Raw genomic sequence first — 72,089 nt, 5'->3', positions numbered from 1 at the left:
TCATTCAAAATAAAAAAGCAATTATGAACAACCAACGAGATAAACTTGTTCTATCATCAATTATTAAAATTTTAAAATGGTTTAATCACGACCAATCATCTATTTAGCCAAAATATATATATATAAATGACTTCATCAATTTCCATAGTTTTCTCAATACAATATAAAAAGAGCTTTAAGCATTTAATATGGCCGCTAAACATCAATCGGACAAAGGGCTAATTAATTTATTTTCTCTCACAAGAGACAAATAAAAATTGATTTTTTACAACTTATTTTAATAATAATATAGGCTCCACCAAATCGTAGGAATTTGATTTCATATCGGATTTGGAGTTATCAAAAAATAATATATTCTAAAACCACGTGATTAAGGACAAACTTTGTGTGGCTAATTCTGTACTTCATTCTGAATCATTATTTGCATTATATTTGTCCTGCACATGTATTTTTTACTCAATCAATGAATCCCTAAATACAACATTATCAATCTCCATAATTTTATGAATTCAAATATTGGATTGTTTTAATGAGAATGAAATTGCAACGCAACTCTTTTGAGTCATACGCTAAATTTGAGAGGATGGATTTTTTAAAAGTTATAATTACAAGTATCAATTAAAATATTATATTATATACTCGATTCGTTCAAAAATTATAAATGTATTCGAATTAAAGTTTAATTGAATTGGAAAATATTCTCATGGTATTATTTTTTTTAAAAGAATTTGAGTTTAGACAATATTAATCACAAAAATATATATAATAGATTTTGATAATAAACATTAAATATTATAAAATAAACATTAAATTATATATATATATATATATTGAAATGAGTGTCTTGAATACAAGGAGAAATTTGTGATAATTCAAGAACGCGATGAGACCATAGCCTTATTAAGAAACCTCCCTGGTTCCAATATGAGGAAAAATAGTGCACTATGACCTAGTCTATACATCACGATTAATATTGTAAGTGGAACAACGAAGCTTACACAATACTACTCTCAGGAGCTTCTGTATCCTTTTATTTGCTTCTTATCTGCAGAACTAGGACTTGTAAACAAAAGAAGGTGGCTAACCGGATCACTCTATTCCCCTGGCCACACCTTAATCCTTGATAGTTCGATAATTCCACTCGATAATTCACACATTACAAACACCACGAAAGTTCTTTGGTTCAATATGCGCAGACTACTAATGGAACTAACAACGACCAGGAGGACATTCCAAATCAAAAAAGCCACTACAATGCTAGACTTCACCAATTCCTCACTCTCAACATCTTCTAAATGTGGATAAACTGAGGATTGCAGCAATCAAATACACCCATTTCTCACAAAACACCAGAACCAAGCCCATAAACTAATCTGGATATACCCTAACAATGATAAATTCGGAGACAACAAGACTAACTACGCAACACAAGCAGACAGTAACAAAGACCCCATAATAACACAAGACCCCACGAACAACTATTCACAACAAGGTTAAACCTGCAGACCTTACACACTCAATCCGTTCGACATCCCGATCAAATCGGACTGAACTTGGCAATAGACAGATCAACAAAGTATCATTCATGAGGCACACGACCCAGAATGTAACAAATCAGAACCAAATGAACCATCACTCTCAGAAAAGAAACTTATTCCTCAGAAACGCTAGCAGACCTGCTCAATAACACATCCACAGACCACCACAGTTATACATTCAACTTAATCCATAGAAATGGCTGGTCTCGCCTCACCTCCTCACTTGCAAGGACATGGGCATCGAGGTTCTCTTCCTTATACACAAATTTCACAGACCAAGCAAAACCAAAACGAGCACTACACTCAAAACATCTATTTACCAAATCAGCATAGAGAGAATGGGATATACTTGGGTTATTAATCCAATTAACTACCAGTTGGCAATCAGATTCAATACATAGATTCGTAATATCGTTCTATCTGGAGGAGGAGAAGAGCTGGCAAGCCTCATGAATTGCAACAAGTTCAACGCTAGTTGGATCTGACATTCCAATTGATCGAGAGAAGCGAATGAGGGCTTCCCCAGAGTGATCTCGTAGAATGCCCCCAATAATAGCTTGCCCAAAACTTCCAGGTACTGCAGTGTCGACTTTGAATTTCATATTATTGATATTAGGAGCAGTCCACACTCCACACACCATTAGTATATCTACGGGAGACACCAACTTGAAAGAAGTTGCTGACGGGCATCTGATGAACTCATTTATAGAGACCACCGAGCTCGGCCAGATGCTTCTTGCCCAGTTACGAATCCCCAAAAGTGATAAGTCGAATATGTTCTGTTCGTTGCACTGCTTATTGTTGAATAAAATTTCATTTCGTACTAGTCATATGGTCCACACAATACCAAGGAAAGCTAAATGCCATAACGGTCTAATGGACGATTTAACAGGCTGTTGCACCCATAGGGTGAGAAGAGATATTAATGAACCGGGACACACGAATTGAAAGTTCCAGCAACAGCACCATGCCTGCCAAATCCTCCACGTTACTTCGCACTGACAGAACAAGTAGTTTACGGTGTCTACGCTTTTGTTGCAAAGGACACAATTTCCAGCATCTTGCACACTAATTCCACGCTTAATAAGTTTAGATTGGACCAGGATACGATCTTGAACAACTCTCCATAAGAAAAACTCCACCTTTGGAGGCGCCAAACCTGCCCAAACAAACTCCAAAAAATTATCAGCATTAACACCCCTACTTGAAACTTGTTCACATAAAACTCTGGGCATAGGAGCTGCTAACCCACCACAACTCATCATGGCTTACCACGTTATTGACAGCATTTGATAAACAGTTTAAGAAGTTTTGCCACATATCACATTCCCAATGGAACAACCGTCGACATAAATGAACTATCCATTCCCAAACACCATTAACCCTGAACCCTAATTCCTTTACCTTACCCTCCATTTTCAAAGCGAGAGCATAAATACGTGGAAACAAAATCTTAAGAGTGGATCCCCCAACCCATATATCCGACCAGAAGTCAATTAAGCTACCATCCCCTACAATAAACCGAAGATTACTAATAAAATCATCATCTTGATTCTGCATAGTTCGTGATATGTCTCTCTAAATCCATGATAAGTGATTCTTAGATACAACATCTGGAAGTAACCTTCTCGAATCAGAACCTAAACTAGCATCAAATATTCACCTCCACAAGCTTTCAGTTTCAGTACTGTAACGCCAAAACCAATTATTAAGGATCTATTGTGAAGTTTAACGTCAAACACACCGAGGCCACCATAAGCTTTTGGCCTAGAAATATTTTATCATCTGACCTAATGGATAGGACGATTGGAAGAAAGACCCCAAATAAAATTTGCTATCAACTTGTTTATTGAAGGCGTTATACCCACCGGGACTTGGAATATGGACATAAAATATATGAGAAGATTTACCATAATCGATTTTACTAAAGTCAAACGTCCGCCAAAAGACAGTAACTTACCTTTCTAGCCACTTAAACTTGTTTTGAATTTATCAATGATCGGCTGCCATAGAGATTTTGAATTGCACCGATGACCCAACGAAAGTCCGAGGTATTGAGTCGGTAGCAATCCCACACCACACTTTATAGACTCCTCCAATTGATTAACGCTCTTTCATCCACTTTGACACCAAACAACTTTGTTTTCTTCATATTCAGTTTCAATCCTGATGCGACTTCAAAAATTCTTAGGACAGTCTTAATATTAGACACATGGGGTCCTGACACGGTTGAGAATAAAATAAGATCATCCACAAATTGCAAATGAGTTATCAACGGACCGTTTGAATCCATCTTTACACCCGTAACCATACCGATGTCCGAAGCCTTACAGATGAGAGAACTGAGAGTTTCTCCTAGAAGATTAAAAACCAGGGTTGAGAGAGGGCACCCTTGACGTAAACCCCTCTTGATAACAAAACTAGAGAGGGAATGCCATTAATCAACACAGATTTAGGAGCAATTGATACACACCACTTGACCCATCACACCATTTTTGTCCGAAACCCATTTTTTGCATAATAAGGTTTAAAACGTCCAATCTACAGTTTCGTAGGACTTTTTGAAGTCTTCCTTCAATATAATTGCTTCATTCTTATTACGTCTAAGAAAGTCGATTACATCGTTAGCAATTAATGCACAGTCTAGAATCTGCTTTCGAGAGTGAACGCAAATCGGACCTCACTAACAACCTCATTCATACAACTTGCAAGTCTTCTGGAGAGAACCCGAGTTAAAATTTGATACAAGTTGCTCACCAGGCTTATCGATCTGAAATCATCCATTAGCTCTGGACGTGCGACCTTAGAAATTAGTTTAATGAACGAACTGTTGAGGCAAGAATCCACCCCGTATCCTTGGTGAAACTGCTCAAAAAGCTCATCACTTCGCTTTTAACTTTCTTCCAAAACCTTTTAAAGAAGTCGAGGTTGAATCCATCAGGACCAGGCGCCTGTGATATTTCTGACGAGCTAATTGCTGACCATACTTCATCCGCCGAGAACATGGCTTCTAACACAATAGACGATTGGAAACTCAACTTTTTTAGATCAACATCAAATATCTTGACTGGCAGCGTATGGACCAGATTGTATATATCTCGAAAATGCTTCACAAAACATGTTCATATCTGCTTATGATCGCTTATAATTCGATCCCCCACTCAAATGCTCGTGATGTGGTTTATTTTTCTTCTTATAGACGCAAAGGCATGGAAAAAATTAGTGTTCTTGTCGCCATCTTTGAACCACTTGAGGCGCGATTTTTGAAGCCATTCCTTTTCATCCCTTCTTAATTTGGTCATGTCACAGTATAAGAAGGGAGACGAGGAAACAAGAAAGAATTGGGAATTGAAAAATGAGGGTTAGGGATTGAAGGAAATGAATTGGGAAATTTACAGAACACATGAATAGCAGGTGAGTATTAACTTACCCAGCTGAATTGGAGCAGCCCAAATCTGGATGCCAGTACTTGCAGAAAAGAAGAAAAGATAGAGTTAGTTAGTAAATGACAGCCACCTGGTATCCTTAGATTCTCAGTATAATTTGTAACTAAATAAGACCGGTATGTTGAGGCAATTTCCTCATGACTTGAATGAGTAAACTTCTTATTTTCTCTATATTCATTTCTTCTTTGTATGTTATCTTTCTTTCGTTAATTCTCTCTTTTCTTGAGCTATAACAATTGGTATCCAAAGCCTCCATTCCTGACAAATTTTTGAGTGGGTATGCCAAAGAAAGTCACAATATGACTGACACTGACCTCTCTATGCTGCAAAAATAAATTGAAGATCTAGCTACATTGGTGAAAGAAACCCAAGAAGAAACTAATCCTCTAATTTATATAAATAAACTTTTGAAGATTTTGACGGGCAAAAATGGTGATCAGGATATCTCTGTTGGTGACCAGGTACAAACTCCTAATACTTCACGAAATGAAGGAAATAAACATGTGATGGTCAAGTGATTAATGTTAATCAATATTCTTATAAACATGATGAAACTGAATTTTAAAGACTAAACTAGATGAATCTCCAGTCAACAAAAACAATTTTAAGCTTGATAACCAAGTGGGGGATAGTAGTACAATTAGACATAATATGATGGGGTCAGTGGATATAAACGAGGTACAGGAGGTTCCTTGGGGTTTATGTGGCACCGACCTAATATAGAATTACCCTTTATTGATGGGGTCAATCCAAGGGGGTGGATACAAAAATGCCTTAAGTATTTTTCCATATGCAGTATTCTTGACGATCAAAGGGTAACATTAGCTACTATGTATTTAACGGGTATGGCAAAAATTTGGTTTGATGGCTACATCATGCAGAAACACCATGTGACATGGCACGAGTTTGAGCCAGATATATGTCACAGGTTCATTGATCGATCCTTTTCTGATATAGTGGAAGAATTTACAAAATGGTTTAGAAAGGTTCAGTTGCAGATTTTAAAGATCGATTTGAAGAGCTACATCCTCATATGCTATTACAAAATCCTACCTAGGTGGGGACTTTTTTGTATCTCTTTTTATCAGTGGACTTAGAGAAGACATTAAACATAGGGTTAAGGCTATAGACCTTAGAACACTTTCTGAAGCATGCAGGCAAGCCAAGCTTTATGAATTATATGTCGAGTTTGAGAATAGAAGAATAAGGCAACCTTTTAAAAACCCACCCTACCAAAACCCAATACATTCTTCTAAACATACCTCATTGCCATCACCTCAAATAAACACATTGGTACCACCTCCAAAACAAAACCTTTTAGACTATAGACGACAGAACAATATTTTTTAAATGTGGTAAGAAATTTGTCTCGGGTCATCAGTGTAAACCAAGACATCTCAACATGGTTATTGAGGAAGAGAATACTACACCTTTGGAGGCTCTACATAATGATTCAGACTCACATACGCTACCAGAAGAAGAAACCCTTGAGATTTCTATGAATGTTATTGTAACACCCCCAACCCGTATTCGACCCGAATACGAGTCCGAGATGTCACATTAACTTTTCGAATCATTTTCCTATATAAAATAGATATAAATTTAAGAAATTGCAAACATACTAAATAATTTACATATAGCAATTTAAATCGTTTACAAAACTATTCAAAGTTTATACAAATTCAATCCCTGAAATACATGCCAACACTATATAATACAAAAGGGAAACCTAGTGTACATTTTTTGATTTGATCTTCGTTGAAGTTATGATGTCTCCATTGCCTATCTTCTCTTAGCAGTTCTTGGATCTTACGTGTGAAACACTCACACGCTAAGTCATAGACTTAGTGAGACATCTAAATAAATAATAAAACTATAACTACTTAACAAATGCATGAACATATCATGAAACACAATGTTCATATACACATATAGATCATAATTTGCATGTTAAACATTAATTATATTATTATTAATTCATTCTTAGCATGTAAACATGTACTTATCATTTCTATACATATCATAAAACAAATATATCAGTTCACAATAAAGAACACAAAGTATCAAGCCAAGTTTATTTATTTATTCACTTTAAAGTTGATGTATACTTCTGAGAACATAAGGTATGTGAGTACATAGAGCTTGTGCACATATACTGTCACCACAACTCATATAATTCCCACTAGGGGCACTTAGAATTTGTCTCGAAGGACCACTATATCCCGAAGGACTACTCCTTAAGAACCATATACATAATACAATGGACCAAATAAGTGTACCGAAGTACCACATATATATTCCACATAATTACATATATGTCCCGAAGGACCACGTAGAACCCTCGACTCTTGGCATGCCAACTATACCCCTAGCTCTCATAACACATAACATGGGCATTATTATTATATTATCATACATTCACATGTTACATATCTCATGGCTTGTATCTCTTAATCACTTAATCACATATCATCATATCATATAGTTGAAAGTCACTTGGCTTATCTTATAAACATGCATTCATATACTTTATAATTACATAGCTTATATCATTTCACACAGTCACATAAATCCATATTATTTAGCTCATTTCATTTTTCATATGCTCACATAATTTCTTGTCACATGATTAACACACATAAAGATGTACTTATATCTAAACATATGCATGTACTCATATATCTCTATACATCCTATCACTATATGCTTACATTTAGGTACTCATATAATCTAGTATCAGAATTAGACTCCTCGCAAGTCTTAATTCTATAATCTAACTACACTTATTATCATGTACTTAACTTGGTTACTTGTTAATACCAAACTCTTGGTCTCTCTATCGAATCCTACTGACAGCCTATCTGAACTTTACTTCCGATCGATATCTACACGAATACGAAATTTAATGAATGTCGAGATTCGAATTACTTGATACAATTCTTATTAGTGAAAACCAAATAAAACTTGAATTCCAACTTTTCAAACTTAAGTAGTATCAGTACTACCCTTAGGGTACTGATACCTCTAAGCTAGGGTACCGATACCCTATCTAGGTATCGATACCAAAATTAGCTTTGAAGTTCCCCGGGTATCGATACCTTCCATATAGGTATCTATACCTCTACCATATAGGTATTGATACCTCTACCATATGGTATCGATACTGTTCATACAGGTATCGATACCCCTTGCAACAAATCCTTTTAAATGGCCTTGTAGTATCGGTTACCACTCAACAAGTACCGATACCCTTACCCAAATTTCCATTTTTAAACCAAAAAATTTAACCCTTTTCCCCTAAATTCTACTTATTAACTTTTCATCATGCCTTAAAACTTATCTATACATATATAAACCCTCTTACAACATGATAACACTTCATCATCTTTTATAACTAACCATAATTCTTGAATAAAAGAATTTCATCAAATTTTCTATGTGTTCTAAATTCATTTCCAATTCATAACTAACCATAATCCTTAAGCTTATATAACACTCAAATAATCAAAACCAACTTATAAATCCAATAATTAAACAGCTGAAATTAAACTCACCTTTAATTGAGGCTTACAAGAAGAAGAAAAGGAGAAGAAGACAAGGAAATAAGCTTCCAGATACTCCCTCACCCACAAGCTTATCTCTTTAAATAAGAGATAAATATCTTTTACATAAAAAGACCACATTACCCTTCATACTTTCATTCCTCATAATTTAATCCAATACTAGAATATTTCACTTTCAATCCCTGAATTTTTCAATTTTCCTAAATTAATCACCAAATTTCAAAAACTTTTATTTTAGTCACTAACCCTATATTTGGAATATTACAAATCTCCCCCTTTAAGAAAATTCATCATCGAATTTTCACTTTACAGTGAAATGAAGCAATCCTTTATAATCCTCAACAAATCTTGATTTACTCTTACTATTAACCTTATACCCATACTATATACAAGCTCAACACAATTTATTCACTTGAAAACCATACCCTACTAATCAATCTCTACCAGTTCATTACTTATCACTTCCAAATTATTTAGATCTCCTTCTAATTATCACTAGCAGATACTATGTTGATTCCAAATTTATTAAAATCAAACTACTTTACCACATTATTGAAATTTACCTTCCATAATCTCTGGATCCTCAAAATTTTCATTTGCATCCAAATTATAAACGCTTGCAGTTTGATGCATATCTTGTTGAGTGGATGACTCATACTAATTCCTTCCACGACCTCTACCTCTATTTCTCTGAGATACCGTAACAGATTTCTCTCTCTGTACAGTCTCATCAGTCAGAAAAGGACAGTCTCGGATAAAATGTCCAACATCACCACATTAAAAACAGGCTCCTAAAATCACTCTACAGACTCTTGTATGATTCATTCCATAATATGAACATTATATGAATTGACTTATATTTGACCTTTTAGCTGTAGAAGTCGTTGATTCAAACATATCATGAGTTGGAGAATCCAAATCTCTACTTTTCTTTGATGGTGATGAACTCGATGAAGTACCAATTCTCTTAGTCTTCTGAACTTTCCGCTCTTTGAATCTCTTATTCTGAGCTCTTTCTAGAGCTTTAGCTCGATTGAATACTTCTTGAAATGATGAAAAATTCAGAGCTAGCAATAACTCTTTTAACATAGGGTGCAAGCCTTCTACGAACCAATCACATGCATCCTTTTTAGTCGGAATAAGCTCAACAACAAAACGACTTAACTTATTAAATTCACATTCATATTCATACACTATATAATCCCCTTGTCTCAAATTTAGATATTCTTGCTTCATTTGTCTAATAAATGATCACCAATGTACTTACGCTTGAATTTTTCCAAGAAAAATAGCCAGGTCACTTGATCACTTCTTAATCTCATGGTGACATTTGTCCACCATATTCTAGCTTAACCCCATAACAATGAAACTATTCCATCTAATTTTTCCACTTCAGAGTAGTGAAGTCCCTCTAACATTATCTTAACATCATTCAACCAAAGATCTGCGGCAACAGGATCTTCCTTAGCTTTACCCTTAAACTCGAGCGCTCCTAAACCTTTCAATTCCTTAGCTATATTCATTCGAGGAGCTGAGGGAGCAGAAGGTTGAAAACATGACAAAATAGTGTTTAACGTTCCGAAGAACGACCCTTGATCTTGTACTGGTACTTCTGGAGGTGTTTGCTCTTTACCCTGCCTGACCAGGGCAGGTGAATTACTACTACCTCCAGGTCTATCACTTCTCCTTTCATTTCGAAAACTCTCATGATAAGACATCCAAGACATAACCATATAACTCTTATTAGAATACAACATACTCTTAACTCTATAAGATCAGAAATTTTCACTTTTTGTTGGCATGTATACATTTTTAAAACACTTTTGACATTGATTTAAGCCTATAATCGGCTAAACCTTAGCTCTGATACCATTAAATATAACAGCACAACCCGTATTCGACCCGAATACGAGTCCGAGATGTCACATTAACTTTTCGAATCATTTTCTTATATAAAATAGATATAAATTTAAGAAATTGCAAACATACTAAATAATTTACATATAGCAATTTAAATCGTTTACAAAACTATTCAAAGTTTATACAAATTCAATCCCTGAAATACATGCCAACACTATATAATACAAAAGGGAAACCTACTGTAAATTTTTGATTTGATCTTCGTTGAAGTTATGATGTCTCCACTGCCTATCTTCTCTTAGTAATTCTTGGATCTTACGTGTGAAACACTCACACGCTAAGTCATAGACTTAGTGAGACATCTAAATAATTAATAAAACTATAACTACTTAACAAATGCATGAACATATCATGAAACACAATGTTCATATACACACATAGATCATCATTTTCATGTTAAACATTAATTATATTTTTATCATTAATTCCTTCTTAGCATGTAAACCTGTACTTATCATTTCTATACATATTATAAAACAAATATATCAGTTCACAATAAAGCACACAAAGTATCAAGCCAAGTTTATTTATTTATTCACTTTAAAGCTGATGTATACTTCTGAGAACATCAGGTATGTGAGTACATAGAGGTTGTGCACATATACTATCACCACAGCTCGTATAATTCCCACTAGGGGCACTTAGAATTTGTCTCGAAGGACCACTATGTCCCGAAGGACCACTCCTTAAGAACCATATACATAATACAATGGATCAAATAAGTGTACTGAAGTACCACATATATGTTCCACAGAATTACATATATGTCCCGAATGACCACGTAAAACCCTCGACTCTTGGCATGCCAATTATACCCCTAGCTCTCATAACACATAACATGGGCATTATTATTATATTATCATACATTTACATGTTACATATCTCATGGCTTGTATCTCTTAATCACTTAATCACATATCATCATATCATATAGTTGAAAGTCACTTGGCTTATCTTATAGGCATGAATTCATATACTTTATAATCACATAGATTATATCATTTCACACAGTCACATAAATCCATATTATTTAGCTCATTTCATTTTTTTCATATGCTCACATAATTTCTTACATGATTAACACACATAGAGATGTACTTATATCTAAACATATGCATGTACTCGTATATCTCTATACATCCTATCACTATATGCTTACATTTAGGTACTCATATAATCTAGTATCAGAATTAGACTCCTCACAAATCTTAATTCCATAATCTAACTGCACTTATTATCATGTACTCACCTTGGTTACTTTCCAATACCAAACTCTTGATCTCTCTCTCAAATCCTACTATGACTTCCTATCCAAACTTTGCTTCCGATCGATATATACATGAATACGAAATTTAATAAATGTAAAAATTTGAAATACTTGATATGATTCCTATTAGTGCAAACCAAATAAAACTCTAATTCCAACTTTTCAAACTTAAGTAGTATCGGTACTACCCTTAGGGTACCGATACCTCTAAGTTAGGGTACTGAGTACTACCTTTAGGGTATCGATACCTCTAAGTTAGGGTACTGATACCCTATCTAGGTATCGATACCAAAATTAGCTTCGAAGTTCCCTGGGTATCGATACCCTCCACATAGGTATCGACACCTCTACTATATGGTATCGATATTGTTCATACATGTATCGATAACCCTTGTAACAAATCCTTTTAAATTGCCTTGTAGTATTTGTACCCACTCAACAGGTATTGATACCCCTTGCCCAGATTTCCATTTTTAAACCCGAAAATTTAACCCTTTGCCCTTAAATTCTACTTATTAACTTTTCCTTATGCCTTAAAACTTATCTATATATATGTAAATCCTCTTAGAATATTATAACACTTCATCATCTTTCATAACTAACCATAATTCTTGAATCAAAGAATTTCATCAAATTTTTCATGTGTTCTAAATTCATTTCCATTGCTTCAATTTTTTTAATCCTTCTAATGACAAGTCAAATTCATAAATAAAACTTTAAAAACCTCTTTATATCAAGAATTCATTTCTTAACCCGTAATGAAATTTCTTTTCTAATTCTCTCTACTTGATGATTTAAGCTTATATAAGCTTTCCTTAAGCTTATATAACACCCAAATAATCAAAACCAACTTATAAATCCAAGAATTAAACAGTTCAAATTAAACTCACCTTTAATTGAGGCTTACGGGGAGAAGAAGAAGGAGAAGAAGACAAGGAGTTAAACTTTCAGATACTCCCTCACCCACAAGTTTATCTCTTTAAATAAGAGATAAATATCTTTTACATGAAAAGACCACATTACCCTTCATACTTTCATTCCTCATATTTTAATCCAAGAACAGAATATTTCACTTTCAATTCCTAAACTGTTCAAATATTCCTAAATTAACCATCAAATTTCAAAAACTTTTATTTTAGTCACTAACCCTATTTTTAGGATGTTACAACTATTACTGGATGCATTGGACACAATACATTGAAGATCCAAGGAACTATTCAGGACAAACCATTGAATATTTTGATTGATAATGGCAGTACACACAGGTTTTTGACACCACAATGGGCTGATGTTGGTACTCAAGTAACTACACCTTATCCATTGGCCATTACAGTAGCTAATGGAAAGCAGTTTTTTAGCTCAGCTAGATGCAACAAGGTGGAATGTGTAACACCCCAACCCGTACCCGACCCGAATACGAGTCCGAGTTGTCACATTGACTTTTCAAACTTTGACTCTTTTGAAAACAGAGAAATTTAAAACTTTGTTTAAAGCAAATACGTTAATTTACATAAAAATGACCACAAAATACAAACTCTATCAGAGTACTCGTAATTAATGACTTATTACATGCCAACACTCTATACACACCAAAATACATATTTTGTCGATTACTTCTGATCTGATCTTCTAGTAATAATATTTTCCTTGTCACTTCTATTATTGCTCTTCTCGTTTCTTGGTACCTACGTGTAAATCACTTACACGCTAAGTCATAGACTTAGTGAGGCAATAAATAAACATATAACAGTAGATTCATGAGTATGCATTCTTACCATTCGATCATGACATTTCAATATGCATGTACATATTTCATATGACATATATATATAACTATGTCATGCACACATGCAACTTATCTTTTTGCATCACTTTCACTTTAATTTATCTTTCAATTGTATTGACCATGTATATTATTGAGAATAGAGGTATGTGAGTACATTGAGGTTGTGCACACATATGCTGTCACCACAGCTCGTATAAATTGTGTCCCGAAGGAACTATCATCCCGAAGGATGTCATCTGTGTCCCGAAAGACCTGTCATCCCGAAAGATGTAATCTGTGTCCCGTAGGACCTATCATATGTCTTATAGGACATATGTAACCCTCGACTCCTGGCATGCCAACTATACCAGCAGCTCTCATATCACATAACATGGGCATTATCATTTATTATTGTTCACATCACTTGTATCATTCTTGTATGATCTCATAGATCATTGTATAACATTCTCGTATGATCTCATAGATCCCCTTTCATATAACCCATTTCACATAGGTTCATATCATATCACATGTATTATATGTACATGTAATCATGTAGATCATATCATATAGCTTATATCATTTCTCATGTGTTCATGTAAACACATATGTTATATCTTGCTCACATATGAATGTATTCACATATATTAATTTCACGTATCTCATATTTTATTCTCATATGTTCACATCAATCATGTCACATAAAATAACATAAGACACATATGCCCACTTTCATGTACTCATGCACACATAATATCCATATCAATCACATGCTTGTGCTTATGGAATTATGCATTCAAACATGGAAATATACTTATCAAAAATACTTCCCAATGATGTATAAAACATCCATATATAATGTTTTGCATGCATCACAAATCAAATAACATTTTAGGAGTCACTTCTTATCACAACAACTCTGTCACTAGCTCATCGCAAGCCAATGTTCGTTCAATAATATAAGTACAATTAAAATTGCACTCACCTTAGCCTTGTTTGATTTGAATCAATTCTAATCCTTTGATTATTCCAGAAATTGTTTAGGCTCAATATCTACATAAATAACATTTCAAAACAACTATCAGAAGCCTAAACCTTAACCTTGATGTTAACAGTTCAAGAATGGGAATCGATTCCCCTTCATAGGGTATCGGTTCCATATGCCCAGAAATTGTATTTTAAGCCCGAAAATCATTAATTCTTCACTCAATTATTCTATTTTAAACCCCTATCATGTCATTATACTCAACTACCATTACTTAAACCAACTTATATCCATGAAAACCATCTATAACCTCAAAATTCTATCCTTCATATGTAATTCAAGAATCATACTCAAATTTCAATATGTTCTAAATACAATTTTAACACTTCATATTCCTTAATTAACATGATGACAAGTCAAATTTAACTTCAAAGTTAACTTATCAACTCTTTCCCATAATTTCATATAAAAACTCGTTTTCTTAAATCTATTATAACTTCTTCATCTTTTGATTATAAGACAACTTAAGCTTTCCTTAAGCTTAGTTATCATCTAATGATCAAAACCTAACCTTTAATTTAACAAATAATCAACAAATCAGAAAACCCTTACCTTTGCCTAGCTTCCATGGTTGGGAGAAGAAGAAAGGAAGAAGAAAGAGTTTTCAGATAACTCTTTCCCCCAACCCCACGTGATTAATTCATTTTATTGGAGAAAAAATATATATTTCATGCTAAATGACCATTTTGCCCTTGAATTCTTTGGATAATTACTATAAACTTTTAGGAAATATTTTCGAACAAAACATTAAACTATTCAATCATCTTACTTTAATCACCAAATTCTGAAACTTTACAATTTAATCACTAACTCGTATTTTAAGATGTTACAAATCTCTACCCCTTAAGAAAATTCGTCCTCGAATTTTCACTGTACAAATAGATGGGAACTGTCTACTTATATCATATTTGTACTTCCATATTATACTACAGATCCACCTCTTTTAAAGATCCATAAGGTCCAATGAATGTAGGACTGAGCTATACTATACAGAGAATCTTATTCGGAACAAGACATTAATAAATACTTTATCACTTATCTAGAAATTCCATTTTTTTAACTATATATATAGAACTTCTGTTAACTATCCACTATCTTAATTTTTTTCCACTTTTCTTCAACTTCTTTGATCCAATCCGTCCATACAAAATCTCAATATTTCTATTCAACTAGCTTAATAGTTTCCAGCGTTTCTTTTACACAATGTCACAAAAAAACTATTTTGATATCTTTCTTTACTTGCGAACCTGCTACTCATTAAATAAACTCAATAATAACTCTTCCTATGACAACATTATCTGATTTTTAAGTCTTTAACTTTCCCTTCGTGGCTGCAATTACTAAACTTATTTTCAATCAACAAGGATTACATTCATTCCTATCTTTTCACTCATTCGATTCTATACCTTTTAATCTTTATAAATTCGTATAAATATAATGCCGCTCATCATGGAAATAATAAGGTTCCATCCATACGGTAATCTCAATCCTTATCACTCAACATCATGAGTCCGTTGATTTCTTTCATCAATATCTAATGACTTACAACATAAACCAAACATTTATTCTTATACCATCTTCATCCAAATTATTATACACATTTCTTTCTAAATTTTACTCTTATCAATCTTGAAATTGATGTCAATACTCTTTTTATCATCTCAAAAGTAACATTCTTATCTTTAACAACTTGATTAGAGAGAATAATATCATTCAAATATATCTCAAGTTTCCTTCATACATATAAATAAATCCTTATCTCTTTTACTATATTTACATGGTTAAGAAACACAACCTTAAACCAATACATGTTACACTTGGTTAACTTAGTCTGTCATTCTTTTTCCGATCTTTTAAACTCTATTATACTTTCCCCTTTGCATGATTTTTTTTCTAATACGATACTTTAAGAAAAATTTATCGTCTTCATAAAATTCAATTTATTTCTGCCTCAAGTCTGCCTAATACTTCTGTCGATTAGATGTCATCTTAGATGTCATCTTGAAATTATCTTAAATTATCTTTACTTTATCCTCAACCACTTTCAATAAATCCTAGAAAATAAAATTATGATCCTTTAACTTGAACCAAATTAATGATGTCAGACACTTTCTCCCAAATAAAACTTCATACAGAGTCATCTTAATGCTCAATTGATAATTATTATTATAGACAAATTCTACTAAAGGTAAATAATTTTCCCATGATTCTTTGAACTCAATCATACATACCCTTTTTAAAGTATGACTCATATGTTAAACTCACTATTTGTCTATGCATAGATATCAATGCTACAATTAATTTAAATTCCTAAGACCTTTTCAAAGATTTTCACAACTTTGAGATAATCTTAAATCTTCATCAGATATAATTAAGACATACAATTTACAAAATCCAACAATCTTTTCATATAACCTTACATATTTATCCAAGAAATATTTACCTCAGTATGATAAAGGATACTAACTTAATCAGTTTCTTCATAAACCTCCAAATTTAGTCTCTACTGAAATTATGATACAAAATTCATAACTCTTTATCCTTTCCACTTAGAATTGAAAAAAATCTTACTTTTATACCAAACTTATACTTTACACCTCATCATAACCCTTTTCATTCTTAAACCTTTAAACTCTATCATTTAATTTCTTTATCTCTTTATTCCTTCACAAATCAAAATCTCCTTGCAATCTAAATCATTTCATTCATTTTTTTTACTCCATTACATTTTTCATATCTATATGAAAAACATCATAATAACACTTGTACTTATATATGATTAATAATATCTATCACATTTTCATAATCTTAATATTTAACATTATTTTCACATAACTTTATTCTTTATGATTTCTTATACTTGCATTATTTTTATTCCTCAAAGCGCCTTTTAAAACCTGTAAATACTCTTCTCATTGCCTTAATCATATATATATATATATAGGATCCAAATACCTAACCATATTCAGATCCATATCATACTTGATTAATTCACTTTATATTTTCTTCCAATCAGAATTATCTCAACAATAGTTTACTTAACTTATCAAATCCACATTCATTCTCATGTATCATGAAATTTTATTTGTTCACTCTCAACATTTCAACATCTTCCATCTTATACAATAATTACTGACATATCTATTTCTTAAATTTTTTCCGAAACAATATTCACATCAATAAATCTTCCATTATTCACATTACAACATTTATTTACCATATTTTAGCTCAACTGCATAACAACTAAATTATCTCATTTAAATTCTCCACTTTATAATAGTGGATATCTTTTAACATTATTTAATAGCACCTCAATTTTTAAACGAAATCTTTAATTTTTAATCTAGGGTACAACCCTTATCCACTCAATCATATACCATATTTTCAATCAAATTATTATATATATATATATTCCAATGATATCTTACTTAACTTTTCAAACTTGGACTTTTACTCACACGCAATATTATTTCTCTGATTAAAATCAAACGTTATAACTTCCTTTATCTTATAAATTGTTCACCGACTTACTCATTCTCAAACTTTTCTATTACTCTATATCTTCTCTTGAACATTCAAATCATTATCTCACATACACATACACATACTTAAACTCATTTATATCCCTTTAAAATAATTTTCTTGCTTCAATTTTCATAACTTCTAACAGAGCTTTTAACCCAATTCACAAAGGTTGTCTTTAACTCTGACTTGTCATCAATTAACTCCTTATTTAATCTTCAAATATCAGACCCTACTGCTTTAGTATGTTTGACTCTCATCTGATTTGATTCTCTGGAGAAGAATACAACTAATTCATATCTGGTTTGAAGTTGAAAGCTAGAATCTCTATCTTTCTTTAATGGTGCTTAACTCTATTAAACACTAATTCTCTTAATCATCTGAATTTTTTTTCCAATCCTTTTATTCTTAGCTCTATATAGAATTTTAACGATTTTAATCATTTCTTGAATTGAGAAAAATTTCAAAACCAGTAACACTCTTTTAATTTAAGGCACAAGACCTAAACAACCAATCACATGTTCTTCCTTATCATTCCTAATCAAAATCAACACAACAATAAATCTGTTTAACTTATTAAACTTATACTCATACACATGCATGTGTAACTTCTTTGTTAATCTCATATATTCGAGCTTCATTTGTTTTATAAAGTGATCATTCATGTACTTATTCATAAATTCTTCTACAAATGATAACCACGTAACTTGATATTTTAACATTCTTATGGTGACATTTATTCACCATACTTCTAGCTTACCTACGTAGTAATAAAACTACTCAATTTAACTTCTCCACTTTGGAGAAAATAAAATTTTCTAATACTATCTTCCTACCATTTAATCAAATTTCCATAACAATGGAACATTTCTCAAATTCACCCTTAAACTTAGGTGTTCTCAACTCTTTTCAATACATTAATTCTATGAATTATAGAAGTATAAAATTAAAACACATCATAATATCATTCAACATCATGAATCACTCTCTAATCTTATACAGGCATTCCCTGAGGTTTTCGCTCTTCTCCCTGCCTGGCCAGGGCAAGTGAATGCTATTACCTTCAGGTCTATCACCTTGTATTTCACTTTATATGATCATATATCTAATATAACATAGTACTTTAATTCTATTAGCAAGACAGTACACTTACTATTCCATCAGATCAGAAGTTTTCACTATTTTGTTGGCATGTATACCTTATAAAACGCTCTAGACTCCGGTTTATGCTGAGAATCGACTGAACCTGGCTCTGATGCCATTAAATGTAACACCCAACCCGTACCGGACCTGAATACGAGTCCGAGGTGTAACATTGACTTTTCAAACTTTGACTCTTTTGAAAACAGAGAAATTTAAAACTTTGTTTAAAGCAAAATACGTTAATTTACATAAAAATGACCACAAAATACAAACTCCATCAGAGTACTTGAAATTAATGACTTATTACATGCTAACACTCTATACACACCAAAATACATACTTTGTCGATTACTTCTGATATGATCTTCTAGTAATAATACTGTCATTGTCACTTCTATTCTTGCTCTTCTCGTTTCTTGGTACCTACGTATAAATCACTTACACGCTAAGTCATAGACTTAGTGAGGCAATAAATAAACATATAACAGTAGATTCATGAGTATGCATTCTTACCATTCGATCATGACATTTCAATATGCATGTACATATTTCATATGACATATATATATAACTATGTCATGCACACATGCAACTTATCTTTTTGCATCACTTTCACTCTAATTTATCTTTCAATTGTATTGCCCATGTATATTATTGAGAATAAAGGTATGTGAGTACATTGAGGTTGTGCACACATATGCTGTCTCCATAGCTCGTATAAATTGTGTCCCGAAGGACCTATCATCCCGAAGGATGTCATCTGTGTCCCGAAAGACCTGTCATCCTGAAGGATGTAATATGTGTCCCGTAGGACCTATCATATGTCTTATAGGACATATGTAACCCTCGACTCCTGGCATGCCAACTATACCACTAGCTCTCATATCACATAACATGGGCATTATCATTTATTATTGTTCACATAACTTGTATCATTCTTGTATGATCTCATAGATTATTGTATAACATTCTCGTATGATCTCATAGATCCCCTTTCATATAACCCATTTCACATAGGTTCATATCATATCACATGTATTATATGTGCATGTAATCATGTAGATCATATCATATAGCTTATATCATTTCTCATGTTTTCATATAAACACATATGTTATATCTTGCTCACATATGAATGTATTCACATATATTAATTTCACGTATCTCATATTTTATTCTCATATGTTCACATCAATCATGTCACATAAAATAACATAAGACACATATGCCCACTTTCATGTACTCATGCACACATAATATCCATATCAATCACTTGCTTGTGCTTATGGAATTATGCATTCAAACATGGAAATATACTTATCAAAAATACTTCCCAATGATGTATAAAACATCCATATATAATGTTTTGCATGCATCACAAATCAAATAACATTTTAGGAGTCACTTATTACCACAGTAACTCCGTCACTAGCTCATCGCAAGCCAATGTTCGTTCAATAATATATGTACAATTAAAATTGCACTCACCTTAGCCTTGTTTGTTTTGAATCAATTCTAATCCTTTGATTATTCCAGAACTTGTTTAGGCTCAATATCTATATAAATATAACATTTCAAAACAACTATCAGAAGCCTAAACCTTAACCTTGATGTTAAAAACTTAAGCCAGATTATTGAACCAAATTTCATTTTTCCTAACATGATGACAAGTCAAATTTAACTTCAAATTCAACTTATCAACTCTTTCCCATAATTTCATATAAAACTCGTTTTCTTAAATATATTATAACTTCTTCATCTTTTGATTATAAGAGAACTTAAGCTTTCCTTAAGCTTAGTTATCATCTAATGATCAAAACCTAACCTTTAATTTAACAAATAATCAACAAATCAGAAAACCCTTACCTTTTCCTAGCTTCCACGGTTGGGTGAAGAAGAAAGGAAGAAGAAAGAGTTTTCAGATAACTCTTTCCCCCACCCCCCACGTGAATCATTCATTTTATTGGAGAAAAAATATCTTTCATGCTAAATGACAATTTTGCCCTTTAATTCTTTGGATAATTACTATAAACTTTTAGGAAATATTTTCAAAAAAATCATTGAACTATTCAATCATCTTACTTTAATCACCAAATTCTGAAACTTTACAATTTAATCACTAACCCGTATTTTGGGATGTTACAGAATGACATATATAGGGCCACTCTTTTTTACATGATTTTAGATTACTTAAATTGGGTGTAAGTGACATGGTCCTAGGGGTGGATGGGGTGAAATTATTTAGTCCAATTTTCATGGAATTCAACAATATGACATTGAGCTTTGTACATCAAGGAGAACAAATTCTTATTCAAGGACAACAACCTTCTACTACTTTATAACATATCTCAAGGGCCACTTTATTGAAAATGACAGCCTTAGATTCACCTATTTTGAGTCATAATGTTATGATGAGTATACAAGAGAATTCTCAACCTATTCCTACTGAAACACAACCCTTATTAGAGAAATAATGTGCCATTTTTGCTAGACCAGAAGACCTACCACCTAAAAGAAGCCATGATCATGCCATTCCCCTCAAACCTGATTCTACGCCTATTAATTTACAACCCTATAGATTTGCTCATAACCAAAAGGTTGAGGTAGAAAGGCAGATTGCTAGTATGATATCTTCATCTATTATACAACCTAGTAAGAGCCTATTTGCCTCTCCATGTCTCTTTATTAAAAAGAAAGATGATATTTGGAGATTTTGTGTAGATTACAGGCAATTAAACAATATGACAGTGAAAAAATAAATTTCCTATTCCTATGGTTGAGGATCAATTAGATGAATTAAATTGGGTAGTTTACTTTTCTAAAATTGACTTGAGATCAAGTTATTGGCATATCAGAATTAAAATATAAAGCATCTACAAGACAACATTTAGAACTCATCAAGGCTATTATGAATTCAAGGTAATGCCTTTTGGCCTTACTAATGCTCCTGCTACATTTCAGGTATTGATGAGTGATTTGTTTAGTTCATTTCTTAGAAAATTTGTCTTGGAGTTCTTTAATGACATCCTAGTTTATAGTCACTCTATGCTAGACCATATTCATCATTTACAACTTGTTTTAGTAGCTCTGCAAGAGAACCAATTATTTACTAAATTGTCCAAATATTTCTTTGGACAAACTCAAGTGGAGTATTTAGGTCATAATATCTCAACTGCAGGCATGAATACTGATCCTAACAAAGTTGTGGCAATGAAGAATTGGCCTATGCCTAAAACCTTAAAGTCTATGTGTGGATTTTTGGGTTTAACAGGTTACTACAGAAGATTTATCAGAAATTATGGAACTATCAGCAGACCATTGACACAGATGTTAAACTAATATTGTTTTCAATGGAATATTGTTGTTTACACTGCATTTGAAGAACTTAAACAAGCTATGTGTTTTGCCCTGTGTTGACACTACCAAAATTTTCTAAATGTTTTTATTTAGAAATTGATGCTGGTTCTACGGGATTGGGTATTGTTCTTTGTCAAGATAGAAGGCCTATTACCTATCTTAACAAGGCTCTGAGCCCTAGACACTCTGCCCTTTCCATATATGAATGAGAATATCTTGTTATATTATTAGCAGTTTCTAAGTGGAGACATTATTTAGAATGAAACCTTTTTGTTATTAAGATAGACCATGAACCATTGAAGTATCTCTTGGAGCAGAAGTTAACTACCACAATTCAAAAAAAATGGTTAACTAAGCTATTGGGATTAGACTACACTATTTAGTACAGAAAAGGCCAATCTAATGTGGTTGTAGATGCATTATCAAGTTAGTGGAAAGATCAAGCTCAATGTCATACTATGGGAGTTACTATCTTAATACCAAGTTGGGTTCAAGAGGTGGAAAAGAGTTATAAGGAAGACAACTTAGCTACTTAATGCATTTCAATCCTCAATGTTAGTCCCACTACTGATGCTAAATGGAAATATTCTAAAGGTATTCTCAGGTTTCAAGAAAGGGTTTATATTAGCATTACTGGTAGCCTTAAACTACAAATTCTTCTAACATTGCATGATTCCCCACATGGAAGACATTCTGGAGCTCATGCTACATATCACAGGATTAAATCTTATTTTTATTGGCCTAGACTTAAGGCTATGGTGGCTACTAATGTGAAATCTTGTGCAGTTTGCCAACAGACTAAAGTTGAACATATAGCAAAGCCTCGTTTTCTACAGCCTCTACCTATTCCTAATCAGGCATGGGAGACAATTACAAAGAATTTTATTGAGGGGCAGCCTATATCACTCAAAAAGAACTATATCTTGGTGATAGTAGATAAATTTATATTTGGATAATGTGTATATAAACTACATGGTCAGCCTAAATTTGCCATTTCAGACAGGCATAAAACATTTACTAATGTCTTTTGGAAGGAACTAATGAAGCAATTGGGCACTATAACTCTGTTTAGTACTGCTTACCACCCAGAAATAGATGGACAAATAGAGAGGGTCAATCAATGGCTAGAGCAGTATCTAAGGGGACTTTATTTCTTTCAACCTAAGCAATGGGCTAAATGATAGCCTCATGCATAATGGTAGTACAATACAACTTACCACACTGCCCTAAACCTTACTCCCTTTCAGGCTCTATATGGCTAAAAACCACCAACTATGGGTTGGCACACAAACTCGCAAGTACAAAACTGTTAGTGAAATTATGCGTAGCAGAGAGGAAATTTGACAACTAGTTAAACATCAGTTGGCACAAGCTAAAGCAAAAAACTGATAAACACATATCACAAAGAGTATTCAAAGTTAGGGTTGTTATTTACGTCAAACTTAAACCTTACATGCAGACTTCCCTCGCCTTGTGCAGAAACCTGAAATTAGCAGTGAAGTATTATGGTTCATACAAAATTTTAGAGAAAATAGGGGAAGTTGCATATTGCTTAGCCTTGCCTGATACAAGCCGATTGCACCCAGTGTTCCATGTTAGCCTCTTGAAGAAACATATTGGTGACTCAGCGACTTCTGCAACGAATCCTCCAACAGTGGATGAAGATGGTTAAGTCAGAATCAAACCCTCTAAGATCTTGGGCAGACATATTGTAAATCGTAATAACAAACCTATGACTCAACTTCTGGTACGCTGAATGAATTTGGATGCCATGCATGATACTTATGAGGACTTCTCCGCTCTCAAAGGATAATTTCCATCGTTTGATCCTTGGGACAAGGATCGTCTCAAGGGGCGGGTATTGTCACAGTAGGAGAAGAAAGGAGACGAGGAAACGAGAAAGAATTGAGAATTGAAGAGCGAGGGTTAGGGATTGAAGGGAATGAATTGGGAAATTTACAGAATACGTTAATGGCAGGTGAGTATTAACTTACCCGGCTGAGTTGGAGCAGCCCAAATCCAGAAGCCTAGTACCTGCAGAAGAGAAGAAAAGATAGAGTTAGTTAGTAAATGAAAGCCACATGGCATCCTTAGATTCTCAATACAATTTGTAACAAAATACGACCTGTATGCTGAGGCAATTTCCTCATGACTTGAATGAATGAACTTTTTATTTTCTCTATATTCCTTTCTTCTTTTCTGCTATCTTTATTTCGTTAATTCTGTCTTCTCTTGAGCTATAACAGGTCCACATTGCAATTCTGCACGCTTGTAGTTCGCTTCGAATGTTCAATGAGTTTTGAGATGATAATAATTCTGCTTACAATTTGGATTGTTTCTCTTCGATATACTTCAACAGTATATTCTCTCTTGCTTTGAACCCTGTGACCCAAATTTTGGTTACAGACTTAACGTCTTTTAGTATGTTCACCACACCAACTCCTTGTTTACCTTCTATAGATCACTTTACAACCTTCACAAACTCAGCTTCATCAGCCCAATACGAAAAATACTTAACGGACGAGCACCCCCACCAAGTCTTTCTTCTTTCAACCAAACATGATTATGGTCTGAAACTCCTCTCAGAAGAGAGCTTTGAATGACCGACGGGGTAATCACAAACAGTTCTGGAGAAATTAAAAATCTGTCCAGTCTGCACGCGACTGTGCTTGGTCCACCTCCAAGCCAAGTAAAAGGGCTTCCTGATAATGGTAGACTAATCAGGTTATTATTCTGAATGAAATTCACGAATACGTTTGCCGCTTGGGAATTCACCGCTCCACCAAATTTTTCTTCATATGATATGACTTGATTGAAGTCACCACCTAGAATCATATGAACATTCTTATTTTCAACTACCCCAGACAGCATCTCAAAGAAGAACCTTCTCTCGCGTGCATCCTTATGAGCATACACCTTCAATAACCCACAACGCTGTTTTTTTCCTCTAAGGGTTCCCACCAAGAGGATGAATTTCTCATAAATGATTTTACTTTCTAATTGGAAAAAGTCGGGGTCCACAATGAAATGGGACCACCAGACGCTCCAACCGATGGGGAAAAAAAACCAAAGACCCATTTCTAGATCCTCACAATTTGTTTGATAACCACTTTTTTTCCAATTGTAGTTTTGACTCTTGGATAAAGTTTACGTACGCCTTACTTGAAAAAATAATCATGGTTTTCAGAACCGGATCGGTTAGCGAACCGGCTATGTTACCGGTTCACTGGTTCAACCGGTCGAATCGGTCTGATCGGTCGGAAGAACCGGACGACGTCATAATTATTTAAAAAATTAAATAAAAATACCAAAAATATTTAATAAAAAGTAATTTTTTATATCACAAGTCATATTCAAAGCAAGTCATAACATATATAAATTAAAAACCATAAAATCAAGTGAAACAAAATGATTCAAATTAACTACAACATAATATTTAAGGTAAAACATATTAAATAATAAATATAATTATATAACTATAATTAAAAAATAAATTTGTGGCTAAAAAAATCATAACAAAATGATATTGTTTGGTTTAATTTTTTTTTTTTAAAAAAAAACAATCCCACATGGCTAAGAAACATAGAAGAGCATCCCAAAAATCTAAAGAGTAAAAATATGAGAACAAAACAATCTCACATTGCTAAGAAACATAGAAGAGCATCACAACTAACTTCTATAAATAATAGAAATAATTTGACATTCAAAATCATGGAGCTTTTTGATGAGCATTGAGTGAACTATTCTTTCACTTCAATCAAGCTCGAATTTTAGGCTTCAATTGAGCTTCTAATTTTTTTTTAGTTCAAGCCTTTTTGAGTTCAAGTTTCAATATCATATTTCGAGTTCGAGTTGAACTTGATAATTTTTAACTTGTGAGTTTGAGTGGAGTTGAGCTTACTTTTAAAGTTTTCAAGTTCGAGTCGAGCTCAGCAATACTCGAGTTCGACTTGACTCATTTAACAAACGACGTTTGGTTTAATTTTTTAAAAACAAACCAAAATTTCTGGTTTTTTCCGGTTTTCAGCCGATCCGGTTCGAACGGTTCTGACCGGTTCACTAGTAGCGGTTCAATCGGTTTAGATTGAATCGGACTAGACAACGGTTTCCGATTGAACCGGCCGGTCCGGTTTTCAAAACAATGAAAATAACCTTTCTAACCGCCCTTAATTTCTCTGCTCTATCTAAACCCCTAACATTCGATGTCAAGAAACAAAAATTCATGATGCAACAAAACACTACACACAAGAGAACCTCGAAGGTTTTTCACCCATATTATGTCGCTTCTCCTTCCTCTAGCTCCTAGAATTTCTTCAAACAAAATGATCTGGAGCATCAAATTCCACCCTTAATCTCTTTCCTATTTCAAGTGCTTCTTCCGCGCGCATTCTCACCCCTCTGTGCAAGGAGCCATCGGGGGGGATTTCCAAAGACTTGCGATTTTTAGGCACTGACATTCTTTAATTTGAAGAACTTGCCTCCTTCCCCTTTTTAAGCAGCTTTGATGCGGTGAGTTTTGATTTTTTCTTCTTGTTCGGCTTCCTTTTGGACTTGCTTCCAATCCATGCATGTTTTTTGACAAATTTATCCCGTTGATTTCCAGTAACCCATTGAGGGGCAACTCCGAGGTTGCCACGTGGATCGCAGCAGAATTGGGCCCGACTGGATTGAGAGTATCTGATCCCGCTACCTTTATGGGGACCTCATGAAGATTAGACGCATTGGATCTAGATAATTCAGAAGCCGAAACTCCAGCAGGAAGGGGGCTTGGTTCATGGACATCATTTGGGCGCTCCATAATGGGAACCAACCCTAACGAGACCGGGACTTCCAGCAGACCCACCCCACTGGATTAAGATGAATCAGCTTGAGGTAGGGTGACTGCTAGGGCTGGATGTCCCAAAGGTTCTAAGTTCGAGATATTACGGCTCAAAAAAGGTTGCTCCTCATCATGAAATGTGTTGGGACTTTCATCACCGCTTGACGCAACACTGCGCGGGGAAGGACGCGAAGCGTCCAAAGCATTAACCCTTACCGCCCTGCCCGGGTATGTCCCATCGATAAACACCCGATCTCTTTCGTACTCCGCTATCCTGATCTTGATTTTGTGGATGGTGCCATTGAAAAGGATGGAGATACATCCTGGGATCGATGACAACTTCTGGACTAGCAGCAGCACTTTTGCTTGATCGAACCTTTTTAAGGAAAGCGTATCATCATCGATCAAAAGAACTTTTCCCCATTTACCAGCCACTTTTCGAAAAAAAAATTATTCCACAGTTGAAGTGGAACATCTTTAAGAATTAACCAGTTCTTGATTTTCCTTTTACCGTCGTATCCTACTAGGAATTCGATCTCGTCAAACCATAGTCGCAGCAATTCTGCTGTTTTATCCCATAATTTCAAACGAGCTTCAGGAGATAGAAACCAGAGGACAGTAAGAAGACCAAACCAAGGACACACCGTTGCTTCAAACCCCTTAACTTCCAACGCGTCCTGCAACATATCAATATTGTACATGGGTTTGATTTTCCTACTAAGCATCATTCTCTCCATACCACATCGGACCTCGGGATGGTGATGTGGTTACATTTTGGAAGACCAGTAGCCGTAGTTGCATTATCTTTCACTAGAACAGCTTCCATTATGTGCTTCTCATTACTGGAGACCCCCTCTTCCTCCAATCCGACTGATGGAGGTACTGAACCAAGTTCCAGGGGAGACTTCGACATCTTCATCAAAACCTCCCTAAATGATCTGTTATCCCTCCAAGCTGGTTTGAAAGTCCTTTGAGGGCATGAACTTTTTCTTTTGATTTGCTGAACTCGTACATTGTTCCAAGCATGAAACACTCTCACCTGATACCCGTCCATTAGTCTATCATTCCCCTTGGACACTGCGCATTGAGCTTCAAGGAAACTGTTGATCCTTACAAAGGCGAAAATAGTTTTTTTAGCTGATCTTTTTGGGCTGTTATGGGCGATATAGGCATTAAGAACACTACATTTGAAACGTTTCCATTAAAGAACGATGATGAATCCTCTTGCTAGCGTTGTCCAGGAATACAGAAAAACCCGACCGGCGTCGATTTGTAATGTTCAATGAGCTTCGCCGCTGAGACGCTCTTCCTCTTTCCCTTGACGCTTCCACTTCCATCATGTTGATTAGGTCTCACTTCACTTAACTTCAAAATAGAAATCAACTTGATTTTATATTTTATTACGAAATAAGAACTGAATCATTGAATACTGCTCACGACTTAACCACTAAATATTAGTAATGTATATTAAATTTCTTTGATTCTTTAAGGAGGAAACCTAAATTATCAGAGCTCTTCACTTCAGCAACAATATAAGAATAAAACGGTGAAGAGAAGAGGAAGAAGTGAAGAAGCAATGGAATAACCAACATTTTGTAACAATTAAATAATTCAATAATCGTTTTGTAATTTTTATAAAGTTTAATGGCTTTTTTGTAACATCTACAAAGTTCAATAACCATTAATTAAATAGATGCATGCTTAAACTAGTACACAAATATTGGGATAGGGATCATCCATTGCTTCTCCTTTTCTTCCTCTTCTCTCCATCGCTTTCTTATTCCTTGTGATCACTGCTACTGAAATGCAGAGTAAACAAGAGATTTAATAGTATAGACTTTCAAAAGGAGTTTATTATAAACTACTGATATTTAATATATATATATATATATATATATTATTATTGATATTACGTGGGAAAAAGGTAATTATATAGAAAAGGCTTAGGTGGCGTTTGGTTCCCTCCAACAAGGGAATTAAATTCTATTCATTCTTGGATAGAATTCACTTTCCCTCATTTGATGGAAAGTTGAAGCCATGAGGGATTCCAATTCCCTTGGAAAACTTGAACCAAATATGGGAAAGTGGTGGAATTGAATTCCAATTCCCCCTAATTCCAAGGGATCCATCCAACCAAACGTCACCTAAATTTCATCCATAATATGATGGAATTGAAATCTTTTAGAGGAGGGAATGTGAAATTTGACCATACTACCCTCATCAATCTTTTGGTATTCGGGTCGAATTTTTTTAAAAAAAATTTGGGATCGGGTCAGATTTTTTTTTTTAATTTTGGTTTTGGGTCAGGTCAGGTCGGGTTTTTTTAAGTTTGATATTTGGGTCGGGGTCGGGTCGGGTTTTTTTAAGTGTGATATTCGGGTCGGGTTCAGGTTTAGGGTGAAAAATACCCGACCCGACCTAAAAAAATATAATTTTACCTTATATATTTAAGAATAATTACAATAATACCCCTCTATATATAATTTTTTTCAATTAAGTCACTATTTTATTGAATAAAAATATTTTTTTATTATTTCGAGTCGAGTCGGGTTTCTAATTCATATATTCGGGTCGGGTGAAACGTTATTTTGGTCAGGTCGGGTCAAGTCTCGGGTGGAGGTTCCCTTGTTCTCGGGTCAGGTCGGGTGGACCAAAAGGCCGACCCAACCTGACCCATGATCATCCCTAATTGGGATGATTTTAACTTATGATGTTTATTAGTATGATTTTTATAATTTATTTAAATAAATAATCAATCAATAAAATAAAAATTTAATATTTTTAAAATTTGTATAATATATTACTACATGTAAGTTATAAAACAAACTAAAATTAAACAAAAAAACAAGAAGGGCAATTATGTCATTTTATATATTACTGAAATCAAATTCATCTGACATGTCTGCGAACCAAACAGAATATGGAATTGGATTCCAATTTAATTTACTTCCAACCAAACATGTTTTAGATTCAGATTCCAATTCCTACAGATTCTAATTTTCTCATAAACATTCCAGCGAACCAAACACTACCTCTGTCTAAAAACATTTTTGGTATAAAATTCAGGTTTAAATGCAAAATCATTACCAAATAGATAAAATTTAAAGGTAAAAATACGATGATTTTAAATCAATCGCAAAAACTGATCCTTTATTGTGATGCATCAGCTTCACTAATTTATCTAGATTGTTTTTAAAATTTATTTATTTTTATAAATTATGTATTAATTATATACTAATTACATTTTGTTAAAAAAATTTCTAAATTCATTTTATAATTTTATTATAATTATATTTATCATTTATATTTTTTTTATAATTTAATTTGAAATATTTTATATATAAAATATTAATAAATTAAAAATAATTTAAATTAATAAAATAGTTGGGAGCATGTGTGCATCTATGCATACTCAAGATGCATCGGTACAATGTGTGTAAAATTCAAATATTTTGACCGTTATAAGACTTAGTGCATCGGTACACTAGGGGTGCATCGGTACACTAATTACATTCGATGTTTCAAAAGAGCCATGAGTGCATCGATGCATGGTCTGTGCATCGGTACATAAAATGCATTCGATGTTTTAATAAATTCAAGAGTGCATCGATGCATGGTTGTGCATCGATACACAAAATGCATTCAAAATAGGGTGTGCATCAAATAGTGCATCAATACATCGCTTTATAAAATTGATTTTTGGCTCGATTTTGGTTCGAAATGCTTTGTAAAATTATTTCAAAAATAATTTAAGTTTAAAACACAATTTTACACTTTAGTAAGGATTGAAATTGATTATATCGAAACATCAAAATGTTTTCAACAGTATATAATATATGAACTATATATAAACTATATAATATATATATATATATAAACTATATAGTTTATATTTATATACTATGTATGAACTATATATGAACTATATATAATTATATAAACAATATATAAAACATATATACTATATATATAAACTATATATTTTATTAATATAAATTATATATATATATATATATATATATACTATAGATAAACTTTATATTCTATATACTTTACATATAAACTATATATATAAACTATATACTTTATACTATATATAAACTATATATAGTTTATTTATATAATATATATAAACTATATACTATATATAAATTATATACTAAACCCTAAATAATATATACTATATACTATATATAAACTATAAACTATAAATTATACTATATATAATCTATATTGCCATAATCATTTTTGAATTTTTTTTTATTTTAAAAAAAATAATTATGACTTTATTTAAAGAAAATTGGAATTTTGAATTATTTGAATTGGAGTCGCCATCGACCTTTAGGTTAGGTAGGTCGAATACCTAAAAACTTCTTTTTAAACAATTTTAAGAAACATCATTTTTTAGATAAAAAACTGATATGCGCTTGTTAAAGATTCCTTTTAGGTTCGGGAGTCGATTACGCGTGGTGAATGATAAGCACCCCTAACGAGCCCAAAATTGGTACCTAGTAGCTTATACATTGTCGTAAATGGTGGATATCGTGAATTCGTATCAATATTTAAAGTACGATCTTTTTATTGAACATTAGAAATGACCATCCAGCTCAGTTGGTAGAGCACAAGGTTCTAAACCTTGAGGTCGTGGGATCAAGTCCCCACGGAGGGCATTTCATAATTTGGAGGTCTCCTACGGAAGCTGCTCTCAACCTGGTGTTGGGGGCAGCCTACTATCTTACCTCCCCCTTACCCCATACATATGGGAAAAAAGGGACAGCCATTTTTTTTATTGAACATTAAATAATTTGTTTCGAAATGCCATTAGAGAAAATTCTTTAACTTGAAAAAGAAATATCGAGATTCGCAATCCTCCATCGGGAAATCTATCTCATCTATTTCTTATCTGTAAAAGAATGTTCTCTCCTCGAATTGTTTTAAAATATTAAATTGACTAAATTAATTTCGAAATTTGTATGAAACAATCCATTATTTTCCTAAAAAAACATAAATTGTCAATAAAAAGGTAAATTAAAATATTATTATTTTAATAAATAAAAAAATGTTCGTTTTATTTCAAGTTCACCCTGCGTTCGAATATGATATTGAATCACACTACTTCGATCAAGTTGTGCTTTTTGCGCCCATTCTACGATAGAGTATTTTTGAAAATCTTCGAATAAAATATATTGTCTAGTGGATATTTTATAAATTAATATAAAATAAATGAGATAAGATAAGATATATATTACTATCACATATATATATATACAAGGGTTGAGAATATTACATAAATATATACATATATATCTATAACATGATATAACATTTACATACATAAATAACAATAACAAATATAAAGTGTCCATACATGGTAAAAATGAAAGGAAACAAAACTTCACTATGCAAGAATTAAATTATAGGGATTGAAATAAAATAAATAAATAAATAAATAAAAAAGAAAATTATGATTAAAATAATGACTTAAATAAAAACAATAAAAATCAGCATAACAATTCAAAATAAAAAAAATAACAAGTAACCAAAATAAAATAAAACAAAACATGCAACCTAAATTGAAAAAATAGATAAAAGATGAAATTAGTGACCAAAAATAGAAATATACGGCTAACTATGAGGGACTAAAATGCAATTCACCCTATTTTAAACCTGAGCGTTTTCTAAACAAAATAATAAGGGGAAATAGCACATTAGATCTAGCAATTCGAACTAAAGATCAAAACAACCCAAACCAGTGGTTAAAATGCAAATATACGGCTAAATAAGAGGGACCTAGGCTATAATTAACCCTAAATCTAATATATAACCCTTATATTTACTAAACTTAAACCTAAATTAAACACTCACATCTCTCCCTCTCTCATAACCCACGAGCGTCGTCGCTAAATGAAACCCAAAGCACCTAATCGACCAGCCACCACACCCTGGTGGCCCTTCACGCTCCAACCTCCATAGTAAGTGGCTGAAAAAGCCAAAAAATGTCTAACTGCGCCCCCTCTTTCTCTCTTTTATCGATCGAGACCCAAAAAACTGAACTAATCGGCTTTCTAACCCGGAGACTCTATCGTCGGCTAGATCTCCAACCAAAGGTAACTACTCCTCTCTCATTTCTCTTGCTTTGTTTTTAATTAAAAAAATGATGCATGGAAACAAATGAAAAAAGAAGAAGAGAAGAGAAAACTTTTTTTGTTGTTGTTCTATTAATTCAGAAATTGGGAAGTGATTACAATTATTTTAGAGAAAAGAAAGAAACAGTCGAGAAAATCGAGGGGTCCTTTTCACATTGCTTTCCTTGGGTTTTATAATAGCCCTTGCTATTTGTAAAATTAAATACAAAAAAAAATGTTCATGATGTTGTTTGTTGTTATGATTGTTGGATGAGGAGAGGAGGCTGTTGGCAGAGAATGGAGGTGGCGTGGAGTGTTGGAGATAGTGTTATAGCTGAGTTGGTGGTGGTAGCAGCAGCATGGGCACGTAGCAGGTATAGCTATGTTGCAGTAGGACAAAAAATGGTGCTTACATATATAAACTATAAACTATATTATATAAAGAGAAAATAACCTCAGTGACCAAAAATGCCTTATAATATACGATTTTAACCAACTTTTTTTGGATTTGGCAAAATGACCAACTAAATCGCAATGCGATCAATAATTCGCAACGCGATCTCCGGTATCGCAAATCAGTTTCCAGATTCGCAACGCGATTCTGACTATCGCATTGCGATTTTCCAAATTCGCGTTGCGATTTTCTTAATTCGCAATGCGAATACGTAAATCGCAATGCGAATACGTAAATCGCAATACGAATATGTAAATCGCAATGCGAATCTGACTATCACAATGCGATTTACATAGCGCTATTCGTATCGCAACGCGTATTTTTTTTTTCAAATTCCAAACACAAATATATTAATATATTGGAACATTGAACCGTCCACAGTATATCCCATAATCGCAACTCATAACCTAAAACCCTAAATCACAACTCAGTCTCATCTCCATCTCTCACTCTCTAAGGTGACATCTGTCCCCATCTCCGACGAAATCAGTCCCCATCTCCGACGATATCAGTCTCCATCTCCGGCGAAATCATTCACAGTCAGAAATGGAAAATCAACCAAATCAACCACCGAGGGTTAGTTTTTTTAATTATTTTTATTTTGAAATTTTTGCATTATTATTAGGTTTTTCATATTGAAATTGATGATAAGTTTACTGGTGTTTTCAATAATAGATTAACCATTTCACTTAGATTTCTTATTAAATTCATTCGATTGCTGCCAATATTGCTAAACTGTTTAGTCTTTAACCCTGTGAAGTTAGTATTTGTCTTTGTTTTGTCTTTTGGTTGAAGTAATGCAATCCATTCAAGTTTCTTTCAATTTTAGTATTTGAAACCGAGAATGACTATCGCAATGTGATTCTGTCGTTGCGATTTTCATTTCGCGTTGCGATTATTGCATTGCGATAGTCAAATTCGCGTTGCGATTGTCATTTTCGTGTTGCGATTTTCATTTCGCGTTGCGATTCTTGCGTTGCGATAGTCAAATTCGCGTTGCGATAGTCATTTTCGTGTTGCGATTTTCATTTTCGTGTTGCGATTTTAAGTTTCAGAAACTATTCTTCTTCTGCAAATTGAAACTTGAATGAATTGCATTACTTCAACCAAAAAACAAAGACAAATACTAAATTCACAGTGTTGCAAATTTAAGTTTGAAGAATAAACTACTACTCTTTATGTTTATTGTTCTTGTTATATCTTCACAGTGTAGTTTTTGGTATATCTAACTTGGTATGTTTATTGTTTTTGCAGAACTTTTATTCGGCTCAATTGACCTTAAGAAATAAAGTAAGCCTGGCCAAAACAATTGCGTCGAAGCTTTCACCTGCACAAAGAAAAATATTTGAGGATACTTGCTTCGGGCCATGGCTGAAAGTACAACATCTGGGTGGAGATGCTATATTGACCCATCTGTTTCTTCAAACCATTACTAGCGATCTACCAGAGACTATACAACGTCGTGATGAAGAGATATGGTTTGATTTTCCACCGGCGTATACGTGTTTTGGGCGGGAGGAGTTTTGCTTAATCACCGGTCTACGCTTCGGACACGATGATGTAGATCGCTACACTAGACATATTACCCGCCTATCATGGTTTTCCCTGAGCTATCAACGGAGAAGCCGAATTTACACGTGGAAGACTTGATGAGATTATTGAATAAGAAAGATGGTTTTACTCGGATGAATGATGCCGATGTTGTCCGAGTATGCCTTCTAATACTTTTGCAAGCCGACTTTTTAGGCAGAGAGGCCCGACAACCTATTCCTAATGATATAATTAAATTGGTAGAGGACCAAAATACATGGAACTTGTTTCTGTGGGGTTCGTATCTATGGAAAGCTATATGGAATAAGTTGTCGTCTGCCTTTGATGATCGAAAAAGTTTGCGTGGCGATGGTTCCAAATACACTTTGTCAGGCTTTATTTGGGCCTTTAAGGTAATAATTTTTATATAATGTTTCCAAAATTATAATTAATTCTTTAACAATTACTAATGTTTGTTATTATATTGTTTGTAGATTTGGATATTTGAGGCCTTTCCCGCCATGCAGACATATGCATTAAAATCTTCTAATGATATTCCTAGGGCTATTTCCTGGAAGAGGAAACGATCCTTGCAGCAATGGGAAGATTTACTACCGTATACTATAATAAATAATGTAAGTTAACACAAATACTACCATATGTTTATAAACAATTTATTACTAGTACACGTTTAACTTTGTTTGAGCTTTTATATTGTTAGGAGGCCAACACTCCATTACAGAGGCTGACACCCACGGAAGCTGAGCTTGCCACTGATTGGTGGCAAGCTAGTAAGCATTTTTTTGATGGCACAGATGATGAGCAGCCACCACTTCGAGAGCCATCACCTCACCCAGAGCCATCACCTGATCGACCCGAATATACACCTCCACAACGAGAGTCATCACCTATTCTGTCACATCATCGAGCCTCTTCTCCATCATCACCTCATGATAGGCGACCGGCAAAGATGCCACGACGTTTATCTCTCTGTTCTCCACCTCCACGGGATGAGTTAGGGGAGTTACGTAATGAGATCAATGCCTTGCGTGAGGTCGGTACTTTACGCGATGACAATGGTGCATGGCGTGTTGAGGTGTCTACTTTCCGTGGTGAGGTAGCAGCTCTACGTGAGATTGTAGCATCGTTTCAGAACGAGGTTCATACTCTACGCAACGAGGTAAGTTTAATATTTTTCATATTTAACTTGATGATAAATTTACTCGTAATTTCACTTAGATTGCTTAGTAAATTCATTCGGTTGCTGCCAATACTGTTTAACTGTTTATTCTTTAACCCTGTGAAGTTAGTATTTGTTTTTGGTTGTCTTTTGGTTGAAGTAATGCAATCCATTCAAGTTTCAATTTGCAGAAGAAGAATAGTTTACTATCTCAATGCGAAAATGACTATCGCAACGCGAAAATGACTATCGCAACGAGAGAATCGCAATGCGAAATGAAAATCGCAACAACAAAATCGCAACGCGAAAATGACTATCGCAATGCGAAAATGACTATCGCAATGCGAATTTGACTATCGCAACGAAAGAATCGCAATGCGAAATGAAAATCGCATTGCGATTATCTCGTTGCGATAGTCAAATTCGTATTGCGATAGTCATTTTCGCATTGCGATAGTCATTTTCGCGTTGCGATAGTCATTTTTGCGTTACGATTTTAAGTTTCAGAATCTATTCTTCTTCTGCAAATTGAAACTTGAATGAATTGCATTACTTCAACCAAAAAACAAATACTAACTTCACAGTGTTGAAAATTTAAGTTTCAAGAATAAACTACCACTCTTTATGTTATCATTGAACCTGCACTAAACCTATATGTTGTCCTTTTAAATGTTTATATAAGTGCTTACTTCTGGAATGTTATCTGATGCATTTTGTGAACAATGATATAATAATGACTTGGGTGAATACCGTGCAAGTTTGAAATATATTTGTCTTTGTTTTCACTGTTTAATATCATGTCTGTTTATTTATTGATTTTTGTATTAATTTATTTGTAGCGGCCCGCTAAGGTGGATGCTCTACGTCGGGTTTTTCTTACAAGACGGAGTTCACGCATCAGACGGCGTGCACGTGCCATTACGTCTCTGTTCACCCCAATAGTACAAAGAATCTGTAAGAAAAAGCCCGATTCACCTGTCATCGTTCAAGAGACCTCCCCTATCGTTCAAGAGGCCCCTATCATCCCTCAAGAGTCCCCTCCCACCGTTCAAGAGGCCACTGTAATCATTGAAGAGGTCCCTCCCAACATTCTACAGCCCGATTCACATGGTGTAATATATCGAATTATTAAGAAGCCCCCTCACGTGCCGGACATGATGGATGACTGTTGGCTTTCGTATAAGTTGTCGGCCAGTACCATTCCGGCAGATGAAGTGGAGAGGAAACAACTACCGAAAATAATTCTGGATAATACCCTTTGGGCTAAGACCGCAGTTGATTTTTATCTACATGAGCGGAGCCAAGGGTGTTACGCTGACATATACAAACTCAACGATGATATGCATTTGTTGATTGAACGGTCACGGCTATTTCGATGGGGGGTAAGTCTTATATTTCAGTTTGATTAATTTTTTTTAAAATTTATTTAATTCACTAATATATGTCTTTTTTTTGTAAAACAGCATATTGATGCATGGGTGGCACGTCTTCTAATTGTAAGGAAATTGAAGAAAAATATAAAAAAAAATGCGATATACAATTATGCCGACGTCTTTTCACGTAGTTCACTTGAAGAATCAATGACAGGAATCATATGTGTTGGCTAATGGACAAGCTAAACTTTATCCTGCATGGTGGGAGGTCGATAAGGTTAGTATTTATTTGTTTAAATATTTTAAAGGTGTTCATAAATAAGTGCGCAATTTGAATTATTACATTTCGATGCAGGTGTTTATCCCTGTTTTGGAACGTACTCATTGGCTTCTCGTCGAGCTTCAGCTCCCATCCCTAAAGACAATAGTATATGACAGCATGATAAATTACATATCATTGTCTGATTTGAGAGATATTATTAAGGGATGGAGCTCTCATTTGGCTAAATTCTTGGATGCAATTAATTATTGGACTAATTCTGGAAACAAGAAGCCAAAGAAGTTCAATGTTACAGTTATCAGAGACGAGACCGCGCCACAACAAACGAAGAAAGCCAGAGGGGATTATGGTCCTCTCGTATGCATGTGCTTGGAGCGTTTGACGACAGGAAGTACACAGTTTCTACCTCCTACCGATAGAGATAGAGGTGCAGTAGGCTTGTGGTTTCGGCATTTTATGGCTAGAGCGATATATGCGAGACGCTGCCTACCTGCATCCGCGTTATGAAAGTGTCCATAAATAATTTGTAAGTCAAATGCAAGTGTTTTTAAACATATATACTCTTTTTGGTTTGAAAATGTTTGGTTAAGTAGCTAGAATTCAATAATTTGCTGTTTGTAGGTTTTAGATGTGTAGAAAGTGTTGTTGATTCAATGTTTGGTTTCTGCAGGTTAATCTTGAAGTGAGCTGCGTGAAATGGATGTATGGTTGCAAAAGTTGATTCAATAATTGATGAGGAAATAATAATAATTATTATTTTTTTGATTGTTTAATTGATTTGTAAAAGATGATTTGTAAATGTTGATTTGTTTAATTGATGTGTACATAATTATTATTTGTGCTTGCTTAATTGATTGAAATGTAATAGTTGATTTGTTGATTTCAATCTGCATTATGTTGAATGCAAAACAGACTATCGCAACGCGGAAATGACTATCGCAACGAGAGAATCGCAATGCGAAATGAAAATCGCAACGAGAGAATCGCAATGCGAAAATGAAAATCGCAACGCGAAACAAAATTCGCGTTGCGATTTTCATTTTCGCATTGCGATTCTCTCATTGCGATTTTCATTTCGCATTGCGATTCTCTCGTTGCGATAGTCATTTCCGTGTTGCGATAGTCATTTCCGTGTTGCGATAGTCATATTCGCGTTGCGATAGTCAAATGAATTTCTAATAAGTGATAACAACTGAGCATATCATAGCAATGTTCAAACTCAAGTTACTAATACATGCCTAATTGAAAATGTTAAAAGTTCACACATAATATACACATAATACAATGTTTGCATTTAAAAATCACCTAAGTTAACAGTCCCAAAAGGTGAAGCCGGTTGTGATTGGGATTTTGATGAGGATCCATATTGTGGTAGAGGAAAAGATGATTGTGATGGCATTGGTAATCCACATGTCAACCTTGTATGACCACTTTCCTTGCACCGACTACATGTCGATCTCTTCTTCTCTTCACCCTTAGACGGTATACGATCGTGACTTTTTGGTCGGCCAGGTAGCCTTCTGTCCATGGCTGGTGGCAAAACTGTTTGTAAGTCATATGGTATGTCCCACTCAGAAGGATGTGGAATAGGGTAGACAATCTCGACATAAGTCTATCGATATACTTCTATAGTGTAGCAATCCATAGCGTATGCGCTTGAATCATCTTGGTTTAGATGAAGAGCAACTTTTATAACATGGCCACACGGATAACCAGATGTTTGCCATTTCATACAACTACACGTCTTTGTATTTAGATCGACAAGCTCATTTAAGTTATTATCCAGTACTTCAAACAAAGTGTTTGAACATGGTTCAACTCTCCATAAAGTTGACTTCACAACACGTTTCGTTATCTTTTTTTCAGTCCATGGTGTAACACGATGTTCCAATGTTCCTGTAAATTTAAATAAATAATACTTAGTAAAATATATGATAAGTTACGAATTTAAAGAAATAATACATGCATGGTTTATTTTCTTGAAGTACCACTGTTGAATAGAGGCTCGAAAAAACTCCATTAACATAGTAATGGGTAATTTCCGGGAATGACGACTTAGAGCGTTGATTGATTCTGCACTATTAGACGTCATGAAACCATATCTTGCTCCAAGTTGATGTACTATTGACCATCTTTCAAACCCGACATCTTCTAGTGTTTGAGCACACTGAGGCAAAACACGTCTTAAACAGTTTATATGCTTATTAAAATCCACTTCTCGATAAGCTTTTACAGCCTTCCAGTATGTCCATTTTTGATTTTTTATACCAGCAGACCTTGATTTTAGATTTCTATACAAATGAACACCACAAAGTCCATGAAAAGCATCTGGGAAATACCTTCTAACAGCGTTGTCAATTGAGTTTGCCCTATCGGATATGATTGCCAGATTGCTAATAGGACCTATGCAATCCCTAAGATGCCCCATAAACTATGTCCATGAATCAGAGGTTTCAGATTTGCCAACCCCGTAAGCTATTGGCAGTATCCCATTGTTAGCATCCATGGCTACTGCTAATAAGTTTACTCCAATGTATCGACCTTTTAAATGTGCTCCGTCAACTATAATAACTGGGTGCATGCAAGTAATAAACGAACGAATCTACAAAATCATATACACAAGAAATATAATCATTTAAATGTGAAATGCATGTAACTAACAAAAATGAGTCAACAAAATTATATTGATTTACTAACCGCAGAACCAATGGCGATAAACAACAACTCAAAGCGTCCATCTCTATCTGTTTTGACAACAATTCCAAGGCATAACATTTGGCTCTCCAAGCTTGAGAATATGAGATACTAATCTCGAACCGAGCATTCATGTCAGTCATAATTTCATATCCCCGATATACCCTGCCATTCAAAAACATTAACTCAGCCAGAAAACCACCCAACACCTTTTTGTTTGCCTGTCTATGGTGAGGAAAAACTTGGGTTCTTGAACATGTATGTTTATCAGTAAAAGTCCTAACTTGAAACATTTCGCAATCTTTTATCCTCTTTGCAATCATACGCCGCGTACAGTTTTTGTCAATCATACACCTTGTTTCGAAACGATCTTTGCTTGATTTGTTAACTTTTAGTTGATAGCCATATTCCACACATTTCGTATACAAAGCTATCTTCAAGTCTTCCTTTGTATCAAAACAATCATCTTTCTTGATACGAATAATTTTTGTGTAACAATCAACTGCTATCTTTACCAATTCTTCTTCCGGTATCTGAAGTAATTCTGGCATATTCCAGTTATACTCCCGTGGCATTTTCTTCTTTTTCTTTTCTCCGGGGACTTCTTCTTCTTCTTTTTCTTCTTCAGGGTTATATGAATTACAGAATGTACGTTCAACATATTCATTTACAGTCGTAACTTCCTCCTCATTATCATCAACAACATCTTCCTCGGCAACGGCTGTTTCATCATCAAAATTCGGGTATTGACCAATATCAAAATCATTACACGCAGGGTCTGTTTATTCTTCTGAAAAATCATCAAAATCCGAGTATTGACCAAGATCAAAGTCCAGGTATTGACCAAGATCAAATTTCGAATACTGACTAGTACTCATAATTTTTTCTGTTGGCTCATCATCGTCTAACTGGTCAATACGAAAACCGGAATTTGGTGCTGAAAGTTGATTGGGATTTGGATTAGGGAAAGGTTGTGGGTTTGGAGATTGTGTTTGGTATTGGAAATGTGGTGAAACAATATTTGCTTGGTGATGAAATTGTGGTGGAACCATTAAATTTTGAGCACCATAAACTGGGGTTGAAAAACTTAGTTGATTAATACCCGCTACTGACCCAACTTCACTACTTCTAGGTTCAACAACATACAATGTAACATCATCACTTGAAACACTAATGTAAACAATGAATCGTTCAACATCTTCATTGTCGGTTAACAAATAAACTTTACCATTTCTCTGATAAGATAGCCTAAATCCACTTAGGGGCTCTAAATTCAATTTATTTGCAACACGTAACATTAGAGTTTCATAAGTTAACTTTTTTAATGACATTTTTAGTTGAAGATTCATGGGTAAAGGCATATATTGTAAAACACCATGAACATTCTCCCATGACCCTCCAAAACACAAATCTATCCAAACATGATCAACATTAGATGATTTCATTATTGTAAATTAATTTACTAAACAAACGAGCTGCGAAACTAAAACTTGTTGCCGGATGGGGAAGGATGTCGTTGGATATAGGAACGGATGTCGCCGGAGGGAGTGATAGATGGAGATGGAATGAGTTGCGATTTAGGGATTTAGGTTATGAGTTGCTGCTGCTGCGTAGTTATTTTACCCAAAACATTTGTGTTGCGAAACTAAAACCTGTTGCGAATTCAAAAATCGAGTTGCGAATTTGAAATTCAGTATTGCGATAGTCAGAATCGCGTTACGATAGTCAGAATCTCGTTACGATAGTCAGAATCTCGTTGCGATAGTCATAATCGCGTTGCGATAGTCAGATTCGCGTTGCGATTTACGTATTCGCAATGCGATTTACGTATTCGCATTGCGATTTACGTATTCGCATTGCGAATTACGTATTCGCATTGCAAATTAGGAAAATCGCAACGCGAATTTGGAAAATCGCAATGCGATACTCAGAATCGCGTTGCGAATCTGGAAACTGATTTGCGATACCGGAGATCGCGTTGCGAATTATCGATCGCATTGCGATTTAGTTGGTCATTTTGGCAAATCCAAAAAAAGTTGGTTAAGATCGTATATTATAAGGCATTTTTGGTCACTAAGGTTATTTTCTCTTATATAAACTATATATATACTATAAACTGTGTATATAAACTATATTATACAAACTATAAGACTATAATGTATTATAATATATAATATATAATATAAGTTTAATTATAATGTATTATAGTATATAATATAAGTTTAATTATAATATATAAATATATGTATAAAATAAGTATATAGTACACATTCGTGGGACTAAATTAAATAAATAAAAAAATCAAGTTGAAATTAAAAAAATTAAAAGAAGCTAGGGGATTAAATTGAATTAATTTAGATTGGAGACAAAGATATTATCTCCATAAAAGCGTGGGCCTAGAAGCCTGAATTATTTAGTGGTATAAATACTATTTTATGATTTCTAATTTCACTTAATTAGTTCATTTTTTGATTTCCCTCTCTAGATTTCTTCTCTCGAAAAAAACCTATACCCTCTCTAGAAAAACATATTTTTCCAGAGTCTTTTCATTTTTTGATCAAACCACAAAAATTCACTGTTGTTCTTCAACTGTTCATCCCCAAAAATCCCATTCAATCCAAAGTAAACACAATTCTTCATTCCTTTTGTGTTTTTTTTCAATCAAAACACAAAAACACATCAATGTTCTTCACTTGTTCATCCATCAAAAGTATTCGATCCAAAATAAACACAAACATTCCTTCGATTTCTGTTTTTTCGATCAAAACACAAACCCTAACCTTTGTTCTTCCCTAAATAACCATTTGATCCAAAATAAACTCAAACATTCCTTCGATTTCTATTTTTCTCGATCAAAACATAAACCCTAAATCTCATTCTTCATTTATTCTTCCATAAATAACCCATTCGATCCAAAATAAACACAAATCTTCCTTCGATTTATGTTTTTCTTGATCAAAACACAAACCCTAACCCCAATTCTTTATCTATTCTTCCCTAAATAACTCATTCGATCCAAAACAAACACAAATCTTCCTTCGAGTTCTTTTTTTCTCGATCAAAACACAAACCTAACTCTTATTCTTCATCTATTATTCCCTAAATAACCCATTCGATCCAAAATAAACACAAATTTTCCTTCAATTTTTGTTTTTCGATCAAAACACAAACTCTAACCCATATTCTTCATCTATTCATCCCTAAATAAACCATTCAAACTTTTCTTGACCTTCTGTTATTCTTTTGTTGACTCTTGACCTTTTGTAAATCCTAAAATAAAGACAGAAAACCCTAACCATTCTCATTCTTATTCTTAACTCTTGACCTTCAGTTATTCTTTTATTTAATTGAATCTTTTATTTTTTAGGGTTCATGGATAACCATTAACTTTCCAAGTATTTTATTCTATTTTTTATTTTTTATTTATTTTTCTTAAATATTCTAACAAATTATTTGTTTCTCGTATAGGAAAATTACAAATAGATTAAACTGAGCAACGACCCCAAAGAGGTATATTCTTAAATATTTTGTTTTATATTCTAGTATTTTATTTATGTTTTTTCGATTTCTATTTTAATTTATTTATATTTGGTTTATATTCTATTTTTTATATTTTTGTTTTATAGACCATGCAAATATTGTTTTATATTTCTATTTATATTATTTGAGTGTACTAATATAGTATTATTGAAAAAAATGTGTTAACATTAAAAATGACATTAACTTATAATTATATCAATTAAAACAAATTTATGTTTTTTTATATTTTATTGACCATGCAAATCTCTTATTTTTGTATTATGTTGATTTCTGTTTTTATGTTTATGTTTTATATTATGTTTTTTTTGTTTTTATTTATTTTTGTTTTATATTTGGTTTTTTTATTCTGTTTTCATTTCTGTTTTTTATTATTGTTTTTTTATTTTTATTTTTTGTTCTAACAAATGTCTATTATTGTTTTTTTTTGTTTGAAGAGGATATAAACGATAACAGTCCACATCTGTTGATGATATTATTGCTAGTAAGATGAAGGCTACATCAGAATTCGGGAGAAGAATTTCTCCTGTTTGGAACCATTATACCTTCATCAAGCCTCCCGAAGGTGGTCTTTATGCCCAATGTAAGTATTCCAAATTAAAAAGGTATAAAACTGATTCTTATATTGGTACATCTAACCCTAAAAGGCATACTGGTAAATGCCAAACTCATAAGGATTTTCATGTTGAAAATCCTAGTATGGTAAGTACTTTTGATCAAAATATATACTCTCAATTGTTTGATGAGGCTATTATGTGTCATGGTTATGCTTTGAGTATGGTTGATCATGAAAAAGTTAGGGCTTTGTATCATTACCTTAATGTTAACGTGAAGGATATTTCGAGATATACTATTACTAAGTATTGTATGTTAGAGCATGAAAAGAATAAGAATTACCTACTTGATTCAATGCATTTTGTTTCAAGTCAAATTTGTTTTACATGTGATGTATGGTCTGCATACACTTCACATTCTTGTTTTACTCTCACTGCACATTATGCAGATAATAAATTGAAATTGTAGTCTAAAATACTTAATTTTCGTCTTCCTCCACGACATGATTCCGAGTCAATTTTAAAGTTTGTGAAAAAAATGATATGCGAGTGGGATCTTGAGAAAAAAAAAGCTTTTACCATAACTCTTGGCAATGCTTCTACAAATTATAAAATGGTTAAAAGACTTAGAGATGATTTGCATGCTATTTCTCCTCTTCCATGCAATGGTAAATATTTTCATATAAGGTGTGCTGCCCACATTTTGAATTTGATAGTTCAAAAAGGTTTGAAGGTAATTGATTCTTCTATTATTAAGTTACGGGAAATTGTTAAGTTTATTGATTCTTCTAATTCTCGACTCTGTGCCTTTGAATTAGCTGTTAAAGATTGTGACTCTTCTTTTCATGGTAAATCATTACTAGATGTCCATACTCAATGGAATTATACTTACTTAATGATTCATAGGGCACTTGATGCTAAATTAGCCCTTAACTTGTTTGTGAATAAGAAAAATGACTTGGATATGATTACTGAATATGAATGGGAAACTGTTCAAACAATTTGTGATTTTCTTAAGTCTTTTTATGAAATTACTATTCTATTATTTGGTTCGAAGTATCTCACCTCTAACTTGTTTTCGACCAAGGTTCTTACAATTGAAAAGTTGTTGTGTGATGCTCACAATGATCCTTGTGAAGACATTTATGCAATGACAGGACCCATGCTTGAATTATATGAGAAATATTGGTCTGATCACTCATTGATTCTGTCTATTGCTGTTTTATGAATGGGAAACTGTTCAAACAATTTGTGATTTTCTTGAGTCTTTTTATGAAATTACTATTCTGTCTTTTATATATATATATATATATATATATATATATATATATATATATATATAATCTGCACTTTCTAACTCTTCTTTTTCTGTCCAAAGTAACACATCTCTATAGACAAGTGGGTCGAGTTCTTCCAATAAGCCTCGAACATTTAAAAAATATGATCTATTTCAAATATGTTTTCAACTTTTCATAAGTTTAATTATTTTAATTTTCTTATTCTATTTTCATAATTCTAATTATTTTTTATTTATCTTTTTAGAGTTTTGATGCCAATTTAGCTGCTTCAAGGACTGAATATTTGGATGTTGATGTCTACATTAATTTGCCCCTTGTTCCCCGTAATGAAGAAGCTGAGTTTGACATTTTAGAGTATTATAAATCACAAAGTGCTTCTTATCCGGTACTTTTTCGCATGGTGAGAAATATATTGGTCATTCCAATTACTCCAATTGCTTTTGAATCTTCATTTAACATGTGTGGTCGATTTTTGAACAAGTTGAAAGCGAAACTCTTACCTAAAAATATTGAAATTTTTGTAAAAACTTGAAATTGGTTGTATGATTTTAAACCGGAAGAAAGGGATGAAGAATATCTTGATGTGGTCAATGATCCTTCTTCTTAAAATGTAAATATTTGATTTGCATGCTTATTATTGTGTTTATTTCATTGAAATTGTTTATTAATGATTTTAGTTTTGATTTTGTAGGGTGATTTTACACTTACAGCAAGCACATTGGGCTGAGTTTGTGAATAAGTCTTTCTTCATTCTTTCCTCTTATGGTAACTTATTCATATTTAAAATGTTTTACTAATGATTCTTTTTTTTACTTGTGTAGTTTGTTTTACAACAACCATATTAATGAAATAATTGTAGTTTTGATGGTTTGGTAAAGTCGAAAATGTTTGGCATTGTTGGCCATCGTATTCTCCTTGGCTTTATCATTGCTTGGATTGGTATGAATGTTGGCTGGACCGATTTGATTGCTTGTTGGTTGTTTGTACTATGTTATCTTGTAAACTATTGTTGTTGATCTCACTGAATTGAACTGTAACTATTATAAATTCTTATCTAATTAGTTACCCATGATTAAATTATGTTGGTGGCATTTTTGCTTTCAAAGCGGAAAAGTTGCCCATAATTTAATCATGTTGGCGACATTTAGACCATTTGAAATAATTAAAAGCTCGATGAAAAAATTTCTAGTAGCAAAGTCAGGCTTTTAGCTTCGTAAAACTTCTGCTATAAAATCTGGGAGCTTAAATTTGTACATAAATTATTTACTCCATTTAATTGTGTTGTGGCGTATTAAATTGTAATAAATTTAATTTGTACATTTACACATTTTGTTTGTTTCAATATTTATAAAATTATTAAATCTTTAATCTCATATCTTAATATTATCATAACTAGAATCATGTTTAATATACGTAAGTTAAAATATATTTAAGTTATTAATTAAAAGCTGAAAAATGATTCATGAATCATTTAATAAAATTAATTTTATAGTTATAGTTAATTTTTTAATATTATGGTCAAAATAAATAAAAACTAAATTTAGTAATATAAAGTAAATTTAGTAATAATATTATCTTAATTACTAATTTATTTTACATTTATTTTTAATTTTATAAATTTCAAACTATTCATTTAATATTTTTTTATATATTTATAAGTTTAAAATTCATAATTTCTTAACTTCATTAATTGTAACTTACACAATCAAGTTGAAAACATATCATGTCAACTTAAATTTATCTTGGATCACAAACAGTTTAAACAGTCAAACGCATTTGAAGAATATGGAAAATAGTGCCCTGTTCCTCAGGATCCACTTAACTCAGAATTTCTCAGCCAAATTTCAACAACAAAGATTTTCATTCAAACCGTTCACGGTGGGACTCGAACCCACAGTCTCCTGCTCCGGGGGCGAGCGCCTTATCCATTAGGCCACGCGAACCACTTTGACGTCCGATTTAATATTTTCATCTGATAATCGTTTATAAAAGCCGAAACAATTAATAAGACTAATGCCACTGCTGAAAGTCAAAACAGCTAGTAAGTGCTTTTAGTTTATAAAGGATCATATTTACTATTTATTAGTAGCCATAGAATAGCCAGCTGAGAAACAACAATTCTGACGTTGGCATTTTGATAAGCTAAAATGAAAAAACACATGCTACCTACACAAATCACCAACCCAACATTGTTGTAACATGCATTTGATACAACTAACTATTAATTAATATTTAAACAAATTTGGAAAATACTGATCGAGTCTTAGCTAAGCTGATATGTTGGACTTGTAACATTTAAGGAGATGTAAATTTAAACACATTTAAAAATATATCATTTTTTGATTTAGGACTTAGAATTTTATCTAATTTAAATATAATATTTATTTTGGAGTATATAGATTACAAATTACAAATTACAAAAAAACAAGCTATACATGGGGATGAGGGGGCTTCCCCTTGTTTTGCACGGTAGGTTAAATTTACTACTACTTTTTAATCCTCTCGTACACGGGAAAGGTGGGTTTGGTTTTGTACCTATAAAGAATCTTCTTTTTCTCGAGCAAGAAGTTACCAATAGAAATAACAATCTTCCCTGATTCACTAATATAAAATGAATTCCTAACACTCCCTCCTTTCTTCTTATCCTTCTCGTTTTGGATCAACACTCTGTACGATCCTTCATCGTCCGGGATGAACTCTTCCTTGTACGACACGTCCCATGCTCCCACCATCGTTAAATCCCAAACCATTGTCATTCCAGCCTGATATAATCACATATATACACTGCTTAGTCTCTTACAAGATGAATAGTCTTTTCGGGTTACTATATTTGTACCTTAGGGGTTGGAATTTGGATGTGCTCAGTTGTATTTGCTTTGGCCTTAACCACTAAAGCCTTGTCCTCTGTGGAAAACTCGTCATCGTTCTCTCTTTTGAGACCTCCGTATTCGACTGGGAGGTTTTCTGGAGGTATAAATCTAGTTTCGAAACAAGAAGATGACAATGGAAGATTTGATTTTGAAAAGACTAGAATTCATGTGTAAATTATTATGGCATTGCTTACTTGAGAAGAGTGCTGGTAACTTTCCCTGGTCTGGCAATCACAACCCTACCGTTCTTTGTTTGAGCTTTCAGCCGTGAAGAAAACACATGGGATATATAGAACCACAGGGGAACATTTATGATTATCTGCAAGCATCTCAATGGTTATGATATTGATCAATTACACACAGATATTTTGCTCTTACATTCAGGGTTTCAAAAAACGGTCCGCGACCGTGATATAGCGGTTTCGCCGCCGTCCGAGTTACCCGCGACAGCTGCAATAGCTTCCGCGACGACCGCAATAGCGCCCGCTACGGCCGCAATCACGGTAAATCCGAAATAACCGAAAACGCGACCGCGACCGCAATTTGAAACCCGGCTTACATTTCGATGGATGAACTCAGGATAATGATCTTGTAACAACTTCCAAGATTTTCGAGAAACGGAACGAAGTTCCTTTGTGGTTTGCCCCGATGAGTGCTTCAAATCTATGATCTGAACAATGGAGTTGGTTCCACCGCCTTCAAACTTGAGTTCCTTGATAGCCTTCTCCAAGAATTGAACTCTCCATCTTAAAAACTTTTCGCGCTTCTCTTCTGAACCAAGTATTTCATTTTGGATTTGATTGTCTTTCAAGGCACCATACATGTTGTAATACAGAGGGTGACCTTCCTTGTCTCTGCTATTTAGATATCCCAGGTTATCAAAATCATCACCCAGGTTTTCTACGACGATTTCATTGACTTTGAATTCCTTCCGCCATTTTAACGTCCCGCTAAGCATTTCGAAAGCCTCATTAACATTATAATCTTTGGCTTTCAAGAATTTCAACAACACGATATCTGTTCATTCATGGCGTTTGCTTGGCAACAAAGGTACACCCCAAAGTTTAATCTCTTTCAGTTCTTCAATGGCCTCTGCGCTTTCTTCTCGACTAACTTCACTGCTAGGTCTCCCCAAGAGATAATTCCCGAGAATCGACTCTTCAACTCGACACCTGAATTCGACCAAGGCCTATATTGGCTTAGCTTCTTTCCTTTGAAACATTCTTTCCATCTTCTGGATCTGATAAAGGTTCTTCAAAGGTTTCCTCATTGGTTTCTTGAACTTGGAGGGCATCTCATATTCAAATGCATTAGCCATGTTTTGATCCTGAACCTTGCCAAAATCTTTGATTTGTTCTTCTTTTCTTTTTCTTCCCCATAGCTGGGAAATGGAACCAGACCGAAACTGAATCCCTGAAGGTGAAGAGATTTAATGAAGACAGATAAATAAAGAACAGGCGCCAAATTTAGAGTCAAATGCATGAGTTAAATTTTAGTCCATGCCAGGTTTGCAAACCCTTGAAATAGCTTCTTCTTGGCTAAAAAGGATTGGTGTTTCTTTTTTTCTTCTTCTTCTTCTTCTTCTTCGACCTGTTTGGATAACTTGTTTAATATGTTATAAAAAGGAATGGCTTTTTGTATGCTAAACACATTTAACTATCCAACAACAATAGAAAAAACAAGATTAAGTAAATTTAACAAAATAAAGCATATATATTTATTGTGTTTATAATTTGCAATGTGTTTGAGAGAGAATCGACATCAGGAGTTCGAATCCGCGGATTGAAATACGACAAATGTACGAGTACGAACTTCATATATGTCTGTATTAGCAGTACAAAACATTATTTAAGGACCTGATAAACTAGCTTTCATTGGGGCTGGTCTACATAATCTTAACCACTACTTACAATGTTTCAACCACAAGTTACCAGCACAAGAAGTCATGCATTGTAAATTAAAACTTAGGAAACACCCTTTAACTCCTCAATTCTCAATCATGCTTTATTGTTACTGCTGGTCTATTACCATCTACCGTCTCTGCAACACTCATCATGGTTTCTTTATGGATGGGGGGAGATGCTATCACCTTGGATTCCTCATGGGTCGAAGGGGAGGCACCTATCATATTTTCTTTACAAGCCTCGACAGGAATAGTGGGATTAGCCTCAGTGGTGCCAGAGTTTTCATTAAGCTGTCTTTCGGACTTAGATTCAGCTTCCAGTTCCTCGAATTTGGAGATGACCCGTTGAAGTTCATCATGCAGATTCAGTGCCTCGAAGAGAACTTCATCGTTATCGGTAGTGCTTTCTATGATCTGAATAACAGGCTGTGACTGCTTGCACTTCTCCAACATGTTCTCCATCAGCTCATCCTGCAATCACTCAAGATTACATAGGAAGAACAAAAAGCTTCATGACGAAGTTGATAATATCATCTGGAAAGATAACAAAAGCTAAAAACAATAACATTTCAATTCCTACCATGCTAAATGACTACATAAGCATAGACGTGTGTGTTTGCAGCAAGGACTGTGAAATACAAAGTACACAATCACAGTTAAAATCATGATTTCATGCTAAAAGCAGAGTAATTACCACTGTAGGTTTCGGCTCTGTTTCCTTACTCAACATGCTAGAAAGCACCTCAAGGCTGTTTCGAGTTACTTCAAAAACTTCCTTCTTTTCTTCGGCGAAAAGACTACCATAACTATAGGTAAAATCACCGCCGTCCGGTCGTGTTATCGACAGGATAGTTTTCGGAGGGAGGCAAACTCATACAAGACTCCAAGGTAAAGTGCAAAGTGGTGAATTTCCCGTTGGCTACCGGTGGATGTGCACTTCTTTCTTTCAAACTCTGCTTTATAGGGAAAAGGTAAGCAAAAAGCTGGAGAATTACTCTTTAAATGCTTAATCTTACATGCTATTAGTGTTGGCACATTTGAAAGTTAATTTAACAGGAAAAAAAGAAAGTATTTTTACCACATAAGTTTGGTGAAATACAGGCAGGTGAGCAAGATCCCGGAACTGTCCCCAAGCACGAATTAACTGCAAGCCCTGCCTCTGTCCCCGTATAGCGGGTATATCAGAAGGCAGCGCCACCGCTATTTTTCGGGCGAGAACCGCAATTTAAAACCCTAGCAAGAACAAAGATGGCAATGGCAACAGCAGGGACCTGAATTAGGATCATCCAGAGTGAATGGCCCTTCCAATGAAGATAAAAGCTCCCTTCTTTGGTTCTAATGGTAGAGTTAGGATCGAGGACAAAGAACCTTATCAAAATTGCGACGCAAGTCAGTTTCACGATTGAAATACAAGCAAGTTGTTCCAGTGAGGAGACTGTCAATTCAGATTTGAGTTTGGTTGAGTCACCTGCATCCTATCACGGATCTGAATTAGAGGCGGAACCAAAAATCTTTGGTTGAAATATCATCAAGCTTCTTTAGTTTCCTTCAAATCTTAGGTACAGTTGTCGTTTTTTCTTGAAAAAAAATTGTGTGTTGTCCTCGTTTTGTTGTGTAAAAAGCCTGTCAATGGGTCAAAGTCTTGATACGATGCGCCAAAAGCAATCGAAAGACCAGTTGCTTTATCAGGCTGCAATTGCCGGCAACGTGGATGACATTAAAGCTCTTTGCAGATAGGTGCATAAACTGAGTCTAATACAACGGTATCCTTGAGTTGATCTCAATCCACAGCATTTGCCTGCTCCAACAACAGCAGATTATGGAGCCTCCACAACAAATGATGCGAAAGCAGATGCTTCTTCCTCTTGTATAATATGTTGGGAAGCTAAGAGGATCTAGGGCGCATGTTAGTCTGGTTATCGTGCACTAAGGGATGTTTGGTTGAAGGATGGTGGGATTCTCATGGGATGGGAATCCCATATTCCCATGTTTAGTAGGTCAGGAATCTCATTTTCGGTAATGTTTTATTATCAATAGTAGATTTTTTGGGGGTATATTACCTGGAATGTCATTACCTCCCTTCCTTTAGGTATTGTAACATTACCGACGTTTTGGACTAAAATGTCCTTAAATTTTTATTTTTTTTAAAATCTTATTCTTCTGTCATTGAATAATAAAAATTATACGAAGGTTAAATTACAAATTTATCCTTAAATTATTTTAGATTTACAAAAAAAAAATCTATAATTAAAATTTTATATGAAGTTCAGGAGTTAAATTTTTTTTTACCCTTTCATTAAACCTTTTTTATATTTTTAATTTTGTAAAAAAATTATATAAATATTATGAATTTAATTTTTTAAAAAAAATATATAAATATTTTACAATTTGTAATATTATACAAATATATAATAAGGACAATTTGATCAAATATACATTCTCATAATCTTTTATTCCTTTAATCAAACACGGTAATCTTACATTCATGCTAAACCAACCAAACACAAAATACAACATTTCCAGTAATCCTATTCCCTGGTAATCTTTTATTCCCACTGGTAATCTTACATTCCGTGAACCAAACACACCCTAAGAGGTGACGGATGTAGGTGTTCTCTGGGTATCACTTTAAAATTTAAATATTTTTATATTAAATTCCATTTATTTATTTATTGTTCGCATTTTAAATTTTTATTTGTATTGGTTTTGTAAAATAAAGTTATGTTATCATGTGCTTATCATTAAAAGAAGCTTAATGTCTGTCAAATATCACTCATCTTTAAGTTTAGACTTGAAAATGTCATTGATGCTTTAATTTTGTTAATTTAGCACGGTCATTTATGTTTCACTGCAATTTTGTCACTCCTTCGTTAATCTGTTAACAGGACGATGAAATGACATCTTTGTTCTGTGACGACGATGGCATGACTCCCTCATCAAAACGACGTCGTTTTGGCACGACCGTTTTGATGCTCAAAAAGCTCAAACCTACGTCGTTTTGTTGATGAAAAATATGTTTTTCATGGGATTCAAATCATAGACCTTTAGAATCCAAATCTAAATACTCAATCACCAAGCTAACTTAAGAACTTGGTATAACCTTAACAAAACTATTATAAATGTTTATCACTACCACCGTTACCCTCATTATCTTTGTCATTATCTTCTCTTAAGAACTTCACTTTGGTTATTTCTTACGTGGTTTTTTTAGTTTTTATTATGAGCATTAACATTTTATTTGACTTCATTCTTAATTAGCTAGTGTTGAGACCAGGGTTTCAAATTGCGGTCGCGGTCGCGTTTTCGGTTATTTCGTATTTACCGTGATTGCGGCCGTAGCGGGCGCTATTGCAGTCGTCGCGGACACACTATTGCGGCCGTCGCGGGTAACTCGGACGGCGGTGAAACCTCTATATCGCGACTGAAATCACGGTCGCGAACCATTTTTTGAAACCATGGTTGAGACAACGGTGGTTTATATTGGATCCTCAGCAGATTGGGTTAAGATCAATGTGCAGAAAATTGTAAGTTTCTTTTCCCCTAATATCCAAAAATGACATGATTCTGGTTTTTAAAAAATTTTGACTTGTTTTGATTTTGCAGAAAGATTGTTTTGAGGTATATGCTTTAGTTCCAGGCCTTCTTTGTGAGGAGGTCAGTGAACAAACTTGCAAAACTATGTATAGTTTTCATTTTCTTCTAGCACGCATGGTTCAAACCAATCCAAACAGAAGTGCCTTGCATTGAATGATCATCATCTAAAGATTTGTCTTAAAATGCAGCTTTACTAGCATTTGGTTTTATGGAGCATGAGAATGTGATGGTGCAGCTTTGAGATGTATATTTCATGGCAGTAGCTAATACCATTTCTCATGTGATGAAATTAATGCTATTTTAGGTGCACTGTCTATGGAAGTTTCTTATGTGGTTATTTTGCATTATCAGATGCGTGTCCAATATGTTACCTATAAATCTCTATCTCATGAGGTTTGTTATATTATTAATGAAGTTTTTTTAAGAAAAAAATATGAATTCTAGGTTGTGATGTTAAAGATAATGATTGAAAAATAGTAGTAGAACCATTATGGATGGAGGAAGATAATAAGGGTGACGGTGGTAGTGATAAACATTTATAACAGTTTTGTTAAAATTTTACCAAGTTCTTAAGTTAGCTTGATGGTTGAGTATTTAGATTTAAATTGTAAAGGTTTACGGTTCGAATCCTGTGAATAACATTTCTTTCATCAACAAAATGACGTCGTTTGGGCTTTTTGAGCATCAAAACGGTCGTGCCAAAACGACGTCGTTTTGATGAGGGAGCCATATCGTCGCCGTCACAGAACAAAGATGTCTGTCATCGTCCCGTTAACGGATAACGGCGGAGTGGAAAATTACAGTGAAACATAAACTCCGTGCTAAAATTGACAAAATTAAAACGTCGATGGCATTTTCGAACATGAACTTAAAGATGAGTGATATTTGATATAGATTACTCTTAGGGTGCGTTTGGTTCACGGAATGTAAGATTACCTCCGTGAATAGGATTACCGGAATGTAACATTACCTAGCACATTACTGGGAATGTTATATTACTGTGTTTGGTTTGTTTGGCATGTAATATATTGTGTTTGGTTGAAGGAATAAAAGTTACTTGAATGTATTTTACCAAATTGTCCTTATTCTATATTTTTAAACAAGTGAAATTCTAATATTAGATAAAAAATTTATAAAAAATTCATTGAAATATATTTAAATAAAAATTATATAAAAATTCATCGATAATATTACATTATTATTTAAATATATCATGTATTATTTTTATTTTAATTAATGTTAAATTTTACATAATTTATCTAAAAATATATTAAAATTTTACATCAACATTTAACTAAATGTTCAATATTAGAGATTTTTAACTTTCACTATGATATTGAATCGATCATGACGATGATTCATTTGGCTTTCTCAGGAATTCGACTCCACATACAGTCCAACTTGGCACGCATTGTGGGAACTAGCTGGTTCTACGTGATGCATTCAGTGGGAGGTTTCTTGTATTTTTCAATCGACATGTTTATATTCTTTTCTCCAAGACCGCTGGCGAATATACGTAATGCATTCAATCGACAAGTGCGTTTGGGAATGTAAGATTTCAACAGATTGTGTGTTCTACACAGTTCTTGTGCTGGTAAAAAATTTTACAAAGTTTCCATTTTGAGGTTACATGTACAACTACAGAGTGCAGTAGTGATAAACATGTCTATTTTTTCGGTTCATACGTATACTTGTTTGGTTTGAGTACATGCAGATCAACAATCATTGTTTATGGATCTAATTTATACGTTCCAAGTTAGTTAAGAATATAGATGGTTCAAATAAAATTTAGATTATAAAATAAAAGTAAAATATTCACCAAAAACAACAATTTTATCGGGCAATATGCCTAAAACTGTGTTGTTTCAACTTGTTTTGTCGATAATATCACAACGAGGAAGTTGTTTATCAAGTTTGGTTGATTGGTGAAGAAAATTGAATCTGAGTATTTATTTATGCTTTAGAAGAGTGGGAATTCTATGTAATAGATTAATTATCCCAGTGACACTTAATTTGAAGGTAAAAGATCATTTTTTGTTGCGTAATTACAAAACTTGACAAGATTTTTACATGGTTTTGGTGTAATCACAAAAATTGATCGCTACAAATTTCATGCCTTCTCGATGTTTTAGCGTCAAATTGACCTTTTACAGTTTCCAGAAACTGTCTGGTTCGAGTGTGGAAGAAATTACTAGGAGCCATGTCAGAACCAAACATGAGCAGCACCTTGCCTCAATGCTTTAAACAATGTTATTTAACATTGTCACAAATATTTTCAATGAAAACTGTAACCATATAAACTTTCATTTTAGTATCATGAGATAAAATTTTCTCAATGCCTTTACCTGCAATCAATGTAATATAACAAGAAAAAAGTAATAACAACTATCACAACCAGAAGAAATACAAAAAAAGAAGTCATAATAGAGGCCAAGCTTTGCGAGGTGATCTGCCAACCTGTAATTTCTCTCCTAACATACACAAACCGACAAAGGCCTAGACCGTTAATTTCTCTCGGATTATACACAAAGGACAAGTGAAATAGCTTACATGTATCTAAAGAGAATTCTAAAACAATTTTAAGTGGCTGCTAATTCGGCCATGTCCGAATTATTCTAAGCTATCGGTCATGAGATTTGTTTTCGAAAACTAACACATTACTTGCAAGCCATATACTACAAACAACTGCTGCAACAGAAATTAGCCACAATAATTTTGACAAGACTAGCCAAGATACCGAATAGCAGATATTAACTCATCCATATCAAATACAATTTTATAAGCTTACATTATTTGTTTAGCTTACATAACAAAAAGAAGTATAACATTAACCATCAAAAGTTTGTACAATGTTCAAACTTACAAAAGATAATATTCATGACATTCTAAACTTAATCATATAAGTTGCCTATATTATATACAGAAAAATTCTCCAAGTCAAAAGCTTGACATATACCTGGTTAAGCTACACAAAAAAGTTGGGACTATATTCTAAAGTCATAATCAAAAAGAGATCGACATAATTGTAGAAGGACCACAGTCAAAAGGATGGTCTAAAGTGATGGCATTCAGCTAATTGCTTAATCACATAATCTTTTTTGAATTCTTTTGGCAAAGAAAAGAAGAAATCTACCTTGTGCGCATCTTTGCTAATATACTCTCCTGCAGTAAGCATTTCATCATTGGATAGGCCTTCAATTTTCATGATTTCTGTGAAAATCGACATTCTTTGATCATTTCCTTCTGCCTCCTTTTTCAATAAAGCAGTAATATCCTTAATTTCTTTGGCAGTTTCTCGGTATGCAGCACCAAACTTACTTATCTCCTGTACAAGTTCGGTTAACCCATCATCACTTCGAGACCTTTTCTTGCTAGCTACTTTTTTTGTTGCAGGGGTAGAGGCAGTGGCATTAGATATTTGGCAAGTTGAAGAAGTTGAAGCACCAACATCCTCTCTTGATTCAGAATCTCTTACTCACTCGTCTTCAAGTAATACATCTATAAATGCATTGTCTTCAACATCAATATGTTTCACTGCATCAGATGCTGTCTCAACTATGTTCCTGTTGCTCTTTCTTTTCCAAATATTTGAACAAAGTCGTCAAAGAATGGAAATGGCTTGTTTCTCAATCCACAGCAGTTGGATGACTCTACAATAATAATGCATATTTAATAAATCTTACATTACCTGTAGATAACAAAGAGTACATAAAGAAGATAATTCAAGTAAATACTTACTCTAACCCAATCATCAAACACATCATTTGGTGCAGTTAAACATTTTTCTTCTTCTTCATTCTAAATGAATCACTTCCAATAATCAACATTTCTAATAAAGCATATATTATTTTGAGTAGCTTCACTCTAGATTCAATATGTGGATGTGCCCAAATTTGTGATATCGAAGCTTGATTTTCTAACATCATTTCAAGATGAGATGATAACCTGACCTAAATGTTCCATTATCACTTTCCAATGTGGGTCTTCTGCCAAAATGTGTAAGCATTCAACAAGTACATCATCCTCCTATTTACTCCACGTCCTTTTAGTAACTATAGACTTACCTTCCAGATGCCCGTTTCCCCCCTTTGAGATTCCATATTTGATGTTGACATATTGCTTTCGAAATAATCTAGAAGATGTATATAAAAAATGTATAACATACATAAACATGTCATCATTGTCAATAATATCATAAATTAAATTTAAAAGTAATATAATAGAAATCAAATGTAGTGAATGACATAAGTAATGAACGTCCATAACAATAAAATTCAAATTTTTTAGAAGATAATACATATTTAATAAGTTTATGCCATAAAAATAAAGATGTCAAATACATGAAAGTAATGACCACTAACATTAGATAAAATACAAGGTGAAAGTCCATACATAACATAAAATAACATCTATCCTAAAGTACGTGACGACGACAACCAACTAGTAAACATATCTTCTGCTAATTTGTCTCTCCACTCACCAAGACTGCTTGGCTCACAATGTCTGATCATTTCTACCTCATTAATCTCTTCAACATGCCTACTATCTTCAGTATAGTCAGATTCAATAGATCAATTGGCATCTCAGATCTATGAAATTATGGAAGACACAAGCGAAAATGAGTCTACATTGTGTTTTCACTGGATTAAAATGATTTTTCCCTTAAAATTGCTCATCTCGCTTTCATATGCCAAGACATCTCTGAATGCAATTCCTAGCATGAGAATGTTTCATGTTGAAATATTCTTGAGGGTGGTAGGTTGGTGTCATTCTCTCCAATATTCAAGTGGTATCTTTGACCTCTATATGGTGTAAGAAATCCTTCTCATTCGTGTATCCAACATCACATAAGTAGTAACACCCTATATATTTTAATTTAAAAAGTGAATTAATATACAAAACTTGTAAAAGTTAATTCTTTTATACATATATATATATGTATGGATATATTAATGACCTAATAATTTACCTTGTGGAACATTTAAACCATTTCTTCTACTATGGCACTCTGAGTATTCTACATCAGCTGCAGAACCTTCCCCTCAGGTAAAACATAATTGAATTGCATGTTTGGTGTGAAACACCAAGTACATTGTTGCAATTTCATTTTTTCTTGTTCTGTACCTAGGTTTATCGATTGAAGATACATTGACCTTAATATACGTTCCAACTAGAGCACCCAAACATCCCTATATTAATCAAATAAAGTTAAATTACATTATTAGTATCCATTTATGCATAAAGTATTAGTAATTAACTTAAAAGAAATTTCAGAATTATGATACAATACCTAAACCATTTCCATCTATCGTCTGTTGATTATCTTGTATCGGTTCTGGTTTTCTAAAAAGAATCGGATGCAGTTTTAAGATTGAAGCTAACATTGTATGAGAACTCTACTAATTGTTTCACAGATCTTATTGTTGACATTTTAGAACTCTATTCTTAATATAGTGGGATATAATATGAAGGAAAGTAATAACAATTGCTTCTATAGACATAGATCGACTCTCTTTTAACCCACCGTGACTTTGTAATAGGTGACACAATTTGAGAAATGCTCTCCTATCCATTCGAAAATTATCAACACTTTCTATCGCTTTCAAATACAATTTATGTAAATTAAGTGATCTAATATTATGTCTATGAAGTCTTCATGTGCATAACTTATTTTTGGTCTATTTTATATTTTCTAAGAATAACTGAAATAACCATAAGCACATGACACACAATCTCCATCATTTGCAGTTGTAAAATAATAATTGTAGCGATATGCGTCTTCTTTCGCATCGGTAAACGAGCCATAAATGTTATTATGAGCAAACATTTTAATATTAGAACATAATAATTGAACAATAACAATTGTGTGCCATCATATTAAAAATAAATGAAAACTAATTTAACATTTCTAAATCAATTAAAAACATAAATCAAGAGTTTAACATAAGTTGAAAATTATAGAAAATCACAGACCAAACGTACATTACTTGGGAGCCACTAGGTGATAAAGTCATTTGGGCTCTAAATCTATGTTGTTATATATGCTTATTGTATCGTACTGATAAAATAAGAAGCCTAGTATAATTGATAAGAGTTTATACTATGATCGTTTAGTTGATATCTGCTACCCACTTTATGTCAAGTCCTCATACGTAAGATAGCATATACAGACCCTGGTTTATATTACTAAATCCTTAGTTATAAATTTGAACTGATTTTTATTTTTATCATTTTATGATTAATTTAGAACTGAATGTTTTCTATCTGGATTAACACATGTCATCATCCTAACTTAGTGCAGTCGGCAAGGGAAAAGATGCTCCAGCTGAAACATGTAATAGCTGAGGGGTTGAAAGACAATATATACTAAACTGGCAGAGTACAGAAGGCTGACATTTAATTCATCCCAGGAACTAAGAAGTCGACTTTGTAAATTTTGAATGCCCTAAAATTTTCCTATTACCTTATTGTACTTAGCCCTTGACCATTGATCTCTTAATTGTTCAATAGAACCTCATCTGGAATAGTGGACATTGCTAATTATTTGAGCGACCTATAGTCTGTAAATTGCGTTCTTGATGCACATGATGCTTGAGTAGAGCGGTTGATGTTCGTCTCTAGATATGAAAATGTATAGAATCTAACACCACAGAACTATTAATATGATAGCGTTGCATAAAGCTCTTTGGAGTAACTATTAACATAATTAAGAGTTTTAACATAAACTTAAAGGGCTTAGGTTTATTAATAAGGGATTACTTAGACATGTAGACCAAGGTTGGGCAATGATCAGTCCCTCGGGGCTTAAAACTCCACAAAGGTTCTCGGGAACACACTAATCCGGATGAAGTTTATAAGGGCTCTATTCAGTTTCTGATCCAAAAGAAGTCTCATGGTGAATACTATACCAAGTATGGAGAGGGCGAAAATAAGAGTGATCAACAAGGCCCTAACTTTTTGCTTATAAAAGAGTATCTCAGCCTCCTCTAAAGCACATAACTCATTCTAGGCCTTAATCTCATCATCAATATTACCACCAGCCCTACTAGAAGTCAAATTAGCAATCTGAAACCTCTCCAACTCCTCTATTTTCTTTTTAACTTTATTAGAAATATTATTATACTCGGTCTGATCAAGAGTTTTAAGACTACTCTTCAACCTCTCAAACCTCCAGAGGGGACCTGAGAAAGGTGAAATAAAAAGGGGAAAATGGGATTCAAAGTGTTAACGATTCCAAATTTCAACCAGTACAATACGCAATGCATCTAGTACTTGAAACTATATATGATTTGCAATTAGTTCAGACTTGAAAAAAAAACTCTAAATCGAAATCCCATAAGCTTAAACTATAATTTTTAATTTTAGAAGAAAGAAATCTTAGGATACAAATTAGTGCGAATCGAAAATGAAGAGTGAAAATCACAATCGGGAAAGTAAATGATAAACGAGAGAAAGACTCATACATGGAAAGGAATTGCATGAAAGAAAACATTTCTGCATTCCAATTCACACATAGAGATAAAAAAAAAGGCGTTCCTCGCAACACTAAAAAAACCCAAATCCTAAATCGTTCCTTTCCAGGAACAGAGAAAAAAATCCAGTTTTTAGATCCAAATCGTTCCTTTAAACGAACAGAGGGGAAAAACAATTCTCAAATAGGGAGAGACGAACCTGGGGAGAGACGACAACAAAGAAAAGAAGTCCATTGGAGCAAGAGACACTCCTCGCACAACTCTCTCAAATCGAGGAAGAAGAATATTTTCAGCCAAAGTAAGCTAACGGGAAGGGGTATTTTAGCCAACAGAGACAAGAATCAACAAATATCAAAGGGAGATGGGGATTAACATTCCCAGTAAAACAGGGGAAAAAGACACTGTTGGTATTCAATGTTTACCATCACTCGGGAATAATAATCATCCAAATGTGGGTATCTTAACAAAAAAAAAAGAGATTCCTCTCAGAAATATTTAAATCTATGAACCAAACGGACCCTTAAAATAAATATTTATTTACTCCATGGCTAGAAGAGAATCGCATATCCGTAAAGCACTTATATATTTACCGCGAGAAATTAACTGTCAAAAACAAGATGCGCTTTCTTTTTTTATTAGCAAACACTACATCTCCAACATCTGAGAACACCGACAGACAATGGGATCGCTTCCTCCGTCACTGGACCTCCCATCTCCACCGTCGGAGAAGCAACACATTTCCGAAACTACCCTTCTCGACCTCTTAAAATCCCAACAGAACCACCTCAATTACTTCTTCCAAAACCTCGATTTGTCCCAAGCATTGTCCTTCACCCAAACACTCCCCAATTCCCGTGGCACCATTTTCTTCTCCGGCGTCGGAAAATCCGGAATCGTCGCCAACAAGATCTCCCAAACCCTAGTTTCCCTCGGCATACGCTCCTCTTTCCTCTCCCTCTCATCACCCTCCACGGTGACATCGGTGCAATCTCATACGCTCCCTGTGTTAGAGCCAAGGGGGCTTATCTCATTTCGGTCCGTTTCCAACAATGCATTGTCCAACGTTTGCGATTTGAATGTGGATTTGCAGTTGGAGAGGGAGTGTGTCCGTTCGATCTGGCGCCTGTGACTTCGATTGCGATCCAGATGGTATTTGGGGACACCGTGGCTATTGCGCTTATGGGGGCTAGGAACTTGACTAAGGAGCAATACGCCGCGAATCATCCCGCTGGGAGGATTGGGAAAAGCCTTATTTTCAAGGTTTGTTTTTATTTTATTATTAAATACTCCTCTGAAATCAGATTTTTGATCAATTCAGTAATTGCTTCTGAACTTGAGATACTTTTATAGTAGTGGGTGTTTAATGAATTTTGATAAAGTTGATCCCTATCAATTGTTTGTGATCTGGGTTGTAGTTGAAAGATCCAAAAAGATTGTTATTTTTGTTTGCTATTATAATTGGTTGATATAAGAGGCAGTAGAATGGTGAAAACTAAAAAAGAAAATTAAAAATGTTTGTTGTAGTAATTTTTATGTATTAGAACAAGCTTCAACTTCTAGGATCATGTCATTGTCATCTGAGATTGGTGGGCATTTGAAACTGAAATTTCTTCTCTCTTTTTTCATATTTTCTTTTTTGCTTGATTTTTGCATTGGCTTCTTCATTTCTTAATTGGGTAATGTGGAGGCAACTTGAAGGTCAAGAAAATAATTGTTTTTTAAAAAATTCTTGGACCTGTAGAATGATGGATTGAGGATTTTGTGTTTGTAGGTAAAAGATGTAATAAGATGAACTTCCAATTTGCAAGGAAGGAGATTTGATAATGGACCAGCTGATGGAGCTGACTAGTAAAGGATGCGGATGCTGATGCTTGCTGGTTATAGACGATGAATATCACTTGCTCGGCACATTTACGGATAGTGATTTGCGGCGTACTCTTAATGCCAGTGGAGAAGCCATATTCAAGCTCACTGTTGGAGAAATGTGCAACAGCTAAATTCAAATGGAGCATTTTTAAATCAGTCGTAGCAAATTGTGAAGTTGTTTTATGATTACCAGAGGATCTTGTTTTCAATGAAGTCACTCATATAGTACCATTTTGGTTTATATAAGGGAACCGAGAACCATCGGTCCAGAGGCAATGGCTGTGGAAGCCATGCAAAAGATGGGAGTCACCGCCTTCCCCCGTACAATTTCTACCTGTTATTGATCATCAGAATATATTGATTGGCATTGTCACATTGCATGGATTAGTTTTGGCTGGCCTTTGAGATATGGATGGAATTGTCTTACATTTGGTTTTGAATATTAATAACTTGACATAATTCTTTGTATGTGTTAACTAAAATTTTAGTCCAACCATGACATAATCTAATATAGTTTTGCTCAAGACTTGTAAAGAACAATTATATATGATTAATTTTCACAATGACCAGTGTTGAATACAAAGAATAAATAAACCCTAAACTATAACACACATGAATCTTATACTTTGAGTTGACCACACCACCATTACAAATGGCTATCCTTTTTACTCCATAAAAGTATTCTATATCTTTTGTGAGAAAGCATACTTTTTATCAGTCCCAAATCTCGTGTTCCCTACATCGGAAGCTACCCGGGGAAGATGATGACCTCCCAAGCTGCTGTTTTCTTCCATGTCCCACAAGAAGTGTTCGTAGCCCTCATAGACTTTGGAGGTAACTTCATTGCTGTTTTCCTGATGAGAATTATATTGAAGGAGGTTTAGCAAGCACTGGGCGTGGCTTTGATAGGTAGGTGTGGTGGAATAGCTTATTTGTTGATAAGTTGTTTGGTGGTTTAAAGAGGGTGTGTCATTTGATGAGGTCTCCAACATCATTGGGGAGCTCAGTTTGGTGCTGTTCTCTTCTTTGCTCTTGTGAAACACTCTACATAGAACCCACTCTTCCTACATACATCCATATATATAATTAGCCATTTACATACATAGATATAGTTAGTCATTTACATACATACATACATACATACATACATACATACATACATACATACATGCATAAGAGAAATTAACTGACCATAGGGGGCATATGTGGAGTGTGGAGCCGAAATTCATGCATGATCCATCCTGTTTTGATTCCATTAGGAGCTCGGTTTCCATAAAATACCAATGTCTTTCTCATCCCTACGACCATCTCTGTTCTTGGGTCCACCACCACTCGATCTTTCCCTGTCGCCTTCCAGTAACCTGATGTTGTTGCCCGATTCATTCGGAATCCCGTCGCATATTTTCGATCTCGAAAGCTAAAGAAATACCACTCATTTGCATTCAGCTTTTGCCACCTCTTTAATTTAATCCAAAAAAGAAAAAGTCCACAGTTAATCCAATGCATACAGGTTATGCTTCACTTTCCTTATATTCGACATATATTTTCATTAACCTTTTCTCCTTGAATCGCTGAGAGTGTTGGTAAGTCTTTGCCACGACCTGATTTATGTCTAAGAATTACATGCTATGCCAATATCTTTTATGTATAAATATATATTAATGGTTTACCCATAAGGTACAATACATTACATTTTTAACGAGAGAATTTAAGTCAGTCGTAAATTTTGAAATAGACAACAAAACATTGAATTCACCAAAAGAAATCTTCAAGACAAAATAAATAACCAACAATTACGTATAAAATCCTCTTTGTTGTTAGGTTTTATATTTAGAAAGAACTCGTAAACTTTTAAAAAACACCAAAAAAAGAACCATCACATGTCAATAAAATAATTAGGTAGGAAAATAGAGTAGGTTTCTATTTATAGGTCACATGTTAAGAGCCCAAGGCCACACCCAAAACATTTAGAGATTTTCTTATGCAACTCTCTGTTTTCAAGTAATTTAATTACCTACACATGATATTGTAATGATCTTGCTTATGTATAATATTAGGACTTAGCATTTTGGCTATAGATAGACAAAGATACTCTTAACTTGGAAATTACACGAGCTAGCACAAAGAGAAAAAGGTTGATGATTGGACAAAAATATTAGGTATTGTGTGTAGGAATAACATGGCATATCTTCACATATTCTACTTTTAAAAGGAAATAATACGTTGTAAAAAAATAAAATAAAAGATAAAATTATGTAGGGGCAAACACAATTTTATATCAAGAGACGAATTTATGAAGGATATATGGTTAAAGATATTTTACCTATATTAATGCCCATAGATTTCAAGATTTTTGTAATGAAAAGATTTTGAATTGTGAATTTCGAATCCTTAGAATAATTTGATTGATGAACTCAACTTCAAAACTCGACGTCTACTGATGTCGAGATTGATTATTGATTATTCAAACACATCAACATATAAACATACACATATACTTACATGCGTAAACTAGCATGGCAGACGATAGTTTTAGTTTGTTGAATCATTGGATAAATTCAAAAAATTTATTCTTCTTCTTCTTTTTTCCTGGTTTGTATTCGAGGACAACAGAAGCTACTGGTTTGTATTCGAGGACAACAGAAGCTACCGACCTTAAAAAGTTTTCTTTTAGGTTTAGTGGAACACTAAATTTTGGGGAAACCCCCATCAAACTCAGGTAAAGAAAGAAAGCAATGAAAAACTAAAGGAAAGAGAGAGATACCAGGGAGCTGCCATGGCTCACATGTATGCAAATCAATATCCACCAAAGTACCCTTCAAAACATGCTCATTCACAATCTTTTTGTAAAGATAATGACACACCAACTCCTCGTCGCTCGGATAAAACCTAAACCCAGGCGGCAGTGTTGCTCCTATGTCCCTTAGCCCCATTTTTTTTTATCTTCAACCTATAAGAAAAGTTTCTATGAATGAAGATGAAGATTATGATTTGCTTTGTTTAAGGAACTTGACAATATATAGAAGTGTATTGAATAGGAACTTGTGTGTGTGTGTGTACATAAAGGACAAGATTAGGATGAAAATCAAGTGCCTTTGCATCTTACGATATATTCTACCATATATGTATATAGGGGCCATGCTTGTGTGACCAGTTAGTTATTAATGGGAAGTAACAAGAAAAACTAAAGTTACAAGAAATATTTTCTATTGTGGATATACATTGGACAGTTTTATTAGATAAACAGTTATCAATTTATGTAAATTAATTGAGAAAATCTTACGTATATTCTACATATATGTATATAGGGGCCATGCTTGTGTGACCAGTTAGTTATTAATGGGAAGTAACAAGAAAAACTAAAGTTACAAGAAATATTTTCTATTGTGGATATACATTGGACAGTTTTATTAGATAAACAGTTATCAATTTATGTAAAATTAATTGAGAAATCTATTTAATTTTATATACTTCTGTAAGTTTTTATATATTTAACATTCATGTAAAAAAATCATTTGAACCTATCAAATGGTCTCACTGGTTAAAGAAAATGTTGATCTCATTGGAGGATTCAAGTTCGAGTAGATGTCTACAAGTAGGGACAGACGCAGAATTTTATGTTAGGGGTGAATTTGAACTTATAAAATTTTAGGAGGCGAGCTTGAACTTATAAAATTTTAGTGGGCGAAAATAGTTTTTCAATATAAATACATAAAAAGTCTAAAAATATATGATAATTAGATTTTTAGAGAGATGACTGCCCCGCCTAGGTTCATCTTGTCTACAGAGTGGACATATACATTATTTAAGTTAAGAAAAATTCTGAACAAATACTGTCTTGTTATAAATTATTTAAAAAATTCACTTAAAAGAATAAAATTAATATTAATTAAGAGGGAAGGATGAAAGTAATCAAAGGAAATAAAGTTATATATAATGTTTTCGATGGCGTAAGAAAGTAGTGTTTAAAGTTTGTTGATATTTTAGAAGTCAAAGTTTAAGCTATAAAAAATGTTTTATGTTAGCATTAAAAATTAAACTTTAAATTAATTTTGTAATTTGATTTAGTTCTTTTAAGTTATGATTATATTTTGAGAAATGTATATATCATTACCGAAAAGTTCATATTGCCCTCTCTGCTTTTATGAGGGACGGGAATGACTTGCATATAAGTTGGATACGTATTGACATGAAAGGTCATTTTTGCCACTAGACATTTGTTATTATTATTGTTATATTATATGGATTATTATTTGATTAATAAATTATGTAAATTTATTTTATTTTTAGATATTACAATATAAAACTCTATTTTAAATCTTAAAGTCTAAAATGTTAACCTTAAACCTTAAATTTCATATCTCAATATTCTTTTTTTTTGAATTAATCACTAGTATCCGATATATTGACCGGTTAATCTAGATTAAATACTGAAGAGGCGAGGGCAACCCTCCCAACCCAATTTGTTTCATTCACAAACGCCAAGATTCAAACATCCGACCTTGCTTAAAGAACCTAGTACCTCATCCCACTAGACCAACTATTGTTGGTTCATATCTCTATATTCTTAACAATACATAAGATAATATGAACTCGTATACATTAAAACATAAATTGCATATAATGAAGTATATATGGAAATAAATTATAAAAAAATCCGATCTATTATATAATAATATTGTCGGGAATTTGATGAGAAATAATTTACAAGCATCTACATAAATTGATGATCATGAGCTATGCCTACTAATAATTAAGATTGAAAGTGAAGGTAGTCGTCATTATCATAATTACATTACATCTTTCTATATGTTGTGACGCCCTAATTAACTCTACTTTGGACAATTATCAATTAATGTTTCGTATCCTTCCAAAAGAAAACAATTGATCAATTAAATTATTATTAATCGAATTTTAATTTAATTAATATAGTTATTATCATATATTTAAAAATTATTCTTTTTAGTCAATTAAAAAATGGTATTGATTTAAACAGATTTAAATATACAATATTTTTTTAATTTTGAAAAGATTGTGTAATTAATGCATTATATTTTTATTCAAACTTTATGCATTGTATTTGCATAAAAATACCAAATAATAAAATGCTACTTTGGATTAAAAAATAGATTAGTACATTAGAAGTCACCAAGTTACGTTAAAATGATTTTTTTTTGTCATTGAACTTTGGAATGTTATAAAGGATTCATTAAATTTATTAATTTATTATAAAATATCATTTTTATTTATAAATAGTAATAAATTTTGATGAATTTAAGCGTAAAATACACAAATGATCCCCTGACAATAGGGCGGTATTTGTTGAGTCCGCCGACTATTAAAAGTTACAAAATGGTCACTTGATTGTTCATATATTTCAAACTCATCATTTTCTGTTAAAAAATTGACTACAGCCTGAGTTGTATGTTAACTTGTTGACTGAGATATGATAGCCTTTCAAGATTCTAGGATCAAATTTTATCATATCCTAGTCAACAAGTAACGTCCAGCTCGGACTATAGTCAATTTTTAACGAAAAATGACGAGTTTGGAACATATGAATAGTCAAGTGTTCATTTTGTAACTTTTAATAGTCGAGAGACTCAACAAAGCAATGCCCTATAACCGAGGGATCTAAATTTTAATAGTCGGGGACTCAACAAAGCATTGTCCTGTAGTAGGGGACCATTTGTGTACTTTATCCTAAATTTAATAATATTTTATAACATATAGATAAATTTTAATATATTTTAAAAAAATTTAAAAAAATAATAATTATTTTATAATATTTAAAAATTTATTAAAAAGATTATTTTAATATAACTCAATTATATTTAGTATATTTTCTTTAAAATATATCTATTCATTCTAAAAACATTATATTTATTCATTGTAGAAAGAAAATTTTACAAACAATTATATTGTATAATATTTTAATTATTTTTTATATTATGTAATCATGAGCCTAATTTGCCTAAAAATAGTATTATATATAACCAAAGTTACTGAGTTTTTCATATCAACTTTATCTTGCTTCTAATCTTAAAGAAACGCAATGAAACAACTTTTGGCAATTATTATTATTATTATTTACATCATTTTTTCAAACAATCCTATTAAAAGAGTTCACTGAATAATTTTAATAATTAAAGATAATTTATTTTTAAAAAGTTAAGTTTGAATAATTGTGTTCGTAGAATGTATGGATATTATTAATACTAAGAAATAATGAACATTACTACCTCGTATCATCTCAAACTATTCAAAAAATTCTATCAAAAATTCAGATCTTCAAAATAAGAAGTCATCTTTGAAGGATTTCTTTCATCTACCACATAATACAGAGTTTTATACTCTCTAACTAGTAATTCCTATTGACATAATTCTTGACGCAGAACCACATAATCTAATATAGTTCATTCTATTGTTAGATGATCAAATCCATTCAACTTATCAATTTACGAATAATCATAATAATCTTAAACTTGACAGTGACAATAAGAGTCACTATAAAATCATTTATTCAAAATTGAAGAAAATGAGCAATTTCATTATTTTTCTTCTTCATAAACTCACTAAGATTTTTTTTTAAAATCAAATGATACTAATCATCTCTAATTCTACTTTGGACTACTATTATTATTCTTCACTGAATCAAAATAAATAAATCCTATATAACAATTACAAACCAAATGTTATCATCAACCATTATTATTTCACGTCTATAATCCACCAATCATGTATGACTTATCAGAAAAGCAATATATGATCAAATTATGGGTGACAACTCTTGCTTTTTCGATGAATAATGTTTGTTGGTAAAGTTAGAAAATATTAAGGTGGATGCTTAATTAAATATTTCGTAAATTATTTAAATATATTTTCATTTTTCATTAAGTTGTTATTTATTTCTTCACGACTTTATCATGAAGGGTAGTACATTAACGAAGCATTAATATGTCCAAGATTATCCCATTACTATATATGTACTAAATCAAAATAATAAAAAAAAAAAGAAAAAAGATTTATTTATGGAAGTACTATATATTATCAACCACCAATAATCAGTTGGCCTAGTATGATGAGACACTAGATTCTTTAAGTAAGATTAGAGGTTTGACTATTGACATTTTCAAATGAAGTAAATTGGGTTGGGAGAGTTGCCCTCACCTATGTAGTACTCGATTTGAATTAGTCGATCAAAAGATCGAATACCAATGATTAATTCAAAAATAACAAACAACATACTTTTTACCTACTTTCTCTGTCCCATTAAATTTATCTCTTTTATGTTTTAAAATTATCTCATTTAAATTGTCCATTTGAAAAATCAATAATTTTTACTAGGTATATTTCTTTCTACATTTTTTTAGTTTCTCAATAAAGTAAAATTTAATTTTTCTAAGATAAAATTGTCGTTTTAACTTTTTACAACACATCTCTTATACAATTTTTTTCTTAAAACTACGTGAAAAATCAATCATGGACGATATAAATGAGACGAAAAAATAATTATTAATATCTATTTTTTAATTATTTTAAATTATATATTTAAATATTTAGTATGAAAATAATTATCTTAATTTGATTTATTATGAAAATATTATATGAAAATAATTTATTTTGATGTCATCTCCACAGGCTAAGATGATTTTGACTAGTTATTTTGTTAATCTTTTTAATTTGGACACTCGAATTGAATTTGGATACACAATTTATATTTAGAGATAGTTTTCTCATGATGTTTGACTTTAATTTTCGATTGTTGATAGTCTTTCAATAGTTTGATTTCCTATTGTGGTTCGTTTGTTAATGTAATCAGATCTTTTCATATTTATATTTTATTCAAGATTTTTTGGATGAATTTTTAACATTTTTCTTGCATGGTATTTTGTATGATTTCAAATGGTTAGTTTCTTGTGTTAATGATTATAGAAAATGTCCTAATTATTTGTTTGTTTAACTGTAAAATTT

The 72,089-nt window shown here is 33.2% G+C and overlaps 1 protein-coding gene, 1 long non-coding RNA gene, 1 other non-coding gene and 2 pseudogenes across 3 annotated transcripts; 2 read left to right on the top strand and 3 right to left on the bottom strand.

Moving 5' to 3' along the window:
• Positions 1 to 44,452: 44,452 nt before the first annotated feature.
• LOC120177252 lies at positions 44,453 to 46,998 on the top strand. Its single transcript, XR_005521397.1, has 3 exons — positions 44,453 to 44,531; positions 44,996 to 45,141; positions 46,655 to 46,998. It is a non-coding gene; the product is annotated as an uncharacterized LOC120177252 (long non-coding RNA).
• Positions 46,999 to 48,280: 1,282 nt separating this feature from the next.
• On the bottom strand, positions 48,281 to 48,353 carry TRNAR-CCG. Its single transcript has one exon. It is a non-coding gene; the product is annotated as a tRNA-Arg (tRNA).
• A 543-nt stretch (positions 48,354 to 48,896) lies between these two features.
• On the bottom strand, positions 48,897 to 51,645 carry LOC120177308 (annotated as a pseudogene).
• An 11,259-nt stretch (positions 51,646 to 62,904) lies between these two features.
• On the top strand, positions 62,905 to 64,547 carry LOC120177141 (annotated as a pseudogene).
• A 236-nt stretch (positions 64,548 to 64,783) lies between these two features.
• LOC120177171 (NAC domain-containing protein 21/22-like) lies at positions 64,784 to 67,081 on the bottom strand. Its single transcript, XM_039183394.1, has 3 exons — positions 66,860 to 67,081; positions 65,307 to 65,573; positions 64,784 to 65,179 (listed from the first exon to the last, which is right to left on the bottom strand). Exons 1-3 carry the CDS (start codon positions 67,046 to 67,048, stop codon positions 64,799 to 64,801), a joined length of 837 nt encoding a protein of 278 aa, XP_039039325.1. The 5' UTR covers positions 67,049 to 67,081; the 3' UTR covers positions 64,784 to 64,798.
• Between the last annotated feature and the right edge of the window lie 5,008 nt (positions 67,082 to 72,089).

Source organism: Hibiscus syriacus, unplaced genomic scaffold, assembly GCF_006381635.1.
Source record: "Hibiscus syriacus cultivar Baekdansim isolate YM2019G1 unplaced genomic scaffold, ASM638163v2 tig00112285_pilon, whole genome shotgun sequence".
In the NCBI taxonomy this organism is placed as follows: Eukaryota; Viridiplantae; Streptophyta; class Magnoliopsida; order Malvales; family Malvaceae; genus Hibiscus; species Hibiscus syriacus.
This window is presented reverse-complemented; position numbering and strand designations above follow the sequence as displayed.

Bases quoted from the DNA above. Each gene is read 5' to 3' on its own strand.
- LOC120177171 (XM_039183394.1), bottom strand. From the start codon at position 67,048: ATGGGGCTAAGGGACATAGGAGCAACACTGCCGCCTGGGTTTAGGTTT. The intron at 65,574-66,859 runs GTTTTTCATTGC...ATTAAATTAAAG, and splicing joins GTATCTCTCTCTTTCCTTTA to AGGTGGCAAAAGCTGAATGC. The intron at 65,180-65,306 runs GTCAGTTAATTT...GGATGTATGTAG, and splicing joins CTCCACATATGCCCCCTATG to GAAGAGTGGGTTCTATGTAG.